Source organism: Triticum aestivum, chromosome 3B, assembly GCF_018294505.1.
Source record: "Triticum aestivum cultivar Chinese Spring chromosome 3B, IWGSC CS RefSeq v2.1, whole genome shotgun sequence".
NCBI classification, from domain to species: Eukaryota; Viridiplantae; Streptophyta; class Magnoliopsida; order Poales; family Poaceae; genus Triticum; species Triticum aestivum.
Window position 1 is genome coordinate 793430739 of NC_057801.1, and position 72089 is coordinate 793502827.

Below are 72089 nucleotides of genomic sequence, written 5' to 3' on the forward strand. Positions count from 1 at the left end.
ATTTGCTTAGTTTAGACATGCTTTGTGTGAATGCCACCTGTTTAGTGTCTAATTACCATATATGTGAATTATACAATGCCATCTTGTTGCAAGACATTATATATGTGAATTATGCAATGTTATCTTGTTGCAAGGCATTATGTATGTGAATTATGCAATGCCATGCTGTTTAGGCAAGCGTCATATATGTGAATTATATCATGCCGTCCTTTTTTTGTATTTCTCATTGCTTTTGTCGACAATTTTTGTATATTCAACTGCTCTTTCTGTGCATTAGCCATTTGAATTGGTGATGGAGAAATCTGGAGTGAAAATAAGGTCTTCAGAGCAGACAATGCTACCTGCTTAAGCAGATATCTTGTTGGTTACAGATAGCTCTTCAGAGGAGGATTCAGAGGCAGATGACCAGTCCTATTATCCCCCTGAGGTGTATGCTCAAACTTGGCAGGGTTATATTACTCATATAATGCATATGTTGTATTGCAATGCTTATTTTTTACATCATATACACAATATTGAATGCCATCTCCTTAGTTGACACATCATATATGCAATTTCCCTCTGCTCACTTCCTTAGTATATAAATCATATATTTGAATTATGTCATGCCATGATGTTTACAAAGACAGCATGTATCTGAATTATGGCATGCCAACCCATTTTCTAAAGACATAATATAGTTATATCATCTCATCCTGTTTACATAGTCATCATATTTTAAATTATGTCATTCTATCTGTGAATTATATCATGCAATCATGTTTCCATCGATGGTATGTTTGTGATTTATGGCATGCCAACCACTTTAATAGACACATCGTATAGTTATATCATGTCATCCTGTTTACATAGTCATCATATTTTGAAGTATGTCATTCTATCCTGTTTAGTTAGCCATCATACATGTGAAATTGTGTCATGATATCCTGTTTAATTAGCCATCATATATGTGAAATTATGTCCTGCTATTCTGTTTGCTTAGACAACATAAATGTGAATTATTTCATGCCCTGTTTTCTTCCCTACTATCCATTGCACCTATCTATCTTACAATGTCTGTACATTCAATTACTTTTCTTGTTTATAAGCCATTTCAATTGGAGGGAGTGATGGCAGTATCTGTGGGAGTAAAAACACGGTCTTCAGAAAAGATCGTGCTACCTGTCGATGCAGATAGAACTACGGTTGTACTTGCCCAAGAATCAGCCCCACCACACATAACCCACACTCATGCAGATTGTACCCCTACCCAGTTGGATAGAGAACCAGCTACATCCCTTCTAACCCCAACCCCAGTAGATAGACACCCAGTTCCCGTTGACACAGCATCATCGCCACCACAGAGCACCCAAACACGAGCAGTTAGTAAGGCAACTGCAGTGCCCAAATCATGAGGACCACCACTCCGAACCCGAAGTCAACGCTTAAAGTAGAAGAAGAATTGTTCTCAGGTCAGGTTCCGTAGCTATGGTTCATACTACTTTGCTCTTGCATCACTGTATTTACTGATACCAACCAATTTCAAATTTGAAGGATGCAATTGAAACTCCAATGACGCAACAGGTATGTTTTAAACCTGTTTCTTCAACGTGTTTGGCTGTTTGCTGTTGTAACTTCCTCTATGTTGATTTCAGTTTCAATTGAATAAACAGTTATGTTCTCATGCCATGCAAATTACAAGTGTTGTTATTGCTGTGTAGTTTCCCACACTTATATTCTGTCTATGCTGCTTTGTCTTAAATAGATATGATTCAAACTGTATCTATCTTGATTTGGCAACATAAACTAGAATGATATAGACCATACAGTGACCATACTACATAGATATATGTTTGTTTCATGCTGTTATCCTGTCCACCTTACTACTGAACTGGTTTATCAAAATGAGTTTCATATACTACATTGTAAACCTGAGATGTGTTTGTTTGTTTCCCTTTTAGAATGCGGATAAAATATTGGGGAAGAGTACCCTGTTATGCAATGGTAAAGGAAGTAATGCAGATAAGGTTCAAGATAGTGAGACATCCCTGTTGGTCTCCAAGAAAGCTGATAAAAACTATATTGAGGACACTGAGACAACCCCAAAGTCCTGTCTTGATGTAGTGTTCGAGTTACTGGCTACCACTGCTGGCACCAGCTCTTCAAACTCGTTGCCTGAATCAGTTCGGCTTCTTGAGTCTCAACTTCAAGTTTAAAGACATCGATCAGATGTTATGCGACAGGAAGCCGAAGGACTGAGGAAGTCCCTACAGAATTCAGATGCATACTTTCTGGTGCAATAGCAGGCGCTGGAGGACTTAAGCGCCAAACAAGAGAAAGTTAATAAGCTTGCTAAGCATCTTGCCAGCATTATGGGTACCCAGGATGTTGTTTCTTGAGCTCTTCTGAAGTGGTTTCAGTTCTGGAATTGTTTTGCTACGGCATTTATATGCTGCTGTATTCCCTATATTTGCACTGGTGGCGAACTTTGATGCCCAGTGGATGTAATATGTGTAATAGCCATGATAGCTTAGTGTAAGTTGCTTGCTTATTTATTTCCTTGTTGTCTTATTTATTTGTTTTCTTGTAGTCAGTGCAGTTCTTTTGCTGCGGTTTACTAGTGGCTGCAACAACCTATTTTTTAAAACTAGGCCACAATAACCATGGGCTAATATTTACTGTAGTGACACTGCACCTACGGGCCGTAGAAACAGTGGGTCTTCTACGGGCCGTATAAACAGTGAGCCTTCCACGGGCCGTAGAAACAATGGGCCTTCTATAGGCCGCAGAAACAATGGGCCTTCTACGGGCCGTATCATCAATGGGCCTTATACGGGCAGTATGATCGATTGGCCAAACATGGGCCAATAACAGGCCGCATTATGGCCGTAAACGGGCTAGAGTTGGAATCGTCCGTTCATGGGCCGACCATAACGGGCCATCGTTAATAGGCCGTATTTCATGACGCTATGAAAATGGTCCAACGTGTTAACGGACCACAAACGGGCCGACTGTAACCACGGGCTGAATTTGGCCCATAAGCAGAAAATGACAGTAACGGGTCGTAAGTAAACGAATGCTGGAAATGAGCCCAAGAATAAATGGGCTCTGAGAAGGCCGAAAGATAACATGGGCTGGAAACGGCCCAACGGAATAACGGGCCCTTAATGGGTATAAAGTGATACAATGTTCATTACAGGCCAGTTTCACCACTGGCCGTTAATGGGTGTAAAGTAATACACTGTTCATTACGGGCCAGTTTCACCATGGGCCGTTAATAGGCCAAGAGTTACATAGGGCCTCATATGGGCCGAAAGACGTCATGGGCCATACATGGGCCAGTAGTGAAAACGGGTTGGAATCATATTGGGTGGCCCAGATGATGCTATTGGGCCTAATTCGGCGTAACGAGCCTTTGGGTTAGTGGGCTGTAAATGGGCTATATGCGAATAGGCCGTTAACAGGCTTTTCATGGGCCGGCCCGCCACCTTTTGACCAAGTCAAATGGGCCGGCCTTTTCACAGGAATGGGCCTCTGTTGGGTCGTGCCATGTGTCGACGTATCATAGGCGCGTTTTGTCCAATGAGTGGATGACATCTGTCCCAACAGTGAGCCGACACGTGTTTCCTCCAGCCAATGATGATTTTACACGTGGAAAATCCCCATTGGTCGGGGCTGTTAACGGGTTATCGGATCCAAAACCCGACCCGATAGCACGGTGGATGCCACGTGTCAGTCACCCTTGACGAAAGCACTTCTGTGACGCGCGATTTATCGTCATGGAAGTGGACACTTCCGTGATGATAATTTTGGTAATGTCATGGAACACTTCTATGACAGCACAAGTATGACTATCTTGATTCTGTCATAAATTTGTCATGGATGTACATGCATGACAAAAAACGCGACCTACTGTGACAAACACGTATCATCATGGAAGTGTATTCTTTTTGTAGTGTATCTAGGTGATGCATAGCAACGAGAGAGGAGAGTGTGTCCACGTACCCTCGTAGACCGAAAGCGGAAGCGTTATGACAACACGGTTGATGTAGTCATACGTATTCACGATCCGACCGATCCTAGTACCGAAAGTACGGCACCTCCGTGATCTACACACGTTCGGCTCGATGACGTCCCACGAACTCTCGATCCAGCTGTGTGTCGAGGGAGAGCTTCGTTAGCACGACGGCGTGATGACGATGATGATGAAGCTACCGGCGCAGGGCTTCGCCTAAGAACAACGATATGACCGAGGTGGATTATGGTGGAAGGGGGCACCGCACACGGCTAAGAGATCAATGATCAACTTGTGTGTTCTAGGGTGCCCTCCTGCCCTCGTATATCAAGGAGGGAGAGGGAGAGGCAGCCGGCCCAAGGGGGGCGCACCAAGGTGTGGAGTCCTACTAGGACTCCCTAGTCCTAGTAGGATTCCACCTCCCATATGGAGTAGGAAAGCGGGAAGGGAGAAGGAGAAGAAAAGGGGGGCCGGCCCCCTTTTCCTAGTCCTAATCGGCCTTCTGCCCAAAGGGGGCGCATCATCCCCTTGTGGGCTGGTGTGCTCCCCTCTTATGGCCCATAAGGCCCATAACTTCTCCCGGGGTGTTCCGGTAACCTCCCGGTACTGGAAAAATACTCGAACCACTCGAAACCATTCCGATGTCCAAATGCAACATTCCAATATATCAATCTTTATGACAACACATGTCTATGGTTAAGAAACATAACCATCTTTGATTAATGAGCTAGTCAAGTAGAGGCATACTAGGGACACTAAGTTTTGTCTATGTATTCACACATATACTAAGTTTCCGGTTAATACAATTCTAGCATGAATAATAAATATTTATCATGATATAAGGAAATAAATAATAACTTTACTATTGCCTCTAGGGCATATTTCCTTCAGATCCACCCATACTGTTGTCGAGCCTCGACGAAGTCCACAATCTATTTTTTTCATCTAAACATCACGGCCTCTAGATACATGTGGCTACCAATACCTTAAGTCGATGCTAATAGAGAAGTAAGAGGTCCAAAACTCTAAAACAAGCTCTCCAAAACGGCCATGGCAAATGGCTAGGTAATCAGTTTGATGCAAAGACAAAGCAAAACCTCAAGGTATCAATTTGGATCAGAAATTCATCATTCAATCAAGTTGAACCAATTTTGAGAGAAAATGATTATGGAAGGGGACAGAGCGTGGCAGGAGACGTGCGGGGCCGCTTGAGTGTGGTTTAAGGTGGGATGGGACCGTGATGAAATCATCGAGGAAGTAGTGACATTGGGGTTAAGCGGCGTTGTCGTCTTGCTGGTTAAAATTCAGCAATGTTCACTTGTTTCAAAAATATGTTCGTGAGATTTGAATAAAATATTTATGTACTTTTTAGGAAAATTAAGTAGACCGAAAACATGTTTCGTATTTCGCAAAACAGAAGATGTTTCGTATCATTAAAGAAAATGTTCAACGTGTTTTTGATAAATGTTTATAACGCATTCAAAAAAGTTAAAAACATGTATTTAAAAAATATTGAACATTTATCAAAAAGTGTTCAAAATGTATAAACAATATACAACATGTATTGTAAAAAGGTAGATGTGCATTAAAGAGAAAAGAAGGAGGCCTCGGTTGTAGGGACTTCCGGATTTTCAATCAGGCACTGCTGGTGAGACAGGTCTGGCGCCTCTTAGCCTTTCCAGATAGCCTCTGTGCAAGGCTGCTCAAAGCCAAGTATTACCCAAGTGGGCGGTTGGAGGACACGGTGTTCTCAGGGAATCCTTCTCGGTCTTGGGAAGGTGTCTCTTATGGGCTCGAGCTCTTAAAGAAAGGACTTAATTATCTGGCGTATTGCTGATGGGAAGAGGGTTTGAATCTTGCGTGACCGTTGGGTTGTCCGTGGTAACATGGGTTCGCTTGTTTCAAACAGAGGAAGATGCCGGCTCAAATGGGTATCCGACTTGCTGGTTCATAATGGTCACTGGGATATGGTGAAGTTACAACAATTTTTTATGGCCATGGACATACATGAGATTTGTAAAATTCATCCTTCACCCCGTTTGGGAGAGGATTTTTTAGCCTGGGCCCCTGAACGCAACGGTCTTTTTTCTGTTCACAGCACCGACTGGCTTGCTGCTGATGAGGTTAACAGCTCCGTAATTCCATCTACGATTTGCTCTCCGGATGGTCGAAGAGATATCTGGAAATTGATTTCGTCTTGTCCAGCACCACCCAAAGTGCTCTCCTTTGCATGGCCTGCTGCTACAGATTCACTAGCAACTTGGCTGAATAAAAAGCGAAGACCTCTGGTGGTTTTTAGTACATGCCCAGTCCGCGGAAGAGAAGAAAAGGATTCTTTTCATGTTTTTATGTGCCTGTGACAATGCCGAGCGTCTATGGAAGGCCATGTCTAAGATTTGGGAACTGCCAGAACTAACTAGTATTAAACACCATGGCGACTGGTTCATTCAGCTCATGCGTGATGTAGATGATCATGTCCGGGTCCGTGTGCTCATGCTCCTCTGGAGAGTGTGATACATACGGAACGAAGTGGTTCACGCAGGACCAGCTCCGCCCATTGACATCTCAACGAGGTTCTTTGAAAGTTATCTTGACTCACTCGTCAGTATTAAGCTTGATCCTAATGCAGATTTCGTCAAAGGCAAAATGGAGGTCAACCACTGTTTTCCAATGGTGCGGCCCGTTTGTGATAATACCGCATTTGCTAGCACCCCGTGGCAACCTCCATGTCAAGGGCGGGTTAAATTAAATTCGGACGATCGGTACCTAATGGAAAGGCGGGAGTCGGTATGGTGCTCTTGGACCACCTGGGAAATATCATATTTAGCGCCTGCAGATATCTTGACGCCTATGAAGATGTTCTAGAATCAGAAATCCTTGCAATCTGAGAGGGAGTTAGTTTGGCACTACAATGGAGTCTTCTACCATTTGATGTTGAGTCTGACTGTTTGGAAGCGGTATCCATGGTGAAAAGCATTGGGAGCAACTTTTCCCAATACTCCGTCTTGATAAAAGAGATAAAGCAAAGTATGGGGGAACGTGACTCTTCTATTACTCATATTCGTCGTACATCATACAGGCAATAGTGCTAGTCTTTTCCGAGGAGGCACGTCCGTGACTCTCGTGAAACACACCCGTGCCTCTGGTGAAAGCAAAGTCATGACTCTCGAAAAAGGAAAAAAAACATAAACGCTTTTTTTTCATTTTCGAGAGGCATGGCCGTGACTCTCGCGAAAGCACAATCGTCCCTCTAGCGGAAGCAAAACCGTGACTCTCGCGAAAGAAAAAAAAACAGAAAACGCATTTTCTTTTCCGTTTTCGAGAGGCACGGCCATGACTCTCGCTAAAGCACAACCGTGCCTCTCACGGAAGCAAATCCATGACTATCGTGAAAGAAAAAAAGAATAGAAAACACGTTTTTTCCCGTTTTCGAGAGGCACGGCCGTGACTCTCGCGAAAGCAAAACTGTGCCTCTCGCGGAAACAAAACTGTGACCCTCGCGAAATAAAAAGAAAAAAAGAAAACGCATGTTTTCGCGTAATAATAGTAATTGTTTTAAAAAAAATTGATCGAAAAGCTAAGAAAGGCCGGTGAAAAACCAAAACATCGAAAGAAAAAAAATCGTTTGAAAAGTCGAAAACGCGTGCGGAAAAATAAAAATAAAAAACAAAATCCTAAGGGAGCATCCAGAGCGCAACACGTGGTGAATGGCTAAGAGCGTGCCAAATGGCGTTGAACGTTGAGAGGCTTCCGAAGGAGCGCTCTAACTAGTTGTTCTCGGGCAACGAGGCTCGGCTTGGGTTGGATGCAGACTTTTTTTCCTTTGCTTGCCAACGCGTTGTGCCGTGTGGGTCGGGGCTGCCGGCCCCCGAGCGCAGCGCAGCGCCGTGTGGCATGGGCGCCACCGGCTTCACGGTCCGGGCCGAGGAGACGAGAAATTTAACATGAGCCCGTCTTCGGCGCTGCGACAAAAGGAAGGTGGAGCTGAGCCACTCCTTTCACCTCCGCTCGCGAGACCATGTCAAACACTGATAATCTTTCCGACGGATGTGCCAACAAGAAAACGAAAGCAACCATTCAGGCATCGACCAATCCATCACGACACGCAGTATCGCACGGACAAGCTAACCAAGGGAACTACATTTTTTCTTGTGAACAATTTTATTTATCCATTACATGCACGAATGAAAAGATAGGCACCACACAAAATAGTACTCCCTCGGTTAACTAATATAAGAGTGTTTGTAAACACTCTTATATTAGTTAACAGATGGAGTATATTAGCAAGCAAATGGAGGAGATTAGTCGGACCAGGAGAAAATGTTCAGCCATTGTGCAGGGGCATTGGGCCTCACCCAAGGTTCTTTTCGGTAGATTACGCTCCGATTGGAAATTCATCACGGCAGAATTTTGCACTTCTCAGTCGTGAACTCGATTTTACAAAGTTCCTCATGCCTCCTACTCCTATGTACCGAGAACGAGAAGAACTCGTGTCTGGGTATTTAATTTTAAGATCTCATACAAGAATTTTGAAGATTATATAACCAATCTAGATGATGATTGTATGCGCCAAAAAAAAATCTAGATGATGATCGGCTCCATGTTACACACAGAGTGGTATATTTGGGCCTTGTCTATGTGAAGGCATATGTCAAGAGACATCGGAGAAGAAGGGGGCACCTTTTAAAGACCAAGAAGGTGCCAGTTTGCACATAGATCATAAATACCAGCAGATCTTTACATTGCCATTGCCGTGCTTGTGCTGCAAGGGCTATAAATCATGGCACATACACCCACATGTTAGCTCCATAGATCAACCAAATAATATTCCACATTTATAAAGGTAAAAAAGAGTTAGCAGATAATCATACGGTAAAATACTGGAATAAGAGAGCGATTAGAATCAGGAATCCGGTAGGTGATTGAAATTCGTTGTTGCTAGTTACTTGTGTTGCAAAATTCGTAGACACAGTTTTTGGCGGTGACCATGCAATGGTGTAACAACCCAACTGCTTACAAATCGATAGTAGTTACGTACGACAACACAAATCATTTTCAGCACACTTGGTGCCCAATAATACTCCAAATCAAACATGCTTAACTAAGAGTTCTCACGCGATTGCTTCCAGAAAAGAAGATGCATCTTATTAGTACAAGCTAAATTTGTCCCTTTTCTAATTGGTTCTTCACAAAGGGTAGAATTCTTGGTTCTCGCTACCCTTGGCTCATGCCAAATCCTCTGATAACGTTGGTTCCTTAATTTGGTTTCAAATGGAAATTGATGTTATTTTCAATTTGGATTTAGAAATTCATGGTTGCAATCAAGTTGAACCAATTTTGACAGAGAATGATTATGGAAGGGGACGGAGCGTGTGGGGGGATATGCGCATGGTCGCTCGAGTGCAGTCTAAGGTGGGATGGTGCCGTGTTGAAACCATCGAGGAAGTAGCGACGCATGGGGTTGACCGGCACGGTCGTCTCGATCGGCGCCACATTGGGCTAGCTACGAGAGGGTCGAGGAGCCGCAGTGACGATCTGATAACGCATAGAAAGAATTAATGAGGATGTCACGTAGGGACATGGAAGGTGTTTGGTTAGGAATATTTTGCCCGTTATCTTTTTTTTTTGCGGAAAAGACCAAGTAATATTAATCCAGTACCCTTGCAGAACAGTCCTCAAAATATAAGAAAATTACAAACAAGTCCTTAAGGATAAGAAAGACGACGCCGTCGATGAAACGTGCCGCTGGCGCGCCGCTGCCGCTCTTCCTCTGCAACCTTGGATCGGACGGAGTCCCATGGCGGTCGGGAAGTCAACGGACCTCGAACCCAAAGGGCCTCCACCTTGCATCGTCACCATCGCCTTCGATCTGGACCTCATCACCTGCATCTTTCGAACTTTCAACAACAGGAGCCGCTGCCCACGGACTCCGGCACGGGAAAAAGGCGCACGGCAACTCCGCCGAGTTGCGAGCACCAGGAAGGAGGCGGGCAAGTGGTCGGACTCCGCAGAACCCCGCCACCGGAGAAGATCACCGCCGCCACAAACCACCAGCCCGACAACGCCTTCCTCTCCAGGGCGCTGCCGGCGAACCACCCACTCCATTCTAGCTATGTACAGACGGAAACCGAGGTTTCCCCACCCTCCTGCCGCCGAAGCGGCCGGCAGAGGGGGGGGGGGGGGGGGGGGGGGGGGGGGGGAACCAGCGAGCCGCCACCGGCGAACTGGATCGAACGGGGAAGGGGGGAAAATTGCCTATCCTACAGTAGCGGGGGACAGAGCCTAGCCATTTTGGCCGCATCTGATTACGCCGCAACCTATTACAATTAAACTTGTTTGGTTCCCCTAAAAAATAACTTGTTTGGTTGATCAGGCGCATAAATGGATACCGTGTAAACAAATCCGGCCGCAAGTCACGGCCCCTTCCTCCCACCCCCGCCGTAATCTGATAATGATACTGCGCTGCTTTAGTCTTCTTTCCCGACGGCTTCGCTCCTGTCCCCTCAGCCATGGATCTGCGTTGCAGCCCATGTTAATTATCTCCTACGGCGGATCTCCATGTTGCGCTCGTAGTCCTGGCGCGTCTTTCTCTAAGCTGCGAAGAAACGCTGATGTTTGTTGATTGTCGAAAACCAGGTGATGGCTCTGGCGTGGATCCGCGCCGCCGTGATGCAAATGCAATTTTTGTTCTTCTCTTCGGTTTATTCTTTAATTTTCTTGCTGATTTTTTTATCGGTATGTGAATCTACTGCTATGGATTTCTGTGGTAATCTCACTATTTCAGTACGGGGTTACGCATCAGCTGACCATAGGCTGCAACTGATTACAGTCCAAATTTGGAGTTGAACCAAACATGTTTACAAATTTGCTCATACTGTTTACAGTGCCGGCATGACCCCATTACGATTATGTTTGCGTTACCATTTTCGAACCAAATTCCTCCATGGATTAAGGTAAAGGAGGATCAGTGTCTCATCTCGCAGCTCACTTCAATTTTCATAAGAGCGAGGTGTTCTGTTTTGGGAAAGCCAAAGACGAGGAACATACTTACAAACAATTGTTTGAATGCAAATTAGGTGCTTTACCATTCAGTTACTTGGGTATTCCGATTCATCACCGTAAACTATCCAATAAGGAATGGAAGTGTATTGAAGAACGAATTAAAAAAAAAATTCAGCTGCTGGAAGGGCAAGCTGATGTCATATGGCGGTCGGCTAGTTTTGATTAACTCAGTTCTGACCAGCATGCCAATGTTTTTACTTTCGTTCTTCGAAATTCCGAAAGGGGTCCGGAAGCGACTTGATTTCTTTAGATCTCGTTTCTTTTGGCAGTCTAATGAGGCCAAGAAGAAATAACGCCTCGCGCGATGGGATATCCTGTGTAGACCAAAAGATCAAGGGGGGCTTGGTATTGAGAACTTAGAAATTAAGAATAAATGCCTTATGAGCAAATGGTTATACAGGTTAGAGACAGAGCTGGAGGGCATGTGGTCTCAAATCTTGCGTAATAAGTATTTGCACACGAAAACGCTTGCCAGGTTACCATCAGACCCACTGATTCGCCGTTCTGGAAGGGATTTATGAGAGCGAAGGACATGTTCTTTCGTAGGGTCAAATTCTTGGTTGGCAACGGGATGTCAACACGATTTCGGGAGGATACGTGGCAAGGAGAGACGCCTCTGGCCTTACAATATCCTACCCTATACAATATTGTCCAACGAAAGGAGGAGTACGTAGGTATAATCCTTCAAACTATACCCTTGAACATCCAGTTCAGACGTACGTTAGTGGGTGAGAGGTGGACAGCCTGGATGCACTTGGTTCGGAGGTTGATTGAAGTTCGACTCTCCGACATGCCAGACTCAACAAATTGGAAGTTAACTAAAAATGGGATATTTACTGTGAAATCTTTTTATATGGATTTGATTAATTCTGGCCCCCTCTCAAGGTCTTTGCATATTTGGAAGGTTAGAGTTCCTTTGCGGACTAAAATCTTTATGTGGTTTGTTCACAAGCAAGTTATTCTCACAAAGGACAACCTTCTTAAGAGGCTGAAAGGATCGATATGGTTGACTAGAGGGGGGGTGAATAGGCAACTAACAATTTTTAGACTTTTCTTTAACAATTTAAACCTTGCAATGAAGTAGGTTGTCTAGATGTGCAACTACGTGGACAACCTATATGATGCAAAGACAATAAGCACACAAGCAAGCAATGGATATAGCACAAGTAAGCTTGCAAAAGTAAAGGGACAAGATAACCAAGAATGGAGCCGGTGGAGACGAGGATGTGTTACCGAAGTTCCTTCCTTTTAAAGGGAAGTACGTCTCCGTTAGAGCGGTGTGGAGGCACAATGCTCCCCAAGAAGCCACTAGGGCCACCGTAATCTCCTCACGCCCTCACACAATGCGAGATGCCGTGATTCCACTATTGGAGCCCTTGAAGGTAGCAACCGGACCTTTACAAACAAGATTGGGGCTATCTCCACAACACTTGAAGGCTCCCAACAATACCGCGAAGCTTCACCACAATGGAGTATGGCTTCGAGGTGACCTCAACCGTCTAGGGTGCTCAACACCCAAGAGTAATAAGATCCGCAAGGGATAAGTGGGGGGAATCAAATATCCTGTGGTGGAAGTGTAGATCGGGCCCTTGTCACCCAATCCCGAGCAAATCAACAAGTTTGATTGGCTAGGGAGAGAGATCGAGCGAAAATGGAGCTTGGAGCAACAATGGAGCTTAGAGGTGGAAGAGGTGGTCAACTAGAGGTAGAAGACGCCCCTTATATAGTCATGGGAAAAATCCAACCGTTATCCACAAGTTCAGCCCGCGACACGCGGTACTACCGCTCCAGGGGCGCGGTACTACCGCGAGGCCGCGCGGTACTACCGTGGCGGACCACGGTACTTCCGCGACAGCAGCAGAGGCCAGGACTAGGGTGCAGTACTACCGCTCGCGCGGTACTACCGCTCCCCCTTGTGGTACTACCGCAAGGCAGGGAAGTCATAGCCTGCGAAGAGCGCGGATGAAATAAATTACATCCGTGCCTACTTCCGCTGAAGTTGAGGTGGTACAGAAATCCGACGCGGTACTACCGCTCGCGAGGCGCGGTACTACCATTGCGGACGCGGATGTGAAAAATTACATCCGCGCCTACTACCGTGACGCTGCGGTACTAGGTAGGGGGGCCACAGTACTACGACTCCTCGGGAGCGGTACTACCGTGGGTCACCGCGGTACTACCGCGCTGGACGAGCGGTACTACCGTGGGTGGCGCGGATGTAAAAAAATTACATCCGCCCCTACTACCGTACCGAAGCGGCACTAGGCCTGGGAGTCGCGGTACTACCGCTCAAGATGAGCGGTACTACCGTGAACCACAGCGGTACTACCGCTGGTACTTGCGGTACTACCGCAAGTACATCAGTAGTCGTCAGATTTCAGCACAACCAAGATAACGAAGAAACGCTCCAGAGTGCAAGGAAAGGTAGGACAAGTGTACGTGATGATTCCACCCAAACCTTTCCGACGCGGACCCCCTCTTAATAGTACGGCTCTCCTACGACTCAAATCCACCAAAGAGAAACATAGAACAATGCCGACTTCAATAGTCTCCGAGGGGCACCGAATCGTCTAGTGCCTAGTGATGAAGTATCTGAGAAACTCAAGGCACACGATTAGTCCGCAAAAGCATTGTCATCAATCACCAAAACACCTAAGGGATAAATGTGACCTTACAATCTCCCCCTTTTTGGTGGATTGATGACAACACGGGATTTGCACAAAGATAAGATGATTTAGAGCAAGGGCAAACCCCACCTCTCTAAAATATAGACGGGCTGCCCCTAGGTGTGTGCACTCTAAATGAATGCTTTGGACTGCATAGCACACAGACTAGGATCAACACTCCCCCTATATTTTAGAGACCAAGGCACGATAACTGACGTAGCATAGCATGAAGATAACACAATATAACACAAGCTCGCTAGGATAGATAGAGTGCAAACATCTTACACCAGACGAAGTAAAGCTACCGAGGTTCAAACGAGAAAGCAGCAAATAGTTCAAACAAGAAAGCAGCAAACACACGACACACTCACAAATCCCTACACTCTCTCCCCCTTTGGCATCGAGACACCAAAAAGGCAGAGAGGACACCTACACACAAGAGGTGGCTCAAGCAGCGAACTCGTCCCAAGCCTCTCCGTCGGTCTCCTCGGCAGCAGGGATGGTCTCCTCGACATCCTCCTCAGACTCAGTCCACCTGTAGCCCTGCTTCTCCATCCACTCGGCCTCTGGAGTGATGTGCTCCTCAGACCCGCCAGACACTGCCTCACCATAGAGCTGCAAGATCCTGTTGTCCCGGCGACGACTCTCCTTGGACGCCACGTGAGTCCTGTACTGCCCCTTGGCTTGCATGCAGAAAAGAGTCTTCATCTTGTCCTTCAGCTTCTTGGCCCATGATGGCATAGTGGCACTCTGGGAAGGCCTAGCAGCATGGCCCTCAGCAACATCCTCGGCGCCAGCATCCTCCTCATCAACAGCAGCCCTAGCAGAAGTCGCGTCGGCACGAGTAGAGGTGTTGGCCCAGTTGGATTTGATACGCAGATAGATGGGCTCATGGTGAATCCAGTCTGGAGCAAGGAACTCCTCATCAGGGAACATCTTCTCCCAAGTCTTCGAAATCAGCAGAAACAGATAGGGCCCATAGATAGGCACCTTGCGATTGAACACTACAAACCGAAGCTCACACCACATGACGTGTGAGACATCAAGTGGCTAAGACTGAGACGAATGAGCCTCCTCGCAAATGAGCATCATGTCCACCATATAGGCATGAACCTTGTCTTTGTCACCGATGCGAGGGAACAAGGAGTTGCGGAAGATGCGATACATGATATCCAGAAAAGAGTTGAGCACCAAAGTTGTCTTGCCATTGGCGAGCACCTTCTCAACCATGAATGGTGCAAGCTTGTCCTTGTTGGCAGACTCAGCATTGGCATGGGGGCGAACACCCACTGGAGTGTTGAGCCCATCATCAGGAACCTGGAGAAGATCCATGAACTCCTTCCAGGTAGCAGACAGTTTACGGCCATTGGTCATCCAGGTCATCGTCCGTTCCTCATTGGAGTGAAAGTAGACTGAGGCAAAGAACTGACAGATGAGCTCAGGGTCATAGTCAAGGTGGAAGGATAACACATGCTCAATGCCAAACTGCTCCACCAAGTCCAGAGCCTCTCCAAAGTAGTCACGGAACTTGTCCTTCCTCATGTGATGCATATCAATCCACTTCACCTCCACGTAGGTATTCTGCTTGTTCTTGATGACATCCAGATAGATGTTGGTCTGTTGCTTGTTCCAGAACAGCTCACAACCTCTGACAGTGGAACGCGGGTGCACATAAGGGTGAAGCTGCCTGAGACGGACATAATCAGCTGGGGCAATCTCATCCATGCCCTTAGCAGGCTCCTTGTGCTTGCTAGCTGAGTGCTTGACATTGCGCTTGGAGGCAGACGAGCCCTCTGGTACTTCACCTGGGTTGCGCAGACACTTGGAGCCAGTGTCACGACTGGGATTGGACCGGCGAGAGCCACCACCTGAGACACACACGCAAAACACCAAAGACGCGAAAAGATCAATGCAAAGGCCACGAAAAAGCACAAGAAACACATAGAAGGCATACGAGAAAGTTGGCATGCGATGGATGTGAGCCACGGTAGAACTGCCACTGCCTGCGGTACTAAAATATTAGTACCGCTCCAAACGCGGTAGTACCGTGCGAGGTCACGGTAGTACCGTGGTTGGAGCGGAAGTAAAATTTTAGTACCGCACATAGCGCGGTAGTACCGCTCCTGAAGGGCGGTAGTACCATGCAAGCGGTAGTACCGCGCCAGACGGGCGATAGTACCGCGTCGCGTCAGATCCAACCGGCGGTTTGAACCTGAAAAGAACCGCGAAACAACGGCGGTACTACGATGATCAAATCTAGCGCAAGACAACAATACAAGTATGAATCCTACGCAGTACCATGCTCCTTCATCCTACTCTTGCAGAGATTAAGCCTAGGAATCTCAAGAACACACAAGCCTCCCCAAAACCTAGAAACACCAAACCCAAAGAACAAGGAGAGGGAGTTGGGGAAAAACCTTGGTCCATAGCAAGATCACGTGGTGGGGAACGATCCCACCGGACGAAATCACGGGAGGGTACCCGGTGGAGGAGATCCGGCGACGAACGCCGGCTCCGTTCTTGAGCGAGGGAGAGAAAGAGGCGAAGTGGGGGAAGAACTGCGAATGGGTATGGGGAGTTAGAACTCCCCGTGCCCATCCTTATCCCCACGGGCCCAAACCGGCGCTGTAGTACCGCTGATCATCGCGGTAGTACCGCTCGGGCGGAAGTACCACACCGAGGCGGTAGTACTACTCAACCAGGCGGCAGTAAAAAATTACTGCCGCGTGGTGGCGGTAGTACCGTGCTCCCGCGAGCGGTAGTACCGTGGCTGGCTGCGGTAGAACCATAGCTGGCCGCGGTAGTACCATGAACTCAAGACACCGCAAGTTTCAACACGAGGAAAAAGCCTTTGCACGGAAACTTTTCACACACAAGAGACCTCAAGAACACGTAGGAGCCAGAGGCAGAGAGACAACAAGAAACCACCAAGAGACAAAGCCTCTCGATGAGAGAGGGTGGTGGCCAAAGCCACCTATGTTTGAGTTGGATGGTATGGCACCGCGAAGAATTATCCTTGGGCCCATGACCAAAACTCGTCTTTGAAGCACAAGTACCATAAAAAATGGCTAACGTGAAAGAGGTGATCGATTTATGCATGATGGGGGGAGGGAGAGTTCATTGAGAGAACAACACTCCCCCTATGTCTATGCCTACACCTAAACTAGACAACACGTTGAGTGTGGAGGGGGGTGTACGGGTTCAAGTCACATTGCTCAAATGAATGATATTTAGCTCATGCCTTAACTCGCGAAATCTTGCTTCATCCAAGGGCTTCGTGAAAATATCTGCAAGGTTATCATGAGTGTTGACATACTTGAGCTCGATCTCCCCTCGCCTAATGTGATCCCGGATGAAGTGATACCGAATCTCAATGTGCTTCGTCTTCAAGTGTTGTACCGGGTTGAGAGAAATCTTGATGGCACTTTCATTATCACACCAAAGAGGCACTTTGTCACAAATGACACCGTACTCCTTTAGAGTTTGCCTCATCCATAGGAGTTGAGCACAACAACTACCGGCCGCCACATACTCCGCTTCGGTGGACGAGAGAGACACACAACTTTGCTTCTTGGAAGACCAACTTACCAAAGAGCAACCAAGAAATTGGCACCCTCCGGAAGTGGACTTCCTATCCACTTTGTCCCCCGCCCAATCGGAATCCGTGAAACCTTCAAGCTTGAAATTTGCTCCTCTTGGGTACCATAAGCCAAAGTTTGGGGTATGAGCCAAATATCGAAAGATTCGCTTGACCGCCACATAGTGACTTTCCTTTGGTGCGGCTTGAAACCGTGCACACATCCCCACACTCAACATGATATCCGGTCTAGATGCACAAAGGTAAAGCAAGGAGCCAATCATGGAGCGATATACCTTTTGATCCACCGCTTTACCATTGGGATCGATGTCAAGTTGGCACTTGGTAGGCATTGGTGTAGAAGCCGGCTTGACATCACTTAGCTTGAATCTTTTAAGCATGTCTTGAGTGTATTTGGCTTGGTTGATGAAGGTTCCTTCTCTTCTTTGTTTGATGTCAAAACCAAGGAAGAACTTCAACTCTCCCATCGAAGACATCTTGAACTTGGAGGTCATGAGAGCGGCAAATTCCTCATTGAAAGCTTTGTTAGGAGAACCAAAGATAATATCATCAACATATAGTTGGCATACAAACAACTCCCCTTTGACCTTCTTAGTAAAAAGAGTGGGATCGATTTGTCCTACTTCAAATCCACGATCTTGTAGCAACTCGGTAAGGTGGTCATACCACGCACGTGGGGCTTGTTTAAGGCCATAGAGTGCCTTATCGAGTTGATACACATGATCCGGGAAGTAGGGGTCCTCGAACCCGGGGGGTTGCTTGACATAAACCAACTCATTAATGGGACCATTAAGAAAAGCACTTTTCACATCCATTTGTTGCAACTTAAAGTTGTGATGGGAAGCATAAGCAATCAACAAACGAATGGATTCAAGACGAGCAACGGGAGCAAAGGTTTCACCGTAGTCGATACCCTCAACTTGGGAGTAGCCTTGTGCTACCAATCTTGCCTTGTTGTGAATGATGTTCCCATGAGCATCTTGCTTGTTCTTGAAGATCCACTTTGTTCCAATGACGTTGTGGTTCCCCGAAGGTCTTGGCACCAATCTCCACACCTTGTTGTACTCGAAGTTGTTGAGTTCTTCATGCATGGCATTGAGCCAATCCGAGTCTTCGAGCGCCTGATAGACCTTTTGGGGTTCAACACAAGAGACAAACGCATGATGTTCACAACAGTTAGCTAATTGTCTACGAGTGCTTACCCCCTTTCTTAGGCTTCCAACCACGTTTTCCATGAGATGGCCTTGGGTGGTGAGTTTGGAAGCAATCTTCACGGCACGACGCTCTAATTCCTCCTCGGGTGTGGAAGGAGGAAGGTTAACTTGATCATCTTGAGCGCCGTCTTGAGCTTGCTCATGATCTTGAACTTGCTCGAGGGGGAGAACTTGACCTTGGGCATCATTTAGAGGTTCACCACCATCTTGAGGTTGATCTTGCCCTTGGTCTTGTTCATGAGGGTGAGGGCCTTCACTTTGTTCTTCGGAAGCGTGTGGGTCTTGGGGAGGTGATGGCTCCACTTGAGTGGAGCATTGTCCTTCTCCTTCGGCCACAAGGGGTTCCTCAATGGGTAGGATATGACCAATACCCATTCTTCTTATGGCTTGGGGAGGAATTTCATCACCTACATCACAAGTACCACTTTGCTCCACTTGGGAGCCGTTATTTTCATCAAACTCTACGTTACACGTCTCCTCAATGAGTCCGTTGGACTTGTTGAGAACACGGTAAGCATGAGAGTTTGTAGCATAACCAACAAATATGCCCTCATGAGCTCTAGCTTCGAATTTAGACAAACGAACACCTTTCTTGAGAATGAAACACTTACACCCGAACACCCGGAAGTACTTGAGATTGGGCTTGTTCCCGGTGAGTATCTCATACGGAGTCTTGTTCAAGCCTTTGCGGAGATAGAGCCGATTGGATGCATGACAAGCTGTGTTGATGGCTTCGGCCCAGAAGTTGTATGGAGACTTGAACTCCGCCATCATGGTCCTTGCCGCATCCATCAACGTCCGGTTCTTCCTCTCCGCAACACCATTTTGTTGAGGGGTATATGGTGCAGAATATTGATGCTTGATCCCTTCATCACTAAGAAACTCATCCAAGGTGTAGTTCTTGAACTCGGTGCCGTTGTCACTTCTTATTGTCAAGATCTTTGCATTGTGTTGACGTTGAGCTTCATTTGCAAAGTCGATGACGGTTTGTTGAGTCTCACTCTTCCTCTTGAAGAAGTATACCCAAGTGTATCTTGAATAATCATCCACTATCACCAAGCAATACTTTCTACCCCCAAGACTATCAAAGGATGGGGGCCCAAAGAGGTCCATGTGCAGGAGCTCCAAGGGTCTCTTCGAGTAGATGATAGTCGTGGGAGGGTGAGCCGTCTCATGAAGCTTTCCTTCGATACAAGCACTGCAAACACGATCTTTGGCAAAACTAACATTCGTTAGTCCATGAACATGGTCCCCCTTGAGAAGACTTTGCAAAGATCTCATATTGACATGGGCTAAACGGCGATGCCAAAGCCATCCCACATCAACTTTAGCCATTAGGCATGTCGCGGTCTTAGTGGGTTGCTCCGAAAAGTTAACCACATAGAGATCGTTCTCGACATGTCCAACAAAGGCTACTTTAAGAGTCTTGCTCCACAAGAGGGCCACGGTATCAATATCAAAGAAGGTGGCAAAACCCATGAGTGCGAGTTGACGAACGGAAAGTAAATTGAACGCAAGGGACTCAACAAGCATGACTTTCTCGATCGTTAGATCATGAGAAATGACAACCTTGCCAAGACCCAATACCTTAGAATGTGAGGCATCACCCCATTCGACATTGGTGGGCATAGATGGGATCTTGTGCACGTCCACCACCAAGTCCTTGCTCCCGGTCATATGATTTGTTGCTCCACTATCGAGCAACCATGATCCCCCACCGGAAGCAAACACCTACAAGAGATCAATGCTTGGTTTTAGGTACCCATTGAGTAATGGGTCCTTTGATGTTAGTAACAAGGGTCTTAGGAACCCAAATAGACCATTCAATGTACTCATAAGGAGAACCAACAAATTTAGCATAAACATGTCCATCACTAGCACGGCACAACACATAAGAGGGGTTAAAGTCGCCGGCTTTGTTGGGAGAGATGGCGTTGCGCTCTTTGGCTTCACCACTCTTCCCATTGTTCTTCTTCTCCTTAGGAGCACCTTCTCCCTCCTTCACAAAGGTTTGCGTGAGCGGAGGAGGTCGATTGGTCTTGCTCTTCTTCTCCTTGTTCTTCTTCTTGTTCTTGGACTTGGGTGCGAACCCAACTCCCTCCTTGCCCACAACTTCCTTTTGATTGCTCAAAAGGTCATTTAGGTTCTTCTCGCCTTGTATGCATGACACAAGACCTTTCTCGAGTTGTTTCTTCAACTTGGCATTTTCCTCCACAAGATGCACATGCTCACAACATGGGTTAGTTGCATTTGCATTATCAATTAAGACCATGTGAGGAAATGTGGCCTTTTCCTTGGTTAGCTTAACTTGGAGTTGAGCATGAGACTCCTTGAGGGTGGCATGAGCACCTTTCAAGACCTTGTGGGCCTTGTCAAGTACATCAAACTCCTCCGTGAGTCTAACATGATCAACCCCAAGTTTAGCCTTCTCGGAAGCTAGAACACGAGACACAACAAGAGCATGATCAAGATCTTTCTTTAGTTTAGCATGACCATCATTGTGTGACTCCTCAAGAGCCAAACGATGCCCACGCTCTTCCTCAAGAGCATTAGAGAGATCCGATATCTCATCGGCATAGTCACGACTATGACTTTCCATCTTAGTGATGGTTTCTTCATGAGCCTCGATCATGTCATTGGCTTCACCAAGTTGTTCCAAGAGAGCAACGAAATGCTTCTTGGATTTGCCCTTGAGCTTACTCATGAAGGACTCAAATTCATTGATCTCCTCATTAGACCCCTTACCATTATCAAAGTCATCCGTTGAAGGAGGGTTAGGAATAATGGTGGTTTTGATGTTGGGGGTTACCTTGTTGGTGGCCTTAGACATGAGGCACTTGGCGGTGATGTTCTCGTTAGGTGCATCGAAGAGAGACACCCGAGGAGTTGTGAAAATGGCAACGGATGCCATGGCCATTGTTTCACCATCTTCATCATCATCGTCATCCTCACGGTATTCTTCTTGAACCACCAACCCGCGAGAAGGAGTCTTCTTGGTGAAGTTGTTCTTGTTGGGGAAGGACTTGGCTTTGTCTTTTCGAATGAACTTGCCACCATTGTCTTCCCGCTTCTCATATGGACAATCCGCAACGAAATGGCTAACATTGCCACAGTTGAAACAAGTTCTAACTCGTTGCTTCCCCTTGAGGCCACTTGAGTTGTTCTTGTTGAAGTTGGGTCTTGTAGTCTTCTTACTCCAAACTGTCTTGAGGCAAGAGCCATGTGCTCATGATAATCATACTTCGTGTCCTCGGGGTTGCTCTCCTCATCTTCCTCTTCTTCTTCTTCTTCCACACTAACCTTGGCCTTCAAGGCAAGATTGGGCTTCTTTGCCCTTTGAGTACGGAGCACCACATTGTCGGCGGTCTTGTCCAAGATGCTCATTGCAACAAACTCATCCAACGCTTCACCAGAGGTCATGGAGTGGAAGTCCGGTCTTTGGCGGATGATGAAGGACATGGCCTTGTTGTAGGGCATCATGGCCTTGAGGAACTTGCGCTTGATCCAGTTGTCATCCGTGTCCTTGCTCCCATGATCTCGGAGTGCGACCGCAAGTTTGGTCACTCTTCGAAAGAGCTCACAAGGTTCTTCATCCTCTTTCATTGCAAACTCATCGGCTTCATCTTGCACCACTTCATAGTTGGAGCGTTGAATGCTAGCACTTCCTCGATAGAGACGCTCGACACATTTCCATGCTTCTTTAGCCATGACATGAGGTCGAAGATGAGGGAGATCATCGGGAAGGATTGCATCTTGGATGATGAAGAGAGCACTCTCATTGAATTGATTATCCACTTCTTCTCGAGGGGTGAAGTTGCTTGGATCATGAGGATAGAAACCTTCTTCAATAATTCTCCAAAGGTTAGTGTTCACATGTTTTAAGTGACGCTTGAAGCGATAAAGCCAAGCATCAAATCTTCATTTTTCACATATTTAGGAGGAGGACCGGCATGATTCAAATGAGTAGAGGGGATCGGTCCTCTATACACCGGGGGTTCCACATTGGCAAAGATGCCGGTGCCATTTCTACCACTAGTAGACGGACTCTTTTCACTATTAGCTTCCCCCTTGTCGGGGTTAGCATCCGTCACCTTGTTAATGGGATCACCCACTTTCATTGGCGAGGTAGATAGTTTGAGTCCCTCTAGGAATTCAGAAAACATGCTTTTAACCTCGGCCGTCATGGAGGTTTTCAATGTGTCTAAAGCCACATTGAATTCCTCACGAGAGACCGAGGTTCCCCCTTCGTCCGAAGATGAGACGGGATTCACACCGGAGTGCTCCTCCGCACCGTCGTTGGTGTCAACCATACTCTTCGGACGGCAAAGTCCTTAATAAAGAGACGAGGCTCTGATACCAATTGAAAGGATCGATATGGTTGACTAGAGGGGGGGTGAATAGGCAACTAACAATTTTTAGACTTTTCTTTAACAATTTAAACCTTGCAATGAAATAGGTTGTCTAGATGTGCAACTACGTGAACAACCTATATGATGCAAAGACAATAAGCACACAAGAAAGCAATGGATATAGCACAAGTAAGCTTGCAAAAGTAAAGGGACAAGATAACCAAGAGTGGAGCCGGTGGAGACGAGGATGTGTTACCGAAGTTCCTTCCTTTTAAAGGGAAGTACGTCTCCGTTAGAGCGGTGTGGAGGCACAATGCTCCCCAAGAAGCCACTAGGGCCACCGTAATCTCGTCACGCCCTCACACAATGCGAGATGTCGTGATTCCACTATTGGAGCCCTTGAAGGCGGCAACCGAACCTTTACAAACAAGATTGGGGCTATCTCCACAACACTTGGAGGCTCCCAACAATACCGTGAAGGTTCACCATAATGGAGTATGGCTTTGAGGTGACCTCAACCGTCTAGGGTGCTCAACACCCAAGAGTAACAAGATCCGCAAGGGATAAGTGGGGGGGAATCAAATATCCTGTGGTGGAAGTGTAGATCGGGCCCTTGTCACCCAATCCCGAGCAAATCAACAAGTTTGATTAGCTAGGGAGAGAGATCGAGCGAAAATGGAGCTTGGAGCAACAATGGAGCTTAGAGGTGGAAGAGGTGGTCAACTAGAGGTAGAAGACGCCCCTTATATAGTCATGGGAAAAATCCAACCGTTATCCACAAGTTAAGCCCGCGACACGCGGTACTACCGCTCCAGGGGCGCGGTACTACCGCGAGGCCGCGCGGTACTACTGTGGCGGACCATGGTACTTCCGCGACAGCAGCAGAGGCCAGGACTAGGGTGCAGTACTACCGCTCGCGCGGTACTACCGCTCCCCCTTGCGGTACTACCGCAAGGCAGGGAAGTCATAGCCTGCGAAGAGCGTGGATGAAATAAATTACATTCGTGCCTACTTCCGCTGAAGTTGAGGTGGTACAAAAATCCGACGCGGTACTACCGCTCGCGAGGCGCGGTACTACCGTTGCGGGCGCGGATGTAAAAAATTACATCCGCACCTACTACCGTGACACTGCGGTACTAGGTAGGGGGGCCATGGTACTACGACTCCTGGGGAGCGGTACTACCGTGGGTCACCGCGGTACTACCGCGCTGGACGAGCGGTACTACCGTGGGTGGCGTGGATGTAAAAAATTACATCCGCCCCTACTACCGTACCGAAGCGGCACTAGGCCTGGGAGTCGCGGTACTACCGCTCAAGATGAGCGGTACTACCGTGAACCACAGCGGTACTACCGCTGGTACTTGCGGTACTACCGCAAGTACATCAGTAGTCGTCAGATTTCAGCACAACCAAGATAACAAAGAAATGCTCCAGAGTGCAAGGAAAGGTAGGACAAGTGTACGTGATGATTCCACCCAAACCTTTCCGACGCGGACCCCCTCTTAATAGTACGGCTCTCCTATGACTCAAATCCACCAAAGAGAAACGTAGAACAACGCCGACTTCAATAGTCTCCGAGGGGCACCGAATCGTCTTGTGCCTAGTGATGAAGTATCTGAGAAACTCAAGGCACACGATTAGTCCGCAAAAGCATTGTCATCAATCACCAAAACACCTAAGGGATAAATGTGACCTTACAGAGGCGATGGGTAGGAAACTCGCGGTGTTGTTTTTGAGCTCAGGATGAGATAATACAACATTTATTTATTGATTGCCCACTTGCCAAGTTAGTTTGGAGAACAATTCATATAGCCTTTAATATCAATGCTCCGGTAGATATTGGTCTATGTTTGGGACGTGGTTAGCTGGGATTGAACAGAACATGGCAGCTCGTATTCGGATTGGAATATGCGCGCTATTATGGCCTATATGAAACTGCAGAAATGATATGATTTTTAACAGACGACACAACTTAACTTTTTTGTAGATTATCTTCAGAGCTACAACTTGGATCCGTACATGGTCCTTACTCACTCCTATGGACTCTAGGGAGCCTTTGGTTACTGGGTGCAACCAATGAGAGATGGTGGCTCGGGGTATATTCAACCGGTTAGGATGGCGTTCGCATAATAGGATAGGAGTCTAGAGAGCTTATCCTTATTTTTACCGTTTCAGTTGTCCTTGCCAGCTTGTATTTTTCCAGTTTTTGTTTTTTGTTTTGCTCCGTTTGCGAGCTGTAAGACAATTATGACGCTACTTTCTGGATTTTTAATAAGAGGGCCGTATGCATCATCATGATGCAGAGGCCGGGGGCATGCCTCCATTTCCAAAAAAAAATAGATTGGATCTACCCAGTCTGGAACCCTAGCTCGAGGTAGGACACCTAGTTATTCTATGCAGTACGGGGAGAAGATATGTGACTTTCTGCAAAGGAATGTTCAGTGGCTGGAGGGCATCGCACCTCGCATCAAGATTGCCCACCCATGATCTAGTTGTTAGGCTCGAAGTTTTCAAATTTTCATCGAATTTGAGTTTTCACCTGATACGTACATCGCCTAACTTATGGCTGATGAAAAGATAAAGCTAAAAATCGGGAGAGAGAAAACAAGTGTCATGAAAAACATTGACCGTAGTATGCAAGGTCACGTTAAACCAACACACCCTATCTTCATGGCAAATCTACGCATTTCAATCCCTGTTTAGAAGCAAGGGAACTACGTTTTTTCTTGTGGATAATTTTATTGATCCATACATACATGAGACAGGACTTTTGACTCCCGGGTGCACAGACACCCCACTATCTACACCGTTCACGTCACTTTCACTCCTTTTGGGATCTGGACCACACCCTACCTCGTCCTTGCGTTTTGGAGAGAACACGAACAGTAATCCCAGCGGCTGCATAGGGCATTGTTTATTTGAGATTCCTCACACCACTGCGTACATATTCAGCCCATGACTCCAATGAATAGACAGCAAAGTTGACCATGACTTCACTTAATACGAACTCTCACGGCCTCTCTCTCTTTTCTTTTAATGGAGCCTCTCTCTCTCATCGCTCCTCACTCTCTCACATCCGCGTGGAAGACACAGACCAGTAGTGGTGCGGGCCCTCTCTCTCCCTTCTCTCCTTTCTCATCTTTCTCTCTTCACATATGACTAGTTAGGCTGGTTGTAATGAGGAGTATCATATACTAGTATCATGCATATGATACTAGTGTATGATACTAGCTCTCTAATGCATAGTATCATATTTTAGTATCATGTAGTACTCTATTTATTGCCATGCATGACACAAAGTAGCATAGCATTTATTATGATACGACATCATGATATGATACTTCACCCTCTCTTTCTTCATTTAATGCTATGACACCTCATCAAAATTGCCTAGTTGACATGCATGATACTAGCTATGATACTACCATTACGATCAGCCTTACTGTGATCTGCCAGTAACTCATGTCAGGATAAGCTCCCAGACCTAGCACCTACTACATGCGTGGATGCGCCACATGCATCGCCTACGTCTCGTCTTCTCAATAGTAATCAGCCAGTCAGACCAACATGCAAGAGGGCCTGGCATCTTTTGCCTACTCTGCCTACCCCTACACCCTACTTGTCCCTAGGAGCGCCCCCATTAGCTTGCTCAAATGGACTAGATAAATAGGCAACTGCTGCTAATGCTTTGCTGTTCGGCAGACAAGGGCACAAATCTCATCAAGGGTGAACGGCTAGATAAAAGGGTGTCGGGACCCCCGGGTGTTACCACACCTTTCCGTACATACATGCATGAGTGAACAGATAGGCACCACATAAAGTATATTAGCAATGCACGAGGAAAATTGCTGAGCCATTGAGCAGGAACGTTGAGCTCAAGGTTCTTTTGTTAGCTTTCGTAGCAATTGAAAATAAATCATGGCAGAATTCTGCACTTCTGATCTTTATCTTTGATTTTACAAAGTTCCTCATGCCTCCTACTCCTATGTACCGAAAGCGAGAGGAAATTCTGTCATGGTATATAATTTTAAGATCTCATACTAGAATTTGAAGATTATATAACCAATCTAGCCAGCTCCATGTTGCACACAAAGTGGTATATTTGGGTCATATCTTTGTGAAGACATATGTGAAGTGACATCCGAGAAGGAGGGGGCACCTTTTAAAGACCAAGACGGTACCAGTTTGCACATAAATCATAAATACCGGCGAATCTTTACATTGCAATCGCCTTGTTTGTGCTGCAAGGGCTATAGATCATGGCTCATTGGTACACCCCACATGTTAGCTCCATATATCGACCAAAACAATATTCCACAATTATAAACTTAAAACAGAGTTAGCTGATGATGTCATTGCAAAGAAAAATATGTTTGATCATATGGTAAAATATTGGAATAAGAGAGCGACTAAAAATCAGGAATCCGATGATTGCAATTCGTTGTTGCTAACTAGGCTTATGTTTCAAAATTTGTAGACACATTTTTTGGTGGTTACCGTGCAATGGTGTAGCACCCCCGACTACTTACAAATTGGCAGTAGATACGCATGACAACACAAATATTTTTCAGCACACTTGGTGCCCAATAATACTCTATGTCAAACATGCTTGACTAAGAGGTTCTCACGCGATTGAAGATGTATAGCTGATTTTTTTTCTTTCTTAATTGGTCTTGCACAACAGCTAAGATTCTTGGTTCTCGGTACCAATGGATGATACCAAATCCTCTCACAACGTTGGTTCCTTAATTTGGTTACAAATGGAATATGATGTTTTTTCAATCTGGATCAGAAATTCATTGTAGAATCAAAGTTGGAGCGATTTTGATAGAAAATGATTTTGGAAGGCGACAAAGCGTGTGGCAGGAGATGCACGTCGCCGCTTGAGTGCGGTTTAAGGCAGGATGGCACCGTGATGAAATCATCGAGGAAGTAGTGACATGTGGGGTTAAGCAGCGGCGGCGTCTCGCTGGTCGCCAGGTTGGGCTAGCTACCAGAGGGTTGAGGAGTCGCAATCACAATATGACAATGCACAAGAAGAATCAGTGAGGGTGTCATGTAGGGCACATGGATTAACACGGAGAGGGTCAGTGCCGTCATGCTGCCTGTCGCCGGCTAGCGTTGCGACTTTATTTTCCTCGGGACATTGGATTTACCCAGCCTGTAAAGCTGCAACCCAAGCTCAAGGTAGGAGAAGTAGTTAGTCACTGCAGTACGACGAGAAGATAGGGGGCTTTTTGCAAAAAGAATGTTCAATGGATGAACGACATCCCACCTCGCATCAAGGGTGTCCATCCATGATATGATGGTCAGGGCTCAAAGTTTTCATATTTTCATTGAATTTGAGTTTTCACGTGATATAGCGACTAACTTATGACTGAAAAGCTAAAGCTAAAAACTGTGAGTGAGAAAAGTGTCATGAGAAACATCGACCATAGTATGCAAGGTCACATTCCCCAATACATCTAACTTCATGGCAAATCTGCCCATTCATGGCCTGAGCTCAAGATGGGATCCCTCGGTTGCAATGGTGTAATAACTCAACACATCATTTTAGATATATAACATATCTGCGTAGTGTGCACATGGCACTACTAGGAAAAGGGCTATAGATAATATGGACACTAATGACGCACCAGACATGTGGTGCGCCACTACTATATATTAATGACGCATCATGTGTTGGTGCGCCACTAGTAACAATTTTTTTTCAAAACTAGTAATGGCACACCAGGGGATAGTAATGGCGCACCACATCCACGGTGCGCGCCATATGAACTAGTAATTTTTTAATTTTTTTTTCAAAATTAGTAATGGCGCAACACATCCATGGTGCGCCACTAGTAATTTTTTTCAATTTTTTTTCAACTTTTTTTTCAAAACTAGTAATGGCGCACCACTCCCACGGTGCGCCATTACTAACTTGGCCCAAAAATTCCACCGAATGCACCGCCTGGACCGCCTTTTCAATTTTAAAAAAAATAAAAGAAAATGATGGAAATGTCAAAGAAAATAAAAGAAAATGATGGAAATATCAAAAAAAAAGAAAATAAGTTTTCCATGTGATATGTGGTCTAGTGTTGGGAAAATTCACAAATATGAATTTCGACTTTATTTGCAAAATCTCTCTAGAATTTGTAAAATGGGCATAATTTTTGCATACGAACTTGGATTAAAAAGTTTTATATATGAAAAATCATCTACTCGAAAAGTTACATCCGAATTTAACCGGGGGAACCCCGTTAAATATTTTCAAAATCCTCAAAACCTAACAGAAAAAAGTTACGGGGCTTTCAAGATCTAGAGGCAAAAAAATTCAAAAAATTTCAAACTTACTAGTGGCGCACCGTTTGTGCGCCACTAGTAGCAAAAAAAAAAAATTGGTTTTGAATTTTTTTTTTGGAATTTTTTTCAAAAAATGATACGTAATATGACCGGGAAGTTTGAAATATTTTTCAAAATTTCATCATACTCATGAACATGAACAAAGTCCTAGACATCAACAAGGTTTAATAGGATTGATATGATAGATATATCAACAAGTGCCTGTTAAGTGAGGTGATGCTGGGGTTGGATAGAACTGCGAAGTTAAGCATGCTCGAGCTGGAGTAGTGTGAGGATGGGTGACCTTTCGGGAAGTTTGACCACTTAGTGCAATTTGACATGAGATTAAGCATATTGACCCGAGATTAAAAAAATTGAAAAAAAATTGAATTTTTTTTTCTGAAAAAATATTTGAAAAGAATTGTTAGTAATGGCGCACTTCTATGTGGTGCGCCATTACTAAGTCAGATAGTGATGACGCACCGTGGGCTATACTAATGACGCACTGCCTGGTGCATCATTAGTATCTGGTATACGCACTCGTGATGCGCCATTAGTAAAAAAAATTAATGGCGTGGTGCTAGTGGCGCACCTGTAGTGCGTCATTAGTAGGCAAAACAGGTGCGCCACTAGCAAGCCTTTTCCTAGTAGTGTGGCCTGTTGTGGAGCGGCTAGCAAGAGGCTAGTGGTGGTGTAAAGTCTCTCTTGTGCTACTCGCTGTTCACGGCGAAAGTCTTCAGGGCACAAAGCATGTCGTTGCTGATCCTTCCTAGGGGATGTTATTCTCAGGACCGCATACTCCTTTAGTTGGATATAGGGACGGTGACCCATGCAGTCTGGAGATATGGTTGTGCTATGAAGGTGCCCAACCTCGGTCAAGATGCAACCTTGATGATCTGGCCAAGCCTTGTCACTATGGTCACATAGTTTAAGCAGTGGTTAATACCTTAGATTAGGGTTGTAAGATGAAAGCTAAGCCGCTTGGCTATGCTTCTATGAAAAATGGCACAACTCTCTAATCCTTTTTAAGGTAAGAAAAAAAAGGAACTATGGTTGGCTATGGTTGATCTCCTTACCAGGATCCAGCCATACTATTGTCGAGTCTGGATGAAGTCACAATCTATTTTTTTCATATAAACATCACAACCTCTAGACACATGTGGCTACCAATACCTTAAGTCGATGCTAACAGAGAGGTAAGAGGTTGAAAACTCTAAAACAAGCTCTCCAAAACGGTCGTGGCAAAAGGCCAGGTAAGCAGTTTGATGCAAAGACAAAGCAAAACCTGAAGGTATGACACCGCCACAAAGCTAACTAAGTGCCAGCCCAAATGCCACCGAACAGGCCAGATCTTGGTCTAGCTGGGCTACCAGCCAATGGATCGCTCGAACAAGCTATCGATCCAGCAGAACGGATTGAGATCGCCAGGCAGAGCGAGAAGCTAGCGTGAGAAGCTGGTTATGTAAAGTTTTGTGAAGTTGGAGAAGATCACAACAGGCCCTTAGACTTGGGGCGCTGATAGGCGCCGGTGCGCCGGCCGAAAGTTTCGGCCGGTCTAGCCCAGGCCGTTGGATGTGAGCCGCGCCGGTCGTTGGATCCAGGTAAAAAAAACGAACCGCCCCCGGCTTCTTCTTCCTCGAGCACTCGGGCTGGATCCACATGCCTCGCTCAAGGAGCGCGGCGCCGCGCCTCTTGTCCCCTCCGGTGGCCGTCCTCGTCGCCGGCCCCCGTCGGTCTTCCTCATCACCGGTCCCCATCCCTTTCCAACCCCTCGTCGCCGGTCCCCATCCTCGCCGGTCGTCCTCGTCGTCCCCTAGACCCATGCAATAGCCACACCTGCGGTTGCAGCTCTCGACGGCGCCGGTTGTTGCTCCCAGTTGTAGCTCCGTCACCGCCGCTCGCCGTTGATGCTCGCTGCAAGGAATTGCGTCGACGACAGCTGCTAGTCAATCAACGCCGTTCGAATGGATGTAGCAAAAACTTCACTGGTAGTAGCAAAATTAAACTACGGTTGCAGCAAAAATCTTCTCGCCGTTGTCGCGAGGTTGCAGCTCCGCCTAGATGGACGTAGCAAAACCTTCGGCGGTAGTAGCAAAATCTTACTATGGTTGCAGCAAAATTGTCATCGCCGTCACGAGGTCGCAGCTCCCGCCTTGATGGATGTAGCAAAAAACTTTGCTGGTGGTAGCAAAAATCAACTACGGTTGAATCTTTATTATCTATGGTTGAAGCTTTTTGCGACACCTTGAAGCTTTTCCCTGTTGGCAGTAGCCAGCCCCTAGCATCGGCGTTCAAATGTTTGAAGCTTTTTCCAACGCCGGTTGAAGCTTTATGCGATACCGGATGTAGCCTTTTGTTGTGGCAATGGTTGGTTCCAGCATCTGTCGCCACTGGCTGAAGCTTTTCGCCGCATCGGTTGTAGCTTTCCAGAATGCCGGTCACAACATCAAGGGTGTCCCCATTGTGCTCTCAGCTCGACGTCCACCTCGAGCTCGTGTGCCATGGCCGCCCTGCCTGTGAGCTCGCAGGTGATGCCTCCCCTGTCGTAGTAGCGCCAGTGCTTGGCCCCCGACGAGCGCGGCCATGGCTTACGAGATGCAGTTGAGAGAGGGGAGGACACTAGCTCGGGGGCGGAGGAGGGGGGGGGGGGGGGGTCGGCTTCGGGGGTGCTCGCCGGAGAAGAAAGGGGGGCTCGCTGGAGAAGATCGCAAGTTTGGACTTCCATGGTAGCCGGGGAGATGGGAAAAAAGTACTAGGAAAGGGAAAGAGAAGGACGTGGGGATGGGGGGGGGGGGGATAACGTGGTGGGTCTAGCGCTGCGTGTGTGGACGAGACCGGCCGAAGCGTTCGGCCGGTGCGCCGTCTCCAAACGTTTCCCTTAGACTTGTCACCAGTTCCTGCATTTTTTCGAATTTATTATAGGACGTTTGCAGGGGGGAGGGGGTGTGTATGTGAGCATCTACGTTCATACCGTGCTAAAAGATTATAGTCGTTATTTTACTAATTCCGAGGAATGCCAAATAGGAACACCGACTACTACCCATGTTTCCGTCTGAATTTGGCAATCATGTGGAACACACTGGATTTGAAACGGCCCGAGTCGAATTCAAATCATTGGTTGACAAGCCATTCATAGCCACTGGCAGCTAGTCCATTGAAAATCGAGGCAATATTATTGTCGTCCGACTCGGTCGTACGTACCGATGAACCACGCGATGGAGCTATCCCGTCTGGCTCACTTCACTCGCCGCGCGTCGCGAAAACCGGAAAGCTGAGGCGGACAGACAGCGACCGCCGGCGCCTCCCAGCCTCGGCCTGGTCGCCTCCTCCCTCCCCCATCCCCATGGACGACTTGACCTCTTCTTCTTCCCCCCCTCCCCCCTCCTCCGCCCACTATACCACGCCCACTCCTCCTCCTGCTACGCCGCAGCCGGCCGCAGAAGCTACTACAGACCTCCGCGTCCGCACGGGTGCCGGCTACAGTTAGAGACAGTGCCGTTCGCTTCTTGGGCGCACCGCGATGCCGCCGGGGGCGGGCCGCCGGGCGGCGGTGGACGTGGAGGACCTGCTGGTGCGCGTCAAGAACGGCGCCGGGCCCGAGCTCGGCGCCGTGGCGCGGGAGGTGGCCGCGCTGGCCGGCGAGGGGAGGCTCGGGGAGGACGAGGAGGGCGGGGTCCTGGTGCCGGCGCTGCTCGCGCGGCTCGCCGGCGCGGGGGACGCCGAGGTCAGGGTCCTCGTCATGGCCGCGCTGCGGCGCCTCGCGGGATGCGCCGGCGGAGAGACCAAGGTGAGTGAACCGAGCGGCCGCTGTTTGGCCTCTTGTGGTCGTGCGCCCTATGTGTTCGATGGCATGCTCGTGGAGGGATGGCCTTTAATGGCTGCTCCTGCATTGAGGCTCCCTTCGGAATCCCTTCGCTCTGTAACTCCGCTGCATAGCGGAGCGGCATATAATAGAAATTTGGGGAGCAGCCAGCAGGGTGCTCCGCGCGCTCCACTCCCTGGAGGATTGCCGAACACAGCCTTGGTGTTGCTTTGGATCATGGAAACACGGATTGTCTTCATAATGGAGAGCTGTAAGAATTTCGGCCTGTGCCCAACCCGCTTACCGCACGGCACGGTGGCTTGCAATCGACAGCTTGCTCTGCCAGCTGCCTATGCCTACAGCAGGGTCGTATATTTTCTGACAATAATGATATGGACTGCTTGATTATATAAGTTTTTCATTTTGCAGAATATGATGGTTAAAGACTAGTAGTTGATCATCAGAGTACAATAAATAATGAACCCGACCATGCTTCCCAATCTGATTGTGTTTCCCGCATGGCTTTGCAGGAGAGGATGGCAAGCATTGAGGCACTTTCAAGCATCGTACGCTCCTTGTCTAGAGACGTCGATGAGAGAATGGAAGCAATTGCGCTGCTATTGGATTTGTCAGACATTCCACAGGTCCGGCAGAGGATTGGCAGGATCAAAGGATGTATAGTGATGCTGGTCACGCTGAGGAATGCACACGAATCACGCACCTATGATGACGCAGAGAAGTTGCTGCACATTTTGTCGTACAACCCACAAAATGTGCTGCTCATGGCAGAGGCTGGCTATTTTCGACCATTGATACATTACCTGAAAGAAGGTATTTTAATTATTCTACACTGTGCATCAAACTGCCATGTTCTAGCATATGTAAGTGTGAGTTATAGTGGTATTCTTCAAAATCAGGCGGTTATGAGCTTCTCCCTTTCTATGCGATAAACTAATTAAGAGCTTCTCAAAATGCACATGTGAGATCCAAGCCATAAAATTGAAGACGAGATCATGTAAAACCATGAAAAATAATGCAATAAGTAATAATAGAGTGCAACCCAGAACCATGGGAAAAACAGGACAAAACTTCAAAATTAATCTGACTAGTTGAATCCCCACTTACTTCAGCACAGATGTGTGTCATCTAGCTATAATGATGTTCTAAGGTTTATTTTCTGTTTTTACAGGTTCAGATATGAACAAGATCCTAATGGCAACCGCTATTTCCAAGATGTTCCTCTCTGAACAGATGAAATCTTCCCTTGGAGAAGACGGAGCGGTCGAGCCCCTTGTGGAGATGTTTAAATCTGGAAACCATGAAGCCAAGCACTCAGCCCTAGCCGCCTTGCGTAATCTCTCTAGCTCTCTGCAAAACGCAGAACTTTTGATAAATTGTGGCATAACTGGATCACTGCTTCAACTCCTTTGCTCGGTCACATCAGTGCTCATGACCCTTAGAGAGCCAGCCGCGGCTATACTCTCAAATATAGCACAATCTGATCGTATCCTACTCCATAGGGATGCAGCTCCTCAGATGCTCTCACTTCTTAACTTATCGTGTCCAGTAATTCAGCTGCATCTTTTAAGGGCCCTCAATAGTATTTGTGGGTACACAAACGCTAAGAGGGCTAGAGCTAAAATTAGACAAAATGGTGGAGTGCAGCTCCTCCTGCCATTCCTTAGAGAAAAGAATGTTGGTATCAAAGTTGCTGCTTTGAATTTAATGTTCCATCTATCAAAAGATGCTTCACAAGAATTGGCCGAACAGATCAGGGAGACCCATCTTGATATCTTAGTGAAGATTATTGCTTCTCCTACACCTGGGATTGCCGAGAAGGCTGCAGCTGTTGGTGTCCTAAGTAACCTCCCGGTGGCAGATAAGAATATCACTAAGTTTCTCACACAAGCAAACTTGCTTCCAGTTCTGATCTCCTTATTGGAGGCAAACATCTCAGCATCTCCGTCGCCACAAAAACTATGGTTACTTGAGGGCATTGCTGGTGTGTTAGCCAGGTTCACCGTTCCTTGGGATAAGAAACTACAAAGCTTAGCAGTTGGACATGGGGTAGTTCCTTGGCTCGTCAAGCTGCTTTCAGAAGGATCAGTAAAGGCAAAGTCTAAATCAGCGACATCTTTGGCTCAACTGTCACAGAATTCAGTAGCATTACGCAAGGCAAAATCTCCAAGGTGGCTTTGTGTTCCCCCATCAGCCGAGTCTTACTGTATTGTTCACGATTACCAGTGCACTGTGAAGAGCACTTTCTGCTTGGTAAAAGCTGGTGCTGTCAACCCACTGGTCCAAATACTAGAAGGCGAAGAGCGTGAAGCAGATGGAGCGGTGCTGGAAGCGCTGGCTACCCTCGTGCACGACGAGATCTGGGAGAACGGGAGCAGGGCGATAGAGAAGGCGTCAGGTGTCCATGCTCTGCTGAGAGTCGCCGAGGCAGGCGAGCTGACCTCCCAGGACAAGGCAATATGGATTCTGGAGAGGATCTTCCGGCTCGAAGAGCACAGAGAGCAGTATGGCGGGATCGTGCAGGCTCTGCTCATCGATCTCGCTCAGAAAGGCGACCCTGTCCTGAAACCGATGATCGGCAGGATCCTTGCTCACCTTCAGCTACTTCAAACGCAGTCCAGCTACTTTTAAGCATAGCCGTTGTGCAGTGATGCTGGTTGAATGACCTGGGCAACCACCAGCGCCCCTTGAAGGATGCCTGATGCCCTGATACATATACTTGACAGGATGTTTGAAGTTCAACATCTCTTTTGTCAACCAAGATGTTTATGAATCTCCCGGATTACCTCTGAAGGGAGATTTTGTTATTGTGCAGTAGTGTCAACACGGCTGCTCTGTATTTTCCTGCTCATTTTTGTTAGTTATAAAGGAGTGCGTTACTCAGATGAAAAAAAGATGCAAGTTTATAGCGTAGGTTAATCATATGTCCAGCGAGAGATACTTCATTGATATGTAGATATATACATACACCCATTGTTTTGTACAGCACATCTGTTCAACTCCCAGGGATTGTAAATTGGGCTACCATGAATTCATGATTGCAGACAGCCGCTCGGGCACAACAAGTTGCTTGAGTCTTTTTTCTCCGGTAATGCTAACTGGTGAACGTTCGCTGGGAAGAAACTCCCAGCGAACGCCCTTGCAGCCGTTTGATCAAAGTAATTGCCACCCCCCAGATTCCAGTTCTTTTAGTTGAACATCTTCTGTTTTTAGGAGAGACCTGTGGACCAGGGATTGCGTCCAGATTTTATTTTTGGGACTGCAATGGCGTGGCTGGTAGTTTAGTGTTTTGGGATCGCATTTTTGTCTTAAAGCATGACATTTTTGTTTATTATACAGTGTATTTTTCAGCTGAAAACTGCCACCATCAGTTCTTGATCCTGTGGCTACGAGAGGCTTCACCGGGGATTTCCTCCAGAGGAACGGTCGCCAGATAACATTCCTATTTTATTTTATTTTTTCCTCCGGAGAGACTTGCCAATGTACGATCACCAATGACTATTAACAGCCTGTTTGTTTCGGGGGAAGTAGTATTAGGGAATGGGAATTAGGAGGGCGTGGGATTTAAATTCCCTTGTTTGATTGGAGGACAGGGGAATTGATGATGGACGGGGAAAGGGAGTTGCCCGTCAAACTCCCACTATCTCTTCCCACGGGGGCTCTGGTAATTGAAGGAGGGAATGGGAAATGAGAGAGAAAAAACCAATCGCCATGTTCGTTGCTCCCATCCCGCAAGCTGCGGAAACAAGATTCCCACGACTAACACCCACCCCAAACAAGGATTAGGACTAATAGTCCACTTCCCATGTCTAATCTCTCAGCTAACTCCAACTTAAAAATTCCCATGCCTTTTCCCACGGACTGTAAAGACTTCCGATCTCTTGGATCCACTGCCACCGCCATATTCATCTCCTCGCCGATTTTCCCCACCTATACGCACACGTGAAAGCTCAAAGAAATCATCATGGTCAAGGAAATCAAGCAGAGCAAAGCCGTCTTCGTCTTCCCGCGGTGCTTTGGCCTTCGCCGCGCAACACGTCCCCGCCACGGCAGGAAGGAGAAGGAGCGTCCTGCTTCTCGGCCAGCAGATTGGAGGGACTGGGCGGCGCTGCCCGTCACCGCCCTGCGCGCGATCTTCAAGCGCCTTCAGACGGACGTCCTCCGAGGGACGGGGCCGGGGCTGGCGTGCGCGTCGTGGCGGCGGGCGGCCGTCGAGGACCCGCTGCTATGGCGCCGCATCGACCTCGCCTCCGACGAGGACATGCAGAGGGACGGTCCGGTAGGATGGGAGGCGATGGCGTGTGCCGCCGTGGACCGCAGCGCCGGCCTGTGCGAGTCCTTCCGCGGCCGCGTCGACGGCGACTTCCTCGTCTACCTCGCCGACAGGTACGCCGTCCGATCTAAATCTGATCAAACGTGAAACCAGTCGATCGATCGATCGGTCAACACGTACGTGAGCTAACTGAGGAGCACCGTGCGTGCGTGCGTGCGTACGTGCAGGGCGCCGTTGCTGAAGAGCCTCCACGTGACAAGCTCGTTCGACATGGACCACAACAAGCTTGGCGCGTTGGCGATGGAGAAGCTGCCCCTGCTGGAGCGGCTCGTGGTGGCGAAGGGTTTCTTCGACGAGCGTATGCTGTGCGCTGTCCTCGACCACTGCCCGCGTCTCCGGCTGCTCGACGCCGGCGGCTGCTACACCTTTAGACAACAGTTTTGTTAGAACTCATCTAGATGAGATATAATTTGGTCTCATTCATCTTTTATAGTTATTGAATGTGATACTATAAGATGTGTGTGTGCTGACGTGAGCTGTATCTGTTCTTGTTTTCAAAGTGAATGAAGATCAAATTATATCTCATCTAGATACCCTTCAAATAAACGTATACGCAATGTAAAAAACCCGGAGGGACTACATGAAGCATACGAGCATATCCAGCCGCGCCCCCAACAGGCCCTTTTCAGGCGTTTTTTCCGCGCCGGCACTGAAAAAACGCCTCAGTCGCGCCCCCAGGACGTCAAATTCCGCCGGCTCGGCCCGATTTTGCATCCGTCGGTCGCAGGCCGAACCCGGCGCACTTGGGGGGGGGGGGGGGGGGGGGGGGCTCGGGGGCTCCGGCGCAAGGGAAAAGCGCGCCTGGGGCCACATTGTAAGGCGAAAATTCAAGCCACCCGTCCAGATTCGCCTCCTCGGCCGCCACCCTGCCGATCCCGGCGCTGTCCACCGCCCACCGCTGCTAGATAGATCATTCCCCGCCGGAAAAAAGAAGAGGTTTCGCCGAGGCAGCCTCTCCGCCGCCGTCCGGGCAACTTTTCCGGCGTACCGGCCGCGCAGGGCCTGTACACCGGCGGGTTTGCGCCCACCTCACCCGCAAGGTGTTCGGTGATTTGCGCGGCCCGGCGATAGACTCCGAAGATGAGGAGGCGCTCGCGGCGTTGCTGGAGGTGGAAGCCGAAGCCGACGTCCAGGAGCAGGAGCATCTCATGGTGCTCGCCGCCCTCGCCGGCCTGCTCGCGAGCAGTGAAAAGCCGCTACGAGGTGGCTCGGCGCCTGGGCGGGTGAAAGCGAAGAACTGGCATCGTATGGAAGGCTACTGCATGCTCTACTCGGACTACTTCGCCAACGCTCCATTGCACGGTGAGGAAACATTTCAGCGCCGTTATCGGATGAGCCGAAAGCTTTTCCTCGGGATTGTGAATTCCATCCGGGAGTTCGACAGCTACTTCAAGTGCAAGATGGATTGCACCGGCACACTTGGATTCACCTCAATCCAAAAGCAGAGCTCCCGGTGTTTCACTCGACGACTATGGGCGCATGGCCGAGTCCACCACCATTGAGTGTTTCTACAAGTTCTGCGGGGCAGTGGTGACAGTGTTTGGACCGCAATGCTTGCGAACACCCAATGCGGAAGACACTGCTCGGATCCTAGCACAGAATGCAACAAGAGGATTTCCTGGGATGCTTGGAAGCATCGACTGCATGCATTGGAAATGGAAGAACTGTCCATTTGCTTGGCAGGGATTGTACAAAGGCGCCAAAGGCGGTTGCAGTGTGGTACTTGAGGCAGTGGCCACACAGGACCTCTGGATTTGGCACTCTTTCTTTAGGATGCCAGGAACTCACAATGACATCAACATCCCGTAGTGCTCCCTTGGCTTTGCCATGCTTGTTGAAGGTCATTCTCCTTCGGTGAACTTCGAGTTCAATAGGCGGCACTACAACAAGGGGTACTATCTAGCTGATGGCATCTATCCGAGATGGTCGACATTTGTGAAGACCATCTCAAACCCTGTGCCAGGAGGGAAGAACACCTTCTTTGCGAACGTTCAGGAGGCTGATACGTCTCCATCGTATCTACTTTTACAAACACTTTTGCCCTTGTTTTTGACTCTAACTTGCATGATTTGAATGGAACTAACCCGGACTGACGTTGTTTTCAGCAGAACTGCCATGGTATTATTTCTGTGCAGAAATAAAAGTTCTCGGAATGACCTAAAAATCCACGGAGCAACTTTTCAGAATTAATAAAAAATATTAGCGAAAGAATCAACATTAGGGTGCCCACACCCTGTCCACGAGGGTGTGTGTGTGTGTGGGGGGGGGGGGGGGCCTAGGGCGCGCCCCCTGCCTCGTGGGCACCCTGGACTTCCACTGACCTTAACTCCAACTCCATATATTTGCTTTCGCGGAGAAAAAATCAAAACAAAAAGTTCCATCGTGTTTTACGATACGGAGCCACCGCCAAGCCCTAATCTCTCTCGGGAGGGCTGATCTGGTGTCCGTTCGGGGCTCCGGAGAGGGGGATTCATCGTCGTCGTCATCATCAACCATCCTCCATCACCAATTTCATGATGCTCACTGCCGTGCGTGAGTAATTCCATCGTAGGCTTGCTGGACGGTGATGGGTTGGATAAGATTTATCATGTAATCAAGTTAGTTTTGTTAGGGTTTGATCCCTAGTATCCACTATGTTCTGAGATTGATGTTGTTATGACTTTGCTATGCTTAATGCTTGTCACTAGGGCCCGAGTGCCATGATTTCAGATCTGAACCTATTATGTTTTCATGAATATATGTGAGTTCTTGATCCTATCTTGCAAGTCTATAGTCACCTATTACGTGTTATGATCCGACAACCCCGAAGTGACAATAATCGGGATACTTCTCGGTGATGACCGTAGTTTAAGGAGTTCATGTATTCACTAAGTGCTAATGCTTTGGTTCGGTACTCTATTAAAAGGAGGCCTTAATATCCCTTAGTTTCCGTTAGGACCCCGCTGCCACGGGAGGGTAGGACAAAAGATGCCATGCAAGTTCTTTTCCATAAGCATGTATGACTATATTTGGAATACATGCCTACATTACATTAATGAACTGGAGCTAGTTTTGTGTCACCCTATGTTATAACTATTACATGAGGAATCACATCCGACATAATTATCCATCACTGATCCAATGCCTACGAGCTTTTCACATATTGCTCTTTGCTCAGTTACCTTACCCTTGCTGCTGTTACAATTACTACAAAACTGCTACTGTTACCGTTACTTCCATACTACTTTGCTACTAAATACTTTGCTTCGGATACTAAGTTATCCAGGTGTGGTTGAATTGACAACTCAACTGCTAATACTTGAGAATATTCATTAGCTCCCCTTGTGTCGAATCAATAAATTTGGGTTGAATACTCTACCCTCGAAAACTGTTGCAATCCCCTATACTTGTGGGTTATCAAGACTATTTTCTGGTGCCGTTGCCGGGGAGCATAGCTTTATTCTTTGAGTCACTTGGAATTTATATCTGCTGGTCACTATGAGGAACTTGAAAGACGAAAGAACTAAGATTTATCCCTCAACTACGAGAGGAGGTAAGGACCTGTCATCTAGCTTTGCACTAGATTCTCCTTCTATTATGAGTAAACTAGCGACACCTAAACCTGCTTCTGCTATTAATTATGATATGTCACATGTTATTGATGATGCCACTTCTACTATGCATGATACTTATGATGAAACTACTTCAGTGCTTGATACTACTATGCCATTAGGCGAATTTCTTGATGAACAACTTGCTAGGCTAGAGAGAATGAAATTCTTGAAACTGATATTATTGAAGATAATGATGATGAAGGTTCTCCTCCTAAATAGGAATTGCCTGTTGTTCCAGAGGGTTATGTTATGGATGAAGAAACTGAAGGAAATATGCCCTAGAGGCAATAATAAAGATATTATTCATTTCCTTATTTCATGATAAATATTTATTATTAATGCTAGAATTGTATTAACCGGAAACGTAATACATGTGTGAATACATAGACAAACATAGTGTCACTAGTATGCCTCTACTTGACTAGCTCGTTAATCAAAGATGGTTAAGTTTCCTAACCATAGTTATGAGTTGTCATTTGATTAACGGGATCACATCATTAGGAGAATGATGTGATTGACTTGACCCATTCCGTTAGCATAGCACCCCGATCGTTTAGTATATTGCTATTGCTTTCTTCATAACTTATACATGTTCCTATGACTATGAGATTATGCAACTCCCGTTTACCGGAGGAACACTTTGTGTGCTACCAAACGTCACAACGTAATTGGGTGATTATAAAGGTGCTCTACAGGTGTCTCGAAAGGTAATTGTTGGGTTGGTGTATTTCGAGATTAGGATTTGTCACTCCGATTGTCGGAGAGGTATCTCTGGGCCCTCTCGGTAATGCACAACACTTAAGCCTTGCAAGCATTGTAACTAATGAGTTAGTTGCGAGATGATGTATTACGGAATGAGTAAAGAGACTTGCCGGTAACGAGATTGAACTAGGTATTGAGATACCGATGACCGAATCTCGGGCAAGTAACATACCGATGACAAAGGGAACAACGTATGTTGTTATGCAGTTTGACCGATAAAGATCTTCGTAGAATATGTGGGAACCAATATGAGCATCCAGGTTCCGCTATTGGCTATTGACCGGAGACGTGTCTTGGTCATGTCTAGATAGTTCTCGAACCCGTAGGGTCCGCACGCTTAAGGTTTCGATGACAATTATATTATGAGTTTATGTGTTTTGATGTACCGAAGGAGTTCGGAGTCCTGGATGATATCGGGGACATGACGAGGAGTCTCGAAATGGTCGAGACGTAAAAATCGATATATTGGACGAATATATTCGAACTTCGGAAAGGTTCCGAGTGATTCGGGTATTTTTCGGAGTACCAGAGAGTTACGGGAATTCGCCGGGGAGTATATGAGCCTTATTGGGCCATACGGGAATAGAGGAGAGAGGCCGAAAGGAAGGAGGCGTGCAGCCCCCCTCTGGTCCGAATTGGACAAGGGGTGCAGCCCCCTTTTCCTTCCTCCTCTCCCCCTCTTTCCTTCTCTCCTACTCCAACAAGGGAAGGAGGAGTCCTACTCCCGGTGGGAGTAGGACTCCCCCCCTTGGCGCGCCTCCTCCTAGCCGGCCGGCCCCTCCCCCTTGATCGTTTATATAAGGGGGAAGGGGGGCACTTCTAGGCACAACAACAATTGATCGTTTGATCTTTTAGCCGTGTGCGGTGCCCCCCTCCACCATAGTCCACCTCGATAACACTGTAGCGGTGCTTAGGCGAAGCCCTGCGTCGGTAGAACATCATCATCGTCACCACGCCGTCGTGCTGACGGAACTCTCCCTCAACACTCAACTGGATCGGAGTTCGAGGGACGTCATCGGGCTGAACGTGTGCTGAACTCGGAGGTGTCGTACGTTCGGTACTTGATCGGTCGGATCGTGAAGACGTACGACTACATCAACCGCGTTGTGCTAACACTTTCGCTTACGGTCTACAAGGGTATGTAGACAACACTCTCCCCTCTCGTTGCTATGCATCACCATGATCTTGCGTGTGCGTAGGAATTTTTTTGAAATTACTCTGTTCCCCAACAAAAACTGCTAGAGATTTTCTTGCTTGCAATGATAGATCCGATCTTAAGAAGTTATTAGCTAAACTGAAACAGAAAACTCTGAATGCCAGAGATTTATTGCCCCACGGTGGGCGCCAACTGTTGTGGAATTGTCACGGCAGATGTCCTAGTGTGAGGACTTAGTCGTGAGGCCAACGCATCTATGTAGTAGCTTGAGAGGGGTTGAGCGCAATCGAGAAATGCTACACAAGACAAGGGTTTAGACAGCTTTGGGCCCCGGGAAACATCATCCGGTAAGAACCCTACATGCTGTTTGTGGCTAGGTCTCATTATCATCACGAGGGAGTCACCGTAAACCGGTTCTCCTAGTTATGTCTAGCCCTAAGATTATTTCTCTGTTACATGTCCCTCTTAGGGTGCCCCACCCCTCCTTATATAAGTTAAAGGGGCGGGTGTAGAGTCCATCTCGGACTAAGACTTAAACTATCCTGACTTCTCTTCATGGGCTTCTTAACATCTTGGGCTTCTTAACGTCTCAGACTTATTATCCCCTGGTGTCTTAACGTCTGCCGGGTTATCATTTGACTTAACATCTGCCGGGTTATTAGCTGACTTAACATCTGCCAGGTTATGATCTGACTTAACATCTGCCGGTTTATGACTGTCTGCCGGGTCATGACTGTCTGCCGGGTTATGACTGTCTGCCAGGTTATGACTGTCTGCCGGTTTATCACCTGCCGGTTTACCGTATGTCTTAGCCACATGTCTTAACTGTCAACCAGTTTATCACCTGCCGGTTTACTGAGTCTCGGCCGGGTTATAACTCTGGCCGGGTCATACCGCGGGGTATATCCCCGACAATCCTGCTTTTGCTACTTCACCTATCTTTGTTACTGATAAGGATTATAACTTCTCTGTCGATTCTGAGATAATTACTTTGGTTGAATCTGATCCTTTTTATGTCTATGAATCTGAATTTGTTGTAGCACATCTTACTAAATTGAATGATATAGCCACCCTATTCACCAATGATGAGAAATCTCGCTACTATTATACCGTTAAGATATTTCCATTCTCATTAAAGGGTGATGCTAAAACTTGGTTTAATTCTCTTGATCCTGGTTGTGTGCGTAGTCTCCAGGATATGATTTATTACTTCTCTGCTAAATATTTCCCTGCTGATGAGAAACAAGCTGCCTTGAGGGAAATATATAATTTTGTGCAAATTGAAGAAGAGAGTCTCCCACAAGGTTGGGGGAGGCTTCTCCGATTACTTAATGCTTTTCCTGATCATCCTCTTAAGAAAAATGAAATACTTGATATCTTTTATAATGGATTAACTGATGCTTCCAAGGACCACTTGGATAGTTGAGCTGGTTGTGTTTTCAGGGAAAGAACAGTCGATCAAGCTGAATTGTTATTGAATAATATGTTGACTACTGAAAATAATTGGAATCTTCCTGAGCCAACCCCTGAGCCTAGGCCTGGGCGTTCGGTTCCCCCGAACCGATCGGTTCGGTGCTTCGGGTTTCCACAAAAATTGGTTTTTAGATTTTGCTGACCGATCGGTTTCCTAAATAAGCACTAACCGACAAAACGGTGCAGTACACTTCGGTTCGGGTCTCGGTCAAGACCGAACAACACCGATGTTCTCCAAGACCAACTTCGGTCTAAAAAACAAAACAGAATCACAGTCTTGAGAGTAAGTGACAAAAGGAAAACCAAGCATGCAACAGAGAATAGACATCCAGGCCATATGACATCGATCAAGATCAATTGTAGCAAAAATACACGCTAATTACAAGCTGTAATTCATCCATCAGATCCCTCTCCACCCTCGCTGTTGAAAATTAGAGCCCCAGATCCATGAGCCTACCCACTCCCTTCTTTATTCCATCACACACCAAGATTTCCAACTCCGATCTGTGCATCAGGTTGAGCATAAGAGAGGATCGCTGCCTGGCCGGTCATCTTCCATCTCCACGAGCAGGAGCACTGCCGTCGGATGGATAGGAGGGTAAGTGGATCGTGCCGCCGGCCACGGGGATCAGTAGAAGTAGAATACATGGGGTGGCAAGATTGCGAGCTGTAGGAGTGTGTTGTAGGCGAGGGGCACCTTCTGCTTGGCGTGGATGCGGAGGCCGAGCTGCTGGCCGGAGGTGGAGTCGGCGCCGAGCAGCCGCAGGGCAGGGAGGTCTCCATCGCCACCTGCGGCAGCGGCAGCAGGTGAGGAGTGAGAGAGAGAGAGAGATGGATATGGTTAGTTGTTGCGGCGGTCAACAGAGTAGCGGGCGACGGCTAGGGATGTGGTGGAGGTGCCGATGCGGATTGGGAAAAGGATTTATTGCTCTCGAGGCCGAGTAGTTGGGTTGTGGGTTGCGGGCTATGGGCCTGTGACTATGTAGGTTTCTCTCGAGTCCATCATTCTTTGGTACTTCGGTGTATTCGGTTACTCAATACGTACACCCGAATTGACCGAAGAGAGTTCGGTTTTTTAGATTAGCTGACCGAATTTATGACTGAAGAATTTGGTTTCGGTGACTTCGGGTTCGGTCATGGTTAGTTCGGTTCGGTGCTTTGGTCATCGGTTTATATGCCCACCCCTACCTGAGCCAACTCTTGAGCCAATTCTTAAGCCAACTCCTAAGAAAAGGGGAGTTCTATTTCTCAGTCCTGAAGATATGCAAGAGGCAAAGAAATCTATGAAAGAAAAAGGTATTAAAGCTAAAGATGTTAAGAATTTACCTCCTATTGAAGAAATACATGGCCTTGATAGCCCGAAACAGGTAGTAAAGGTAAATTCTCTCTATAGATATGGTAAAGTTGAAATCCCGTCTACTAAGTTTGCTAGCCAATGTTTGGATGAATTTGATGACTTTATGGCTAGACAAGAAAACTTTAATGCTTATGTTGGTAGACAATTTAAGAGTAATGCTTACATGATTGGACACTTGATTGATTATATGGCTAGACTTAAAAGTGAACTTAAACTCATTAGTAAATATGCTTCTATGGTTACCACTCAAGCAGAACAAGTACTTAAAGCTCAAAGTGATTTGCTCGATGAATTAAATAATAAACATGACTTTGCTGTTAGAGTGGCTACTAGAACTGGCAAAATGACTCAAGAACCTTTGTATCCTGAAGGCCACCCTAAGAGAATTGAGCAAGATTCTCAGAGAAATAATTTAGATGTACCTAGTCCTTCCAAAAAGAAGAAAAAGAAAAATGATAGTACTTTGCATGCTTCTAGTGAACCTGTTGTAGACACACCTGAGAATACCAATGATATTTCTATTTCTGATGCTGAAACACAATTTGGTGATGAACATGAACCTAGTGATAATGTTAATTATAATGTTCATGTTGATGCTCAACCTAGCAATAATAATGATGTAGAGATTGAACCTGTTGTTGGTCTTGATAACCCACAATCAAAGAATCAATGTTATGATAAGAGAGACTTTGGTGCTAGGAAGCACAGTAAGGAAAGAGAACCATGGGTTCAGAAACCCATGCCTTTTCCTCCTAAACCATCCAAGAAAAAGGATGATGAGGATTTTGAGCGCTTTGCTAAAATGATTAGACCTATCTTTTTGCGTATGCGTTTGACTCATATGCTTAAAGTGAATCCTTATGCTATGTACATGAAAGATATTATTACAAATAAAAGAAAGATACCGGAAGCTGAAATTTCCACCATGCTTGCTAAATATACTTTTAAGGGTGGAATACCTAAGAAACTTGGAGATCCAGGAGTACCAACTATACCATGCTCCATTAAAAGAAACTATGTTAAAACTGCATTATGTGATCTTGGAGCCGGTGTTAGTGTTATGCCTCTCTCTTTATATCGTAGACTTGAATTGAATAAGTTGACACCTACTGAAATATCTTTTGCAAATGACCGATAAATCAACTGTTATACATGTCGGTATTTGTGAGGATGTGCTTGTTGTGGTTGCAAACGTTACTATTTTAACGGACTTTGTTATTCTTGATATTCCTGAGGACGATAGTATGTCGATTATCCTTGGTAGACCCTTTTTGAATACTGCAGGGGCTGTTATTGATTGCAACAAAGGCAATGTCATTTTTCTTGTTAATGGTAATGAGAATATGGTACACTTTCCGAGGAAACAACCTCAAGTTCATAGCATCAATTCTATTGGAAAAATTCCAACTATTATTATTGGAGGTTTTGAATTTCCTCTTCCTACTGTCAAGAAGAAATATGATATTCTTATTATTGGGGATGTGCATATCCCCGTTGAGGTAACCTAGTGTTATTCGAAATTTCTCCGGTTCCATGTTATTCTGAATGAGTTTGTTAACAAGACTTGATCAACCTTGTTAGTGGATTCCTTTCGATGACCATGAGATGGATGAAGTTAGAAGGCACAACCTTATGTACCCTCCTTTTACCTTCTGTTATTTAGATTAAATAAAGTACAAATAGTGTTTTATGTCTGTTTTCGGAATTATCTATGCAATAAAAAAATACCCCGAAAATAAAAGTTCTCCAAATGCCCTGCAAATTTAGTATGATTTTTCTAGAATATTTGAGAATATCTGGCACCGAGAACACAGCAGGGGGAGCTGGCACCTGGCCACGAGGGTCAGGGGCGCGTCCTACACCCCTGGGCGCGCCCCCTGTCTCGTGGGCCCATGGTGGCCCCCTCCACTTATTACTGCACCCACACACTTCTTCTTCCTCCCAAAAAACTCATCATCCAGCTCAAGCACGAGTTCTAGCTCATTTTGCTGCCATTTTCGATCTCCTTGCTCAAAGCTCCATTCACAAAATTGCTTTGGAGGATTGTTCCTTGGTATGTGACTCCTCCAATGGTACAATTAGTTTTTGTTCTAGTGATTTATTGATTGCAAATTTTTGCTGCCTAGGTGACCATGTTCTTGAGCTTGCATGTCAAATTTATATGGTCCCAAGTAGTTCTAATGCATGATATAGTCTTTAGGCACTTGTGGGAGTAGTTGCTATCAATATTGTTGAGTTTGGTTCACTTTTATTTTGAGTTACTAAAAATTTCAGAAATTTTCAGAAAAAGATGAAGAAATTTTTCTTGAGGGGCTCTTCTAGCCAAGGCTCTAAGGATAAACAAAGCAAGGAGAATGAAAAGCCTAATTATAATCTCCCTCGCGTCGCGGAAGTGCGGCCGTGTGAATGGCCTTGTGATGATTTCTTGAGAGCAGCCGAGATTCATGATGATTTTTATTCGTTGGTTGATAATGCGGGCCTCACCGAATTCCTCCACGACCAGATCGAACAATATCTCTTACTCACCAATACTTTCGTGCAGAATTTCTACTTTTATCCTAAGAAATCACCTCCTTCAGTAGAGTTTCATTTATATGATGTGGCTAGGGAGATGTCACTATATGAATTTTGTGCGGTTTGCAAGATACCCTTAGGGGGCAGCTTAGAGGAACCACATCGTAAAGATGTGGATGGATTTATTGATACTATTACTGTAGGGGAAACGAGGAAGGTTTCCGATGAAAGAATTACTAGCATACACTTTCCTGTTCTATGTTACTTTGCAATATTTGCTAGTAGATGCTTAATTGGTCGCGGAAACTGTGGAAACCTTAGTGTTCCGGATATTATTATTTTGTTCCATGCTATTATTGCTAAAGGATTAAGTCTGAACCATACAAAGGGCCCCATCTTTGGAGGTATCTATGCTTCACGCCTTGCTAAACACTTCAAGATACCTATCAGGCATTATGAGAAAGAGGAAAAGCTGCTGCCCCCTACCTTTCTAGATTATAAAAGCATGGTAGCACATGAGTTTATTGTTAAAAATGATGAGAAGATGCTTAAGTATAATTTGAGATTTCATAAGAAACACAATGAGACTATTATCTTGCCTGCGCTCTCTTTTATTGATTTAACTGCAGGCACATACCTCGTCTTGCCGGAGGCTATTTACGCGTACCGGGGCCATACATCAGCTCCAGAGCCTGAGCCGGAACCACCACTTGATCCTTATCGTCCGTCCTTTTATCAGTGGGATCCAGACACTAGTAGAAAAGGGGGCAATGGTCCAGGCCGGTCTAGCCCATTAGTCCCGGTTCAATCCAGAACCTGGACCAATGGGGGCATTGGACCCGGTTCTTGAGCCCCGGGGGCCGGCCGGGCCACGTGGGCCATTGGTCCCGGTTTGGCTGGACCTATTGGTCCCGGTTGGTGGGACGGACCGGGACCAATGGGCCTCGCTCTTGGCCCAACACCATTGGTCCCGGTTGGTGGGACGAACCGGGACCAAAGGGTTGGTCCTCGTTGCGGCCAGAGTTTAGTCCCACCTCGCCAACCGAAGGGGAATCGGACCGGTTTATAAGCCCCTCCCTCTCTGCCATATTGAGCTCCTCTGAAAATGAAAATAGATGCCCTTATATAGGGAAATTAGCCTAAATTCATACGGATTTCGATTGAAATTCGTTATGAATTTAAGTTGATTTTCCTCTATAAGCGCATCTATGCTCATTTCTGAGTAGTTTTTTTATATTTTTTTCTTTTCTGCTATATTTATTTTTTTCTTTTTATTTCTGAGTTGTAATAAGCCATTAAAAATAAGGATATATGCTCCTTTTTAGTACAGTTAATCACAACTATTTTTTGCTTCTATTCATTTCTGAGTAGTTTTCTATATAGTTTCTTTTTTCTTTTCTGTTATATTTATTCTTTTGTTTTTATTTCTGAGTTGTAATAAGTCATTAGAAATAAGCATCTATGCTATTTTTTTAGTAAAGTTAATCAAAATTATTTTTTCTTCTATTTATTTCTGAGTGGTTTTTTATATAGTTTTTTTTCTTTTCTGCTACATTTATTTTTTTCTTTTTATTTCTGAGTTGTAATAAGTCATTAAAAATAAAAAAGAGGCGCAATGCTCGTTAAGACGAAGCCGCTCCCCCGGAGCAATACGAGTGGGTCAACGGTAGTCACACGACGATGCCTTCATCATGGTAACGACATGGAACGCCGCCATCGCCCGCCGTCAGCTCGGTTTTCACCGGCAACTACGTCTCCCCGACTCGCAGCTGGTGCCAGATGACGGATCCCGAGATCCGAACACCCAGCCTCAGGCCGACCACCTCTGACTGAAGAGATGACCACCATCGCCGGCTGCAACGGTCAGAATTATTTTTTAGTAAAGTTAATCAAAATTATTTTTTCTTCTATTTATTTCTGAATTGTAATAAGTCATTAAAAATAAAAAAGAGGCGCAATGCTCGTTAATTTGCTTCAAGCCTTTCGGAATAGTGTCAACTGCACTGCACATAGCTCTGTGCAGTCTACCGTATTCCTCAAGGCTTGAAGCTAACCAACGTGCAGGAGCATTGAGCCTCTTCGTCATCGTCTCTGCACTCAGGGCTTATAAACAACTGCGACTGCCTCTCGCTTGGCGAGGTGGGACTAAAAAAACAGCTGCAGGAAGAATCAACAAAAAAATAGCTGCAGAAAATAAAAAAGTAGTTACACGGGTCCATTGGTACCGGTTCATGGAACCAACCGGTACCAATGCCGCTCTTTGGTCCCGGTTCGTTGGACCAACCGGGACGAATGCTCATCTTTAGTCCCGGTTGGAGCCACCAACCGGGACCAAAGGTCTTCGTTTCCCGCCCTTTGGGCTGCTGAAAAGAGGCCTTTGGTCCCGGTTGGTGGCTCCAACCGGGACTAAAGGGGGCATTAGTCCCGGTTGGAGCCTCCAACCGGGACCAATGCTCTTGCTATATATACTGGACTTAGCAGTTTTCGCCAAATCCCATCTCTTTCTCGCCCCTGCCCCGAGCCTCTGCTCCTCGTCGCCGTCGCCGCCGAGCCCGCCCCACGCCGCCCCGAGCCCGCCGTCCCCGTCGCCGCCCCGAGCCCGCCGTCGTCGCCGCCCCCATCGCCGCCCGCGTCCCGCGCCGCCCCGTCATCGCCGCCCGCGTCCCGCGCCGCCGCGCCCCGACGTCGCCAGCCGTCGCCCCTGCCCCGAGCCCGCCGTCCCCGTCGCCGCCCCCGAGCCCGCTGTCCTCGTCGCCCCTGCCCCGCGCCGCCCCGAGCCCGTCGTCGCCCCTGCACCGCGCCGCCTCGACGCCGACGTAAGCGTTTTTTTATTTTTGTTAGATTTTTTAGATTCTTTTTGTAGTTCATAGATTTTTTTGTTAGGTTAGATGTGTAGTAATTTAGATATGTAGTTCATAGATTTTTTTTGTTAGATTAGATTTTTTTGTTAGATTACATGTGTAGTAATTAATTTGTTCATATTATGTTAGATTTTTTTGTTAGATTAATTAGATTTTTTTGTTAGACTAGATATGTGTAGTAATTAATTTATTCATATTATGTTAGATTTTTTTCTGTTAATAGATTTTTTTGGTGATATTATTATTGAATATGCATGTTTGGTGATATTATTGTTAATAGATTTTTTGGGGTGATATTTAGATTGTGTAATTAATTTTGTTCATAGAATTTTAATGATTTTTTTGTTCATAGTATTTAGAAAAAAGAAAAAAATAAGAAGTAGTTTATATATAGTTGAACTAGCTAGTTGATTTAATAAACTAATTTATTTTACTATATATAGAAGTAGTTTGTTTTTAGTAAGTACTACTTATTTATTTATAGTAAGTGCTTAGTAGTTGAACTACATAGTTGATTTAATTAATAAAACTACTTTTATTTAACTATATATAGAAGTAGTTCCCGCGTCGACGTCGGCGATGCCTATCCCGCATCCTCGTCGTCGTCGACTCGGCGGTGGAGGCCTGCTTGATCAGGGCCATGTTCGGGACTGGGCTCCGCCGGGTTGGTATTGGGAGGTGCTACCTTCCGGGGGACGTAGGTTGGTGAGGAGGCAGCCCGTTGTTGACCCGATCCTTGTTTGGTGGCGGTCGCATGGGCCAGTGACGGTGGTGAGGCATCCGGACACCGCGGAGGTGGTACGTCACCGTGTCAGCGAGGAGGACGAGCACGTCCGTCGCTACATGGTTGCATTGGAGGGGAGGTTCGACAATACCTGGCAGGTTCTTCAGGGATCTCACTGGAGCTATGATCCTGTGATGGTTCCTTATCTTTGGGTGTCCACCGCCCGCGTCGATACCCGTCGGGAGCTACGGTTCTAGTTGTATTAGTGATAATATTCGACGATGTACGGACACCAAGAGATGATGTACTTTTGCTTATAATTATTGAATGCATGCTAATTTGAATACTATACTTTATTTTATGATTTGGTTTTGCTTATTTTATGATTTGGTTTTGCTTATTGAATGCTCATATTGGATAATTTCTCCTTCATTCCCGTGTGCTAGACAATTTGATATAATTAATAATGCATTCGGGAATGAAAGGAGGAGCTACGTACATCGATCATCGATACTCAACCCGTGATTAATAATAATGATCTAGTTTAATATTTGAATTATGAACATATAGGCCGGAAATGTCGTACTCATCGGACGACGAAAACCGCCCGGGGGAGTGCGACTGGTGCCACGACGACCGAGGTATCCGCGACAGGTTCATTGTGCTGGACGAAGATCGGTGCTTCAGCATTAAGCTCGAGGAGACCTTCGATGTTCATACGGTACGCAACCGACGATAATAGTTTTTTTTCGTAATTACTCATGACTTCAACTATTTTAGTCATGACAATATTTTTCATCTTTTCCAATTCGACTAGCTTATCCCATGCTTTGCAAGACGCTATGTCTTGGAGAGGATGGGTTTTGAAGACCATGAAAGTTTCAAAACCAAAAAAATTATCCTAAGTACCCATCATGGTGTGGATTTTCAAGTAAAGCTGTACAATGCTCAGAGTGTAACCCATTTTGGTTGCAAAAATTGGGAAGCACTTTGCAAGATGTATGGTTTTGATGAGGGTATGCTTGTTACCATGGATCTTGGTGATCCTACAATCGAGCAAGAGAGACCTACGATTTTCGTCCTTGTGGATACACCTCCAATTCTTCCCCCATGTGAGCTTAACATAGTTATTAAGTAATTTATATTGTTTATTTGAAAATAGTTGACAACTTATTCTCCATTGACAGCTTATTTTCATTCTTCAAAGAATGTGCGGAAGATGGTAGACAGAACCTACTACACCGAAGGCTCCGAACTAACTTATCAGGAGAAAAATCATCTGGTCGGATTTTGTACTGATCTTGAGAATTACAATGTCTACAATCGAACTCCTCAACATTATGGTCAATACGTGCCACTAGTGCACGTGTTGAACTACGGTAACTACCATGGAGATACCCTGGTATGATTTTTTACTATTACAACATTCGTGCATCTTTTTGCACACTTCTAAAACTAGTACATCATATCATTGCTAACTACGAAGTTATTACTATGTTTTTCAACAGATAATCCCAAATGATTGTGTGCCTCATCTGATGTATACACGGGGTAGCCTTCATGTTTTGAACATACACCCAGGTCGTCCTACGAATCTCAACTGTCCATACCGGGTTTCTAAAAGAAGTGGAGACATGATAATCAAAGAATGGAAAAAATGTATGGACAGTCGTAAGGAGCTTCTTGGAAGCAACATTCAGCGAAGGGCAAAAATTGGAGACAGGATGATCTCCATTCTTCATAATGGAGAGTCAGGGTCTATATTGTTTTATGCTATTTTACCTTAAGGGTGTTTAGGTCCTACCTGATACTGATGATCATGTGCTAAGAACAATTATGTAGGGTTGGGTTCGATGACTATGAGGATGATGATCGTATGGCTTATTATTAATAACGAGTAGAAGTTGTATATGATGATGCATGATTAGTAGGACTTGTTATTATATATATATGATGATGTATGATGCAAGCATGCATGAGCATTTTATATCTGCGGGTGCAATGAACATAGCAGCAGCGTTGGTAAACCAAGGACGAAGATATAAGAGAGGACACTTCTCTCTATTAGCTAGCTATAATAACAACCTAAAAATAACCCCTAAAGCAGCCACTTTTAAAAAAATTTGACTTTTGGTCCTGGTTGGAGCCACCAACCGGGACCAAAGGCCCCCTGACTGGGGTGGGCGCACAGGGCCACGTGGAGGCACATTGGTCCCGGTTCTGGTTTGAACCGGGACTAATGGGTGGAGGTATTAGTAACGACCCATTAGTCCCGGTTCATGAACCGGGACTAAAGGCCCTTACGAACCGGGACTAATGGGTGGTTTTCTACTAGTGAGAGGATATCGCCAGCCAGTGGTACCCAGATGACACTCCTCAGTACACCGGAGAGAGTAGCCGCGATCCGTGGGCATAGACCAACTTAGGCCAAAAGCCTAAGCTTGGGGGAGTACGTATTTCTCACCGACATTACATTCATTTTCAACACTCATTCTAGTTGTCGGTGCTCATACTTTTTCATTGTACTATGCATGCTAGTTTATTTTCTTTTTCTAGCTTTCTTCTTGTGTGTTTGATAAAACTTAAGAAAAACCAAAAAAATAGCTAGTTTACTTTCCATGCCTGTAGTAGTAGTAAATTAAAGAAAACCCAAAAAGATTTCTCGTTCTTCTTTTGCTTGTTGGGAGCTTTCCCATGTAAATAGTTTTTTTCTTTTCTTTTCTTTGGGGAGTCGAGAGGAGAAGACCATAATGAAAATGTTGAGTGGCTCTTATATGCATTATTGTTGATTTAATCAAGAGCCCATATTACCTTGTCTTCTCCCTTGAATTGAATGCTTGCAGAATCCAGCTTAGTCCAATGCACGTGCATTATTATTATTATCCACGCCGTTCGGTCATGCAAGTGAAAGGCAATAATGACGATATATGATGGACTGGCTGAGATGAGAGAAGCTGGTATGAACTCGACCTCTCTTGTTTTTGTAAATATGATTAGTTCATCGTTCCTGATTCAGCCTATATGAATAAACATGTTTGCAATGACAATTAGAGATTATAGTTGCTTATGTCATGCTTAATTAGCTAGGAGCTTATAATGGTTTACCTTGCGTGCCAACATGTTATTAAAATGGTTTCGATGTGGTATGATAGGGTGGTATCCTCCTTTGAATGATTCGAGTGACTTGACTTGGCGCATGCTCACACATGTAGTTGAAACAAAATCAACATAGCCTTCACGATATTTATGTTCATGGTGGATTATATCCTACTCATGCTTGCACTTGGTGTTGATTAATTTTAATGCATGTTCATGACTGTTGTCGCTCTCTAAGTTGGTCGCTTCCCAGTCTCTTTCTAGCCTTCACATGTACTAAGCGGGAATACTGCTTGTGCATCCAAACTCCATAAACCCCAAAGTTATTCCATATGAGTCCACTATACCTTCCTATATGCAGTATTTACCTGCCGTTCCAAGTAAATATGTATGTGCCAAACTCCAAACCTTCAAATGAAATTCTTTTTTGTATGCTCGAATAGCTCATGTACCAACTAGGGTTGTCTGTATCTTCCATGTTAGGCGGCTTATTCTCAAGAGGAGTGGACTTCGCTCCTCATTCACGAGAAAATGGCTGGTCACTGGGATGCCCAGTCCAATGCTTAAATCAAATCAAAATAATTGCAAACAAAACTCCCCCAGGATTGTTGTTAGTTGGAGGCACCTGTTGTTTCAGGCAAGCCATGGATTGATGCTTGTTGGTGGAGGGGGAGTATAAACTTTACCATTCTATTTGGGAACCGCCTATAATGTGTGTAGCATGGAAGATATCGAGATCTATCAGTTGTTATGTTGACATTGAAAGTATACCGCTCAAAATGTCATTCATCTCTATTTCTAAATCGAGCTCTGGCACCTCTACAAATCCTTGCTTCCCTCTGCGAAGGGCCTATCTATTTACTTTTATGTTGAGTCATCACCCTCTTATTAAAAAGCACCCGCTGGAGAGCACTGCTGTCATTTGCATGCATTACTATTAGTTTATATTGGGTATGACTATGACTGGATCTCTTTTACCATGAATTACAATGTTTAGTCAGTCCTTGATCTTTAAAGGTGCTCTGCATTTATGTTTTGCGGTCTCAGAAAGGGCTAGCGAGATACCATCTTGTTATATCATATTATGATTGTTTTGAGAAAGTGTTGTCATCCGAGATTTATTATTATTGCTCGCAAGTTGATTATGCCATTGATATGAGTAAACATGAGACCTAAGTGTTATTGTGAATATGGTTAGTTCATAATCTTTGCTGAAAACTTGAATGCTGACTTTACATATTTGCAACAACAAGAGCAAACAGAGTTTCTAAAAGTTTTTCTTTATCACTTTCAGTTTGTCAACTGAATTGCTTGAGGACAAGCAAAGGTTTAAACTTGGGGGAGTTGATACGTCTCCGTCGTATCTACTTTTCCAAACACTTTTGCCTTGTTTTGGGCTCTAACTTGCATGATTTGAATGGAACTAACCCGGACTGATGCTGTTTTCATCAGAACTGCCATGGTGTTATTTTCGTGCAGAAATAAAAGTTTTCGGAATGACCTAAAAATCGACGGAGCAACTTTTCAGAATTAATAAAATATATTGGCGACAGAAACAACGTCAGGGGTCCCACACCCTGTCCACGAGGGTGGGGGGCGCCCCACCCCCTAGGGCGCGCCCCCTGCCTCGTGGGCCCCCTGGACTTCCATCGACCTCAACTCGAACTCCATATATTTGCTTTCACGGAGAAAAAATTAAAAGAAATAGTTTCATCGTGTTTTACGACACGGAGCCGCCGCCAAGCCCTAATCTCTCTTGGGAGGGCTGATCTGGAGTCCGTTCGGGGCTCCGAAGAGGGGGATTCGTCGCCGTCGTCATCATCAACCATCCTCCATCACCAATTTCATGATGCCACCACCGTGCGTGAGTAACTCCATAATAGGCTTGCTGGACGGTGATGGCTTGGATGAGATTTACCATGTATAATCAAGTTAGGTTTGTTAGGGTTTGATCTCTAGTATCCACTATGTTCTGAGATTGATGTTGCTATGACTTTGCTATGCTTAATGCTTGTCACTAGGGCCCGAGTGCCATGATTTCAAATCTGAACCTATTATGTTTTTATGAATATATGTGAGTTCTTGATCCTATCTTGGAAGTCTATAGTTACCTATTATGTGTTATGATCCGACAACCCCGAAGTGATAATAATCGGGATACTTCTCGGTGATGACCGTCGTTTGAGGAGTTCATGTATTCACTAAGTGCTAATGGTTTGGTCCGGTACTCTATTAAAAGGAGGCCTTAATATCCCTTAGTTTCCATTAGGACCCCGCTGCCACGGGAGGGTAGGACAAAAGATGGCATGCAAGTTCTTTTCCATAAGCACGTATGACTATATTCGGAATACATGCCTACATTACATTGATGAACTGGAGCTAGTTCTGTGTCACCCTATGTTATAACTATTACATGAGGAATCGCATCCGACATAATTATCCATCACTAATCCAATGCCTACGAGCTTTTCACATATTGCTCTTTGCTTAGTTACTTTACCGTTGCTGCTGTTACAATTACTACAAAACTGCTACTGTTACTTTTGCCACTGTTACCGTTACTTGCATACTACTTTGCTACTAAATACTTTGCTGCAGATACTAAGTTATTTAGGTCTGGTTGAATTGGCAACTCAACTGCTAATACTTGAGAATATTCTTTGGCTCCCCTTGTGTCGAATCAATAAATTTGGGTTGAATACTCTATTCTCGAAAATTGTTGTGATCCCCCGTACTTGTGGGTTATCAGAGGCTTGCAGGAAGGATGTCGAGCGGGTAATTGGTGTGCTCCAATCTTGATTTTCTATTGTCCGGTTCCCTACTCAGACCTGGTCGAAATATCAAATGTGGGAGATCATGGCTTGTTCTGTCATCTTGCACAACATGATCATTGAGAGCGAGTAGGAAGAGCCAGTGTTTGACACTGAACCATATTACAGGCAGGGGCTACCGGCAACCTGGACTGACTACCTTAATATGCGCCAGGAGATCCAGACCCATAGGTGCATCAAGAACTGTAACACGGTCTGGTGGAGCACCTACGGAGGCTCAAGGGCAAGGCCGGGGCGACGCGGGAATGACGTGTGATGAAACTTGAGTTTTTATTTGTTAAACTATATAATTTGTATTGAACTATTTCTTGAACTATTTGATTTATGTGATGAAACACGCCGAACCATCCCAAACTATGTGTATTTGTATGCGAAAATTCACGTCGAAACACGCCGAACCGCGTCGAATATGGGCCGATTCACGCAAATATTGGACCATTTTTTGACACAATTAGGCCGAATACTGGGCCAAAATCGGCGCCTGGGGGCGACGGCTGGGTGCCCAACCGCCCCCAGCACAGAGTATACGGCCAGCTCACCCCTAGGCCGCTCTTTTTCGGCGCCATGGGGGGCCGAACGGCTGGAGATGCCTTAAGAAAAGTCAATCTACATTTGACCCTCACAAGGTGAACTATGGCGAGAAAGGCAAGCCATGTGAGAAAATCTGCTTCTCTCGCTCCTTGTTTTGGTCGTTGTAAGTGCATCTAGTGCCCCTTAGTGATTTTTGTGTATTGAAGACTTATAGGTTAAGGGACTAATGTGTTTATGAGTGTACACAGGTCTATAAGTCTATGAGGTGTTTGATATTTACAGAGAAAGTCGACCCCTAAAAATGAATATCTTCGACTGAAGATTTTGGTATTCCTGAAGACTTTCATGAAGACTTTGAAAGTGAAGAAATTGGTGTGTCCATGAAGACTTGGTATTCATGCGAGGAATATGAAGCTTGAAGACTTTCGTTTTCATAGTTTTGTTTTTTCTCTTTCTTGAGTCATAGGAAACACCGTACTTTTAAAGGGGGTCGAGGAAATACTAAGGAAAAATTTCCATGTGATGCACAACTCAAAATCCTACACCTACCAATCCCTTCGAGTGAAGCCATGGAAATCTCATACAGTTCAGTCAATTTCTTCAGTGACAGAGACGAAGTTCTTCTGGTCGCTGAGGAATTTGTTCTGACTGAGGAGTTAGGAATTCGCCAGTGCGGATTGCCTACACAGTGAGGAACATGATAGCCCTAAGGAATTTGAGAGTCAAATTTCCGACCGTTGCTGTGCTGCGTGCCAGCTGTCCCAAAATATCTTATCCACCTAACGGTCATATCATTGAAGGGCATTTATGTCTTATCATGTCGGGCTGCTCCCTAGGCTATAAATTGCCGCCCCTACAACCACTAGCTGGTTGGCTGCTCCGAGGGAAACTGACACTTGTCATTTGAGAGCATCCCATCCTCCGAGGACTTTGAGCGAAAATCATCGAGTGAGGAAAAACCCAAACCCAAACACCTACAAACCCAAAGTGATTCAGCATCACTGAAGAGATTGATCCTGCGTGGATCCGACACTTGTTACCTTTGAAGACTGTGCTCCTTCCACACGGTTAGGCGTCATGGTCTAGAGCATCCAAGAGGAATTGTGGATCGCCGAGTGACCGAAGTCTGTGAAGGTTTGGAAGTCGCCTGAAGACTTACCATGAGTGATTGGACGAGGTCTGTTGGGGATATAACTATTTGACTAAGCCGCCCAGGAGGGCCGTGTTACGCAAAGAGGACTCACCAGAGAGAAGCCCAAGACAAGGCATGAAGATGACGGTTCATAGGAAGCTTAAAGCCCACCGGCGACTTAAGGTCTATTGTAGTAAACTGCTGTAATAATATTACTTGTATCATAAGGTAGACTTAACTAGTCACCGAGCCGGACATTGTTTATAAGCCGGCCGGGACTCTGTAAGCCGCAGGGCGTCGACCCGTGTATATAAGGGGACGACCCGCTGGCGGCTTAGGGCAAGAAACAACACATCGAGAGCCAGGCATAGCGTGTCTCGCTCCCTGGTCATCGAAACATCAATACCAACCCAACTAGACGTAGGCCTTACCTTCACATTAAGGGGCCGAACTAGTATAAACCCTCTCGTATCCTTTGTCCCGATTAACCCCTTCAAGCTTCCTAGTTGCGATGGCTCCACAACTAAGTCCTTTCACGAGGACATCTGACGTGACAATTCCACGACAGTTGGCGCCCACCGTGGGGCCAGCGCACGGTGGATTTGAGTTCTTGAAGGGCAACTTCGAAGGGCTCAAGGGATACGTAGTGGGCCGGATGACCAAAAGTCGTCGCGACAAGATCTACATCGATGATGAAGGCTGGGGCCCCGACGCCGGCTCAATTGAGTACGGGTGCCGGGTCCCCTTTGGAGGCATCCACGTCTTTATCGGCCGGATTGGGGAGCCGGGGCCTAGGCCGGACAACTGCACCGACCTCGTCGAGACGACTTAGCGTGCGAAACTCGCTCGAGTTCAACCCGGCATGAAGCATGTCTTTGTGGGCTGCATCCACGGAGAAGATCTTTCTGAAGGTCCTGAAGATGGTGGTGAGACGGCCGTCCCCTCTGACGGTGATTTGTCCACCGGTTCAACAGATTCTTTGTATCAAGTTCAAGATGGTGCGCTCGGGGGCTGTTCCGATGGCCTTAGTATTCCGGACCTCTGTGAGGTGCCAAATTAGGCAGGAGTCTTTATGTCTGGGACTCAACCCAAAAAAAATTCTACAGCCGCGGCCGCAATCACTTCCGGGTTAGGAGCAGCCGGGGCAGGAGGCCCTGTGCGCCCACCGGCTCAAGTGCTGATAGACCTCATGGACAAGCTTACGACCTTGTTAGCCACCACGGTTATCCCTGCAAACAATGATGAGCATGACGCGGAGGTAGCACAGGTACGTGAGGAGATAGCTCAGGCCAAGGAGGCCTTAGCAGCTGAGGATACTAGGCTAGCTATGGAGCGGGCGGCTCTGGACGCCCAGGCACAACGGTTGCACTCAGAGGCTTATCAGCTCACAATGAGTTTAAACGCGTCCAATGAAGTAATGAGGAGGAGACACCAGAAGAACCAATCCCGGTTGCCTCTGAATTACGATCCTAGGGTTCTTTTTGCCACACCCGGGGCCGGCCCAAGTAACCCGCCCAATGCTAATCAGTTTATGACACCCGGAGCGGGAGGACCGGCTCAGCATCAGTTTATGCCACTTCGTCATATGAGCATGGCACCGCCACGTTATGTGCCGGTGCCGGAGGGTCACTTTTCCAACCCTATTGAGAACTTAATTGCAACATCAGCACGTCTGACGGCTCTTCCAGTGGATGGCGATAACCCGACAGCGGTGGAGACCCGGAGGATTAGGGAACTTGTTTAGAAAGCCCTGGCTCAGCAAGAGGCCTATTCTTATAATCGGGATAGACTTTATTCAGCTCCTCCGCCTTGGTTAGCACCGCCTCGTCAGAACCGGAGTCAAAATTACAGCAAGCACATAGGATCTGAAATGTTGTCACGCAACGTCCAACGCTGTGACCAACATGAAGGCTATAACCCGGTACAAGATCGAGTATGTCAGGAGAAAGAGCGAACGACTCAGCTGGTGGCTCAACAGACGGCACGTCAGGATATGCCGGGGTATCCAACGACTTCTAATGAGATGGGAATAGCCACCAGAGCCGGTGGCTCTTCTTGTTTGGTACCGGCTTTGCGCAATGTGCGCCTGCCCAAAGATTTCAAGGGACCCTGAAAGGTGCCGAATTACACGGCCGACTTACAGCCTGAAGCATGGATCGAGAGTTATGAGATGGCCATGGAACTATTGGAGGTTAGTAACGCGGTAATGGCTAAATATTTTACCATGATGTTAGATGGAACGGCCCGGTCTTGGTTTAAAGGTTTACCGCCCGATTCCATTGGTTCATGGGAAGAGCTAGGGCCCGTTTCATCCGGAACTTCAAAGACACCTGTAAGCAATCTATGACACTCGTAGACTTAACGAATTGTAAGCAGGAGGAAGGTGAATCTACTACCCATTGGGTACGCCGGGTCAAGGAGATAATTCATTCATCTAATAAGATGGACGCCGGCTCTGCTGCCCTTATATTGGAAAAGAATTGCAGCTTCAAGTCGCTAAGGCAGAAGTTGGGGCGCCTTAAACGTGACTGCAAGGATATGGGTACGCTGATGGCGGCTCTGGTCAAATATGCCGATTCTGATAGTACCAAGGATCCCGAGTCTGACGGTGAAAAGACAAGTAAGGGAAAATGAAATGACAGTAGAAAGGGTCAACAGCACAGCCCGGAGAATCAAAATAGCAATAAGCGTAAAGAGGATGACAACCCGGAACTTGTGGCCGACGTTAATGAACAAGGTAACAATCAGAGGCGTAAGGGTAAGTGGCCTCGATCCGGCGGGTTATACACCTTTCTTCATAGTTTATGGAGTCTAGGCGGCTTTTCTAAGTGATATTCGGCCATGGGATATAACCTATCTTTGGTTTTACTATACTTGAGCCATCGGCTCTTATGATACATATGTTTTTTGACAATGTACATATTATATAAAGTAATAAAGAAGAACTTTTGTCCTTTTTTCACCCTTAAAAAAGTATATATGTCTTTTTGACAGGTGGTGGAAACAACCAATAGAAACCGGATCATATCTGAATCCGGCTTTACCTTTGGTCCGGCTTATGATCATATCTGAATCTAGCCATGATCACTTGGGGGCTTCCTGTTCAAACATAGGTCGTATCCAAACCAAAGAGAACATAGCTGTCGATACCCACTGGATCAGCATACTTGCCAAGCCTACTTGGGGGCTTCCTGATCATATCTGAATCACAGCTTAACCCCTTTAGGTCTGACATGGATCGTATACGAATCAGCATCATTAAACAAATCTTATGGTCACTTGTGGGCTTCCTGTTCAAACATAGGTTATTCGAACCAAAGAGAACATAGTTGTCAATACCAACTTGATCGGCATCGCCAAGCCACTGGGGGCTATATGATTGTATCCGAATCTTAGCTTAACCCCTTTGGAACGGTTTACTGATCGTATCCGAATCAGAAGCCTGTAAAAGTATTTTCATTATTCTGATACCTTGTGGAAAACATTTTAAGGTATTTTTTGTTTTGCCGGTTTAATATTCGTCACCCCAGGTTATTAAGTACCGGGTCAACATTATATGAGCCGGAAAGATCATTCAAGGATTGCAGAATAAGGCAAGCAAAATTTACACACGCCAAGGAAGTCAAAGCCAGAAATATACAGCCATGGCGGCTTACGAAAAGTGTTAAGTGATAAAAGAATGCACGAAGGCATGATGAGCATTAAGAAGTTATTTCTACCCTATTACAAGACTCCCCGAGTCTGAATAGATGAAGCATTGTATTTTGGCCAAACACTTGGAGATTTACTCCTTCGGCGGGCTTGAGGGCTCCGAGTTATCCTTCTCCGCTTCTCCGTCGGTTGTTTTGTCCTGGAAAGTTGATGAGGCCCAATCAATGCCGCTCAAAGCTTCAAACTCAGCTTCATCATCTATTAAACCGGCCGGATCTACTTCAGGAGCAAAAGTATGCTTACGAATTGGAGGGATTAGACTGATTTGATCATATGGAGCGTTTGGGATTCTCTGGTTTTCACTGTCATAAGCCGGAGCATACTTGCTAAGATCTGTGTCGTTTCCAATAAGGGTTGCCACGGGACGTATGGCTTTGACACAGGCGTTGAATTCATGGTCATCAAAGGCAGTGCCGTCTTCCTTCAGACTTGGGTATCCAAGGGCAAGGTCAGCCGGGTCTAGTTCTGGGAGCCATGCTTTGGCCCGACTCAATGCGGCTACGGCTCCGGCTCTTGAGGACACCCGCCTTAAATCTTGGATCCGTTGAGGAAGAAAAGCGAGGCTCTTCAATACATCTTGTAGAAGGCGGGGATGTGGAGTTGATAAAGCTACAACAGCTAAAGCACGTTGTGACCCAGAGTACAGCTGCTCCACAAGGGTGTAAACCGCCTTGAGCTTGGTCAACATGTTTTGCTTGAGGTTGGTACTCCTGGGGCCTGTATGGTCACAAGCATAACAATAAGCCGGAGATACTCGTCACACTAAATTTTGGAAGATTACAATGTTTAAAGGCTTAGAGTGACTTACCGAAGATGGCTGAGACCATTTGGGATATCTGCCGCTTTAAGTCAGACAGTTCGGTTGTTGCTTCTGCAAGTGATGCTTCTGCCGTTTCGGCCCGAGCCGCTAATGAAGCCCTTTCATCAACCCAAGCTTTTTTCTCCGACTCAAAATTTTTCTTCAATTTCTCTTGTTCAGAGATGCTGAATTCAAACTTGGAGTTTGCTTTTTGAGTTTCAAGTTCTTGAAGCTTCAGCTGGCTCTTCAGGTCAGCAATCTCCGATTCAAATTGACTTATGGTGACCTACATTGACACCAGGTTCTGGTAAGGATTATAAGGTAACATTCAAGTCCCAAGCACTTTACAAGTAAAGATACTTGGCACTTGGGGGCTAATGTATGCTAAAGAAAATTTTAACTTTATCCTGCCGAGTCAAACATATTAAGTCTCAAGCACCTTACAAGTAAGGATACTTGACACTTGGGGACTAATGTGTATTGCAAATTTAAAGGCCTTATGTTATACCGGGTTAAATAAATTCTTTTAAGAGGGATAAGTTAACAAGTAAAAGCAGATTTCTAAGTCTACATCATATTCATTCATAAGCGATAGACTTGGGGGCTGGTACAGTAAGTAAGGTTCAGGAAAAGTTAAAGTTATACCTCAGATTTATGCTATATTTGCTTCACCATGTCAATTTCCAGGTCACGGCTGTTGTGTACTTGGTTCAGGTAACCCGAGACTATATCACCAATGCTTAGGTGAGCATAATCAGTGATATCTTGTTTAGCTTTCCAATGTTGGGCAAACTCCTCCTTGGCAGTGCACTGAGAAAGAACAATAGGCTGGCCCGGTTCAACATATTGTTTTTTCATAAACACAACTTCTGGATCAGTTGTCTTGACCGGGCTATGAATTTCCGGGTTATCAGAATTGTGGACAACATCTTCTATAGGCGGGTCAGAGGTTGACACTGGAATATCAAGAGCCAGCTCAGGCGGTGGCTGATGAGTGGAGCTATCAGGAACGGATGAATCAATTGCCGATTCAAGGACCACCGGTTCTTGGCACGGCTTATTCTTCTTTTCCCTCTTGTTGGGCTTCACTTGAAGACTGTCAATCAAAGTGGAAGGATGAGTATCAATGCATAAGTATGGAAAAACTTAAAGTAAGAAAGGTTGCATTACCCGGGAGCTGTTTTAAAAACCGGCATGTTTGATTGCATCGAATCGTCGGAAGACGGAGAAGCATCCTGATAATTGGAGTCAGATGAATTAAGAGGTGGGAGAATTAGACTCGCCAAAGGAAAAGCAGAATGTAAATCAGAGGAAACCTCAGTTCGACGCTTCCTGGTTACATCAGGTAAGTCAGAGGAGAGTTCGGCGTCTTGAGTGGCCCGAGTTTGCCTCCGGTTCTCAAGATGTTGTTGATTCAAAAGAAATTGAGGATCTTGGTAAGCTAGAGGATGTGAAAATCTTACTTTCCGGGTCACCCTGCAGATTTTTTGGCTTGGCAAAGGCTCTGAGTTGGAAGAGATTATAGTTACCTCTTCTTCAACTGCTTGACTGTTCCCAGTATCCTCCTGAAAGGATAGAATGTCAGTAAAATAGAAACATGGGAGTTAAGAAAATTAAAGAATTACCTCTTCATCATCCGAAGAAGTATCATCCAATTTGAACAAGTCGGAGGTGCTGGGTTTCTTTTCTTTGAGGTTCCTACCTTGGCGGCTTTCCTTTCAGTTTTCTTGGTTGTCCTGGCCTGTTTGGCAGCTTCATGGTCATATTTGACCTTCCAGAAGTCATCACCGGCCTGTGGAAAAAGTTAAAGAATTATGAATATCAAGAAAGGTATAATATATTCGTAAACATTTGTTACGACTGATAACTTACCACAGGGGCTGGGTTATTCTTGCAAAATGGAAGTAAGCCGAAGGCGTTGCTCGTCACAGTGCCTTCCTTCAGAAGTGATTGGGTTGTAGCATCCACCACATCATCTGGTAAGTCGTCAGAGCTATGGCATAGCGGATCATTCTTTTCTCCAGTATAAGTACACATTAAGCCGGGACGGGGGCTTAATGGAAGTATACGCCAGGTGACCCAGACCCGGACCAGATCGATGCCGTTTAAGCCATTCCCCAACAGAGCTTTTATTTTCTTGATGGTGGAATTGAGAGGCACGCGTTCAAGAGTTGTCAGCTTGTCTGGTAGCGGATGGTTGGACTCAAGACGCAGGGCGCAAAAGCCGGGCAGAGGTTTTTCATCAGCCGGAGAAGTGTCCTAACAGTAGAACCACGTCTGGTTCCAAGATTTGGGGTGCTTAAGGGAAAAGACAGTCTCTCTGTCGCTGGATTGAGATGCCGCCAAGCTCAAGACTCGGCCCGTTGGCATGTTCATATTGCCGGTTCATATAAAAAAGTTCCCTGAACAAAAGCAGACTTGGCTCCTCACCCAGATACACCTCGCAGAAGACTTGAAAATTACAAATATTTGACACGGAATTGGGTCCGATGTCTTGAGGTCTAAGGTCAAAGAAGTTCAAAACCTCTTTGAAGAATTTTGAGCCGGGAGGAGCAAATCCATGGCTCATATGATCAGTAAAAATTATTACTTCCCCAGCTTTGGGGTGAGGTTTTTCTTTAGACAGGTCAAGGGCACGGTACGACATGACGTCCTTTTTTGGCAGATGCCCAGACTTTACAAACTCAGCTAGTTTGCTATTGGTCACTGTGGATGGAACCCAATTGCAAGTTACAGGGGCCTTGGTAGCCTTAGGAGCCATCATAGCAATTGGCCTATGGAAAAACAAGAAGATCCGGTTCAATTTTAACCCGGGAGGAAAATCTTGATTAAAGTGCAACAATATTTAAGCCGCTACAAGTATCAAGTGCAATTCAAAAATTTTCCCGGTCATGAGGAGCAGTCAAGGTTCTATATCATTTATTTAAGCCGGATACCTCGACAGTTGTATTTCAGGGCATTTACCAGAGGAGGTTTTCCGGGTGATGAAGACAAGTTTCACAGAGGACAGTTATTACTCTGGATCAAAATGTTGCCCTGGAAAGAAATTTTCCTAGACCTAAAAACAAAGCAGAGAAGCTCATATACTCTAAAAGGGGTTCTACGCAAGGGAAATGAGATCTATTCCTGCGCGAGATCAATACAAGTAAGAACCGCAGCAGTTCTATGTGGCTTTTATGATCTAAACAGGGCATTGGTGGAAAGAACTAGAGAAGGTTTGCGTCGGGCAGTGATGAACACCGACGATCTCGGCAAGAACCTAACGCAGATCTGAGAAAGGAAATGAGAAGAGCTCACAGATGCGGATGCGCCGCGGAGGTTTGCTGTCGATCTTTGGTCGGAGTCAGTTCGATGCAGCGGCCTGAGTCGGTGACGACGAGGGGGTCGACAGTGGCAGCGGCAGAGCACGGGAGGAGGCAGGAGGAAGAAGACGACTGGGGAAGACCTAGGTCGCTCTATTTATAAGGGAACACTGACCGGGCGGGCGCAAAAAACGAGGAGATAACATTCATTATCCAGCGGCTCTGGCGCCTCTATTCTCGGGATGGTCAGTAAAGACAAAGATCCGTTGGAGATGTGACGTTATAAAAAATAAAGCTTTAATGAAGATGACGTCACAGAGATTTAACCCGGAGTTAGATGATGACGTCACGGCGGGTTAAAATCCTTCATGCAAGATAAAAGACTGCAGGGCGGTTCATAAGGTATTTTAAGATTGACATGAACCGGTTCAAATCAATCTGGGGCCTAATGTTGGGGATATAACTATTTGAGTAAGCCGCCCAGGAGGGGCCGGGTTACGCAAAGAGGACTCACCAGAGAGAAGCCCAAGACAAGGCATGAAGATGACGGTTCATAGGAAGCTTAAAGCCCACAGGCGACTTAAGGCCTGTTGTAGTAAACTACTGTAATAATATTACTTGTATCATAAGGTAGACTTAACTAGTCACTGAGCCAGACATTGTTTATAAGCCGGCCGGGACTCTGTAAGACGCAGGGCGTCGACTCGTGTATATAAGGGGACGACCCGCTGGCGGCTTAGGGCAAGAAACAACACATCGAGAGCTAGGCATAGCGTGTCTCGCTCCCTGGTCATCGAAACATCAATACCAACGCAACTAGACGTAGGCCTTACCTTCACCGTAAGGGGCCGAACTAGTATAAACCCTCTCGTGTCCTTTGTCCCGATTAACCCCTTCAAGCTTCCTAGTTGCGATGGCTCCACAACTAAGTCTTTTCACGAGGACATCTAACGTGACAATTCCACGACAAGGTCTGTGTGACCTTAGTTCAAGGAGAATACGGTGAGGACTTGGTGTCCTGAGCTGCATGCTCAGCGACTAGGTGTCCGGGACTGTGTGTCCTCGAGTTTAAATACTCAGCCGGTCCAACCAGACGTACAACTGAGACAGCAGTTGGAACTGGTCTACTAAATCATTGTCTTCACCAACCTTACTGGTTCTATTTCCTCAACTCTTTCATTTCCCCATTACTTTGTTGAGTGATTGTTCATATCTGTGTTTGAAGACTTTGACTGAAGACTTTCTCAATTTTCGCAGTTCAATTTCTTCAGCCTGTTTGTCTTCATCGTGTGTTATCCTGTGTTTACGCTTTCTGTACTCTGTGTTTGTCTTCATTTCATCATGATGACTATGTGTGTATTCTGTTATGCTTACTTCTGAGTACTTATTCCGCTGCAAGTAGTTCTTCGCTAAGGAATTTCCTCACCGACAAATTCCTCAGTGAAGAATTCATAAAAATCGCCTATTCACCCCCCCTCTAGTTGATATAAAGCACTTTCAATTGGTATCAGAGCAAGGTACTCCCTTGTTTTGTGTGATTTTGGTTTAACCACCTGGAGTTCTAGTTATGATGACCGCAGGTATGATCAAGGTCTCTGCTGGGTGTCCTACCTTCGATGGCACGGACTACCCCTACTGGAAGAATAAGATGCAAATGCATCTTGAAGCAATTGACAATGATCTCTGGTACGTTGTGGAAAATGGTGTTCCCTCAGTCACACCTTCCCTGAATGCTACTGATGTGAAGAGATTCAAGCAACTCGATTCTCAAGCAAGAATATCATATGTGGTCATCTGAGTAAAGGGCAGTATGGTAGAGTGAGTGCTTTGGAAACTGCTAAGCTTATCTGGGATAGGCTCTCCAAAGTAAACGAAGGAGTCTCAACTCAACGTGACTCTCGTGTTGACGTTCTTTGCAATCTCTTCAACCGCTTCAAAAGACTCGACGATGAAAATGTTGAGCAAACCTTCGATCGCCTCTCTGATATCTCAAATGAGCTTCAAGCGCTCGGTGCCACTGACATCACCGACCATGAGGTGGTGAAGAAATTGCTGAGATCACTCAATTCTTCATTTGACACTCTGGCACTGATGATTCAAGAGCGTGCTGACTACAAGTCAATAGATCCCGCTGATATCCTCGAGAGGCTAAATACTCATGAGTTCGAGCTTGCTGAAAAGAGAGATCTCTATGGTTCAAGCTATGGGAAAACACGTGCCCTGAAGGCCAAGGCTGTGTCTAAATCTGAATGTGAAGATTCTGGTAGTAGCCTTGGTGATCCTGAAGAATTGAGCCAGGAGCTAGCACTGCTCGTGAAGAAATTCCAGAAATTCTCAAGACGTGGTCGCTTTGGAAAATCCTCAAGGAGCAGTGATTCCTCATCAAGTGACTATAAGAGAAGGCTATGCCACAAATGCAAGAAGCCTGGTCACTACATTCAAGATTGTGCTCAGTGGGACAAGGAATTAAAGAAGAAGAAATACAAGGGTTACAGTTCTGATGATGCCAAGAATAAGAAGAAATCTTCAAAGTCTTCATCATCAAAATCCTCAAAGTTTTCATCCCACAAGAAGAGCAGCTCCAAGAAGGCTCGGGCATTCATTGGCAAGGAAATGGATTCTGAGGCTGAATCTGAGGATCACGAGGAAGAGGAGGCATCCGAGGAGTCTGAGTCAGGTGTGGCAAGTCTAGCTCTTGCTACCGCATTTGTCAGCAAGTCTATCTTCAACTCTGAAGAAAATGGCAACACCAACAACGCTGATGAAGGCAATGATGACTACGCTCCCACCTATTGCTTCATGGCAAAGGCTGCCAAGGTAACTAAATACCCCTCCTCTGAATCAAGTGAGGATGAATCTGATGAAAATCTTAAGCCTAGCTACTCTAAACTTGCTAAGATTGCTGTGAAACAACAAAAGGCTATTGAAAAACTTCAAAACATGCTAGACAAAAGTGATGATATGTTGGGTGATGAAATGAACCGCACTAAAGACTTAACTGAAAATCTTCAGAGACTTTAGTCTAACTTTGATAACCTTCAAAGTCATCATAAAACTCTCTTATTTGATCACAAGCTTATGAATTTCTTCAAAAAAAGCAAGATCTTGAGAAGCTAAGAGTGAGTTATGAAGATCTTCAGAAGGAGCGCGATTCATTACTTGCTCAACAAATCAGCGCTACTCAGGAAGAATTTGATCCTCCATGCTTAAAGTGCATTGAATGTGAATCTGCTAATTCTTCACCTGAATGTTCAAATGCTTCAAATGTTACAAATTCTTCACCTGCCTCTGCTATCACTAATTCCTCATCTGAGGACATTGCTAGTATCACTGATGATGCAGGGCTGAATGAATTGTATATGACAGGCATGTACAAAAGCCTCAAAGGGCATCAGACTCTTTGTGATGTGCTTAAGAAGCAGATCCTCAACAGGAACCCTAGGAACGAGGGTATTGCCTTTGAGAGGAAACTCAATGCTGATGGAACATATTGGAAGCCTGAGCAGTACCCCAAAACCTCATGGGTTACTGCAAAGGGACCTCCAGTTGATCCATCTAACTTATTTGGCTTTACATGTGAATCTCCTCATTCTTCTGATGAGTCATTTGACTCCAACTATAAATTGTTCAAAAATTAGAATGGTGAAGTATTTGCTAGATATGTTGGGACTAACTGCAGGAATGGTTCCCCTATGAAGAAAATTTGGGTCCCCAAAAGTTATGTTGAAAGTCTTCAGGTGAATGTCCTCATGACACCACCAGTGAAGAATAGGAACCCCAGATCAAACTCTTCATATGGACCAAATTCTTCATATGGATCCAAGTCCTCATACGGACCAAATTCTTCACATGGATCAAATTCCTCAAATGGATCAAAGTCCTCATATGAACATCATCATGCTAACCCTTCTATTTCGCAGGGTAGAGCTAAGGGCTATGAATATGCGCATTATTCTTCAAATCATTATGTTCATAAGTCCTCGAAGAATTTCTTTGCTTATTCATATGCTTACCCTAACCCCTCTTATGTGAAGCGAAGTGGACTAGCTTCTATGCCACCTTTCTCATATGGTGCTCGCAGAGTGATGAATTCTTTGCCACCCCTTCAGATGTGGGTGGTGAAGAAAAAGAACTAATTTCTTCCGCAGGGTCAGGTCTCCAGACGTGCTTTAACGTCTGAAGAATTTGCTGGGGGTCTGACAAAAATGCCTGAAAGGACGCAGGCGAATCATGATGAAATGAACTTTCATTTCACACGTCCTCACACTGCTTATCTGTGCTATAGCTTGATGAAATTGAACTGATGAATTTGTCGTCATATTCTTCACTGATGAAGTATATGAGTTCGTAAGATGCACTAATTCATCTGCAGGATGATCAGCCCAAAGCAAACGAGTGGGTCCTCGATAGTGGATGTACAAATCACATGACTGGTGACAAGAACCTATTGATGGATGCTCCCTTAACACCGTCACATCTGAAGCATATCATCTTCGCTGACAAAGGCAAAAGTCAGGTATTGGGTCTAGGTAAGGTTGTGATCTCAAAGGATCGACACATGGACAAAGTCATGCTTGTCGAGTCCTTAGGATACAACCTCATGTCTGTCTCAATGCTTTGTGATCTCGATATGGTTGTTGTGTGTGGAAGATATCGTTGTGTTGTGATCATGGAAGCTGACCATTCCAAAGTCTTTGAAGGCTTTAGGAGAGGAGATCTATATATTGTTGATTTCTCTACAGGACCACAACCAGCCGTGTGCTTACTGGCAAAAGCTTCAGAAGGCTGCTATGGCATCGACGACTTGGTCATGCAGGCATGAGGAATTTGCACATGCTTGTGAAGAAGAAGCATGTCATTGGCATTGAGAATGTCAAATTCCTCAAG

At 45.9% G+C, this 72089-nt stretch overlaps 2 protein-coding genes across 3 annotated transcripts; both read left to right on the top strand.

Annotated features, from left to right (window-relative positions):
• Nucleotides 1–32433: 32433 nt before the first annotated feature.
• LOC123072474 (U-box domain-containing protein 44) lies at nucleotides 32434–36070 on the top strand. Of its 2 annotated transcripts, none has more exons than XM_044496025.1 (3): nucleotides 32434–32994; nucleotides 33540–33840; nucleotides 34199–36070. In XM_044496025.1, exons 1-3 carry the CDS (start codon nucleotides 32728–32730, stop codon nucleotides 35656–35658), a joined length of 2028 nt encoding a protein of 675 aa, XP_044351960.1. In that variant the 5' UTR covers nucleotides 32434–32727; the 3' UTR covers nucleotides 35659–36070. The 2 variants fall into 2 exon arrangements, with proteins under 2 accessions (XP_044351960.1, XP_044351961.1); XM_044496026.1 differs by lacking the exon at nucleotides 32434–32994 and adding an exon at nucleotides 33045–33280.
• A 132-nt stretch (nucleotides 36071–36202) lies between these two features.
• On the top strand, nucleotides 36203–37747 carry LOC123067926 (putative F-box/LRR-repeat protein 23). The gene is made up of 2 exons (XM_044490503.1): nucleotides 36203–37413; nucleotides 37528–37747. Exons 1-2 carry the CDS (start codon nucleotides 36992–36994, stop codon nucleotides 37745–37747), a joined length of 642 nt encoding a protein of 213 aa, XP_044346438.1. The 5' UTR covers nucleotides 36203–36991.
• Nucleotides 37748–72089: the final 34342 nt, after the last annotated feature.

Excerpts from the sequence above, each read along its gene's own strand:
- LOC123072474 (XM_044496025.1), top strand. The coding sequence starts at position 32,728 with ATGCCGCCGGGGGCGGGCCGCCGGGCGGCGGTGGACGTGGAGGACCTG. Across the intron at positions 32,995-33,539 it reads GCGCCGGCGGAGAGACCAAG|GAGAGGATGGCAAGCATTGA; the intron begins GTGAGTGAACCG and ends ATGGCTTTGCAG. Across the intron at positions 33,841-34,198 it reads GATACATTACCTGAAAGAAG|GTTCAGATATGAACAAGATC; the intron begins GTATTTTAATTA and ends CTGTTTTTACAG.
- LOC123067926 (XM_044490503.1), top strand. The coding sequence starts at position 36,992 with ATGGTCAAGGAAATCAAGCAGAGCAAAGCCGTCTTCGTCTTCCCGCGG. Across the intron at positions 37,414-37,527 it reads CTCGTCTACCTCGCCGACAG|GGCGCCGTTGCTGAAGAGCC; the intron begins GTACGCCGTCCG and ends GCGTACGTGCAG.